Here is a 72,089-nt window from a genome sequence, read left to right on the forward strand (position 1 = left end):
AAGATCAGTAACCGTAATAACATTTGAGGTTGCATCGAAAGTTGGATCCATACCCCCCAGAGGCTGAAATTCTTGGAGAGGTTCAAGAAAACTATTATTGATTTTGTTGGCGATTTGAGTATTAGTCAAGTGTTCTAACTCGTCTACTTGCAAGGTGGACAAGAGATCAGGTTTACTTACAGGGACCATACCACTGATTTTCTTAATCGCATTCCACCAATCTTTAGGTTTGCAATGTTTAAGATTCTTGATCTTATTGTTATAATACGAGGATCTGCATTTTTTCCGTACAGAATTTACTAAATTGCGATAGTAATTAAAGCACCTTGTATCTCCGTTTTTAAGGGCTCGTTGACGGTTCTTGATTGCTTGTTTGAGTTTACTAGACATCCAGGGAGCATCGTTGTTGTGAATTTTTTTCTCTTTGACTGGCATTATTAAATTTAGGGTGTTGGATACCATTGTATTAAAGAACATCAGATTCTCTTCACAGGAATCAATTCGATCGAGACACGACCAGTCCACTTGTGAGAGAACATTTCCCAAGGCTCTTTTGTTACTACGCCTGGTGTCACGTATTTTAATCGTTTTCGATTTATTGCCAGAGGATTCTCTGACTTTTGGAGCAACAGAAATTGTGAGGTGATCAGATAAGCCAAAAGATGGATGTTTCTTAGCATTGTCGAAAAAATGAGATATGTTAGTTAGTATCATATCTAAAGTTCTTGGTCCTCTAGTTGCAAACTTTACCAGTTGTTTTAACTTAAACTGTCTCGATATGCTTGTGATTTTCAACTGATTAAAATCTCCCATAATAATAATTCCACAGTTCTTATACAATGCTTCAACATTAATCAGGCTATCAACAAGATATTTTAGTATGGATTTATCGTCTGAACTTGGGGGATGGTATAGCGCTCCTACGACAATTGAGGATAAACCACGTGGTAATCTCCGAGGTATTAGCTGTACCCAAAGCACTTCGAATTGTGGATTTTCCAACTCATGCAAAACAGAAACTTTGATTTCATTTTTAACATATACACAGACTCCTCCATGCATTCTTTCATGTCTATCTTTTCGAAATATTCTATATCCCGGAATATCCACGATAGAATCTGGTATAGAACTTTTGAGCCATGTCTCAGTAAAGACAGCAACTTCCGATCCAGAGTTGGCAACAAATGGACGGATTTCATCTATTTTTGGTGTTAACGACATGACATTAGATAAGACGAGACCCGGCACAAACATAGCAGGTTCAGGTTTTGAAATCTTTACCCTAATTAGGTTAGTAGGTGTGGAAACTCTACGCCGCTTCTGCCACGGTATGTCATTACGATAACGGGAACGAATTCGGACTGGAATTGGATAAGCCATTTATACGTATGTTGAAAGGTTCCCATGTTGGGTCGCGCTAACTCTCCGATCAGGCGTTTGCTTACTGTGCTCGCTTGGTCGCCACAGTTTACATTTGACATATTTGGGCCAGAAATTTTCTTGATCAACCAGGGGGCAAGAAGCTAAGGGTATATGAATTTTACACGATAGTGTTCCTCTACGTCGGCTGGGGAAAACTGAAATGTAAGTGGGAATTACATTTCTTTCTTCGAAATAAGAAACTATTTGAGTTTTGCTAACATTCTCGGCAATCCCACTGAGAAAGAATTTCTTTGAACTATAACGTTTACGTTTTACTCCGATAAATCCGTCAGGGGACTCGCCGACGTTACGGGATAGTTTATCCGGGGTTCTTTTGGTTTCCGCAATACTTTTATTGATATTACTAGGAGGAGCTTTCGAGGCTACGACACTAGCATATGTCGTCGGAAGTGGTTTCTTTACAGAGGGCGCACCGGCTAGGACGTGGCACTCAGTTGATTCACCCGATTGATTAGGGTTACTCTTGTGATGATCGACTGGGATTAAGGTGCTTTCTTCAGCATTTTGAATCAACAATTGAATGGATTCGTTCCGATTGATCTCGTCAGACGCAGGAGGATTAGGAACTTTGTCTAAGACGATAGAATCATCACTATTAATTGTCGTGTTGGCGTGGTTTCCGTATTCCAAGTACTCATTCGTTATGCTAACTTGAGATCCCAGATTTGCATCACCGGGGCAGATTTTACTCTTATCCAAAAAACCTTCGTACCGGGAAATCAAAGACGTTACGTGGACCATTGAGTTTGACAATGCTTGTATTGCTTCACTGTTTACCAATTGGCTGAGTCTAATGTTCTCGATTTCTGCTTCGACATCGGCCGATTCGGTTGACAGCAGATGGCACTGATTTGCATCGGGGACTCCTCCAGTATTACAACAAATAAATTTGCAAAGCGAGGTCGTAATATCAGCCGCTTTCTCTCCGTCTAAAAACAGCAAGCTCCTGTTCTTTCGCCATGTGATCTTTAAATTTGTAGAAGTGAACACCTTCTTGTCGCCACCCGGCTGAGACCAAGACCCTTGAAGGTCTAGGTTTTCGCTAACAAATTGTTTTAGCAAATCGAAATCTCCCTTCCAAGCAAGGCTCAGATTTTTACCCAAAGGTGTCGCCATACATTAGGCAAGTTCCTAAGCCTTTCGGATTAATTCCAGTATATCCAATAAGTAATTCGAAGTATTATAACTCGATCTTCGACTTTAGTATTGTAAAATCACGGAGCAATTTTCACATGTAATCACACGAGGATTAGTGGGTTATTAGTGATTAAATGCCCCCTCAGGCTCTGGAGGTTTGTGTAATTACACAAACCTCCCTCGCCTTCGGGGCATTTAATCACTAATTTCCCTCATGTAATGATATTACTTATAATAAGTAATCGAATGAATTAAATCGTGCAATTAATGGCAAAATCATCCTCGTGATTAACAAATCAACCTACGCGGTCCTGATTTTGCTATTAATAGCACTCTCATTCGTTCTATTATAGATACCGTTATTTACTTACTAGATTCACTATTCTGCTTGATTGTGGATGACTGCTTGAGGGTGGGTGACGTACTTGCAACAAACATACCAGGTGTGACGTCAATTTCCACATCGCATTCAATACCAAATTCTGTGTGGTTGCTGCTGTACGTGTAATTGTATTCCAGCGTGTGATTACCCACAGGGAACCATGCACTGGTTGTGTTTATGTTGCCTGAGCTTGGTGTGGTGGGACAATTGGGTTTGGGCTCTGGCCAACTGACGAAAGCCAATTTCCTATTTTCTGCAACTTTTTTCACGGTTAGCAAACATGGACACTCACAGGCTGGATGTAGAAATCAAATTTGTTGTGGAACATCAAATATATTACAAATTAATCTTTAATTTCTTTTCAAAAAAATAGGCACTCGAGGAGTGCATAAGGATTTGGAATTTTGTTAGTTTTATAACGCAAGAATGATATGGAAAACTTCTTCAGACTTTTAGAGTAGCAATTCTTCTCCCATTTCCTGTAACAAATCACTCAAGAACAAAATTTCCATTTGCCATAGGTGCTCCATGCATATGTCAATTACAGAAATGAACACTCTACCGACCTAGCTGTGGTGTTTCATGCTCAATCGGGGCTCGAAGATGACACGTGCGGATGATTATTGATCGCGTCGCGTAGCGACAGCGATTTATAGCTTCGGCTTGGGTTTTTTTTGTTTGTTTTTTTCCTCTCGGGTCGACCCCCAGCGTCGCTAGCTGCAGGCCATATCACCCTAATCGGGAACCTGCGCACAGGTAAGTTGCTAGTTATATCCCGAGTGAACTCTAATAAGACTGGAACGATAACTCAACAATAAAGACTAGTCATTGGATGAAGCCGATTTGAATATAATTTGCTGATTAAGGCGGGAGCCGCGCGAGCAAATCAAGCCTTCAAAAGAACTGGGGTGAGTGAGATTTCCGTAAAAATAGTATTTTTTGTCAAAAAATTGCCAGAAAAGTGCAATTTTTATTTGACCACTTCAACTTTAAACAACGAATTTACCCTTTTTGGATAGACCTAAGTAATCCGCATCATCCTACTGTAAAAACCGGCGAGGTACCAGCTTTGTACTTGAAATATTTAAAGAATTTGAACGGGCCGGAAAAAAACGTCGCCTTCAACTCGCAAAAAAAATAGGTTTGCACCTTTTCACGTTCATAAAACTTGTTTTTTAGTAAAATCTAAGTATCAATGCTTGTTTTAAGCTTTTATTCATGATCAGATGAGATGGATTTGTGTATAAAAACCGGCGTTGTTTTGGTGGTGTAATTTCAACCCTTGACCTTCATGGCGGCCATCAGTGCTGGCTTCAAAGATGGCGGCCAAGTTATCGTTCCAGTCTTTTTAGAGTTCACTGGTTATATCACGTGTTGTATTCACTTTGGGCATATTTCGTTTCACCTTCGAACTTCGAAGCAGTAAAGTAGAATCAATAAAGCGATCAAAATGCTAGCAAGTGTTATCTTTATCTTTACACTCATTACACATACAACTAACTGCACACGCCGAGCAGAGTAAGCCTGCACTAAAGGATTTCAAGCAGTTTCGAAATGGGCTGTTTTGTGTTTCTCCTGCTTTCAACATGCGACTATAGTTCGGTATATTGTTCATTTTTATTATTAAGAACATTTACGACACAAAATTTGCATAGCTGGGCTGGCTACGCCGCTGTGAACGACGCGATCATATAACGCCTAGTAGGCGTCTTGTATTCTTCATACATTGGAAAGTTAACAAACATTTTGAAAAGCGATCATAACACTTGTGCGATTATTCATGATAATAACACAAGTGCGATTATCGTGTTTGATCCACCGATCTGGAGTTAGGAAGTAGGATTAAAAACCTTTCAAAAGAACAGTTTTTTATTATATAATAAACAGAATTGCTCGTTCGATATTAGTTCGAAACTCGTTCGATATTATTCTCAACACTCGAAATAAATTCCATATTTCCGCGCATCCATGCATTATTTTTTATTTATTCTTGTTTTTTAACTTATATTTTGAGTTTTCTCAAAGACTCCGGCATCTAATTGCGCAATTCTCGATTTCAATTGATTTTCGGATGGACAATAATACATCTTTGGTTTTAGTTTGCATGGAAAACGCACTTTTTATGTTCTGAAATCTAGTCCTTTCTGATTATCATATACTGCAGTTATTTTGCTGTTCAGTGTTTTATTCATATAAAATAGACTGAAAATCAAAGAATTTCATTTCTAGAAGCCCATGCAGAAACACACATTTATTTTATAGTGTTTTAATTGTGTCTCAAAATAATATACTCGAGAGCACATTATCATAAAATACTTACGAACAACGTTAATGTTGACAAAACATTTAAGCCCAGCAATCTTGCCATCACGCATGGACCAGTACGAATAAGTAATTGTGCTCTTTCCAAGAGGATAATGCTTAGGAGACGTGACACCAGGTGGGTCAACTTCGCCTCTCTCATAACCAGAACATGTGACTTCCGGGACTGTCCAACTGGCTAATCCTGTGGGTGAACCTGGTTGAGCATACACAGTTATTTCTTTATCACCGATACATTCACATCCACCTAATGGAAAAAGAAAATTGGTGATCATTTTAGTATCATTGCGAAAACCACATTCAAAAAATGTGTAATTATTTCCTTAAAAAAACCCAGATCTGTTAAAATGTGTTTCGCACTCGCCAGTGTCAATACCGCTACAGGTCGGTCGCGAGTATTTTACCGTACTTGTAAGCTTAATGCATATTATTAAGGCATGTGTGTAACAAAGTTATGAATACTAATTAAGAAGAGTTGCATCAAGGTTAATATATGAATTACAAATTATTAAGACCTGTATGGAGAATTACTTATGTGTACATGTGACAAAAATCGTAAATTATTCAGACTTACGTCATACATTTAGTGTTGTGCGGAACAGTGAACTCAAATAAGACTGGAACGCTGACTCTGTCGGCTCGTTTTAACTGACTCGCAGGCAATGCATATGCAAAAGTTAAATGCAAAGTGAGATAAATGTGAAATCCGGTGCCACTTAGTTTGTTTTCACATAACCAAAATCCTCACCAAGACTTACCTATAAATGAAGCGCATAAAGCATCGACGGTTTTATTTACCACTTCGTCCAAGCTGCTCGTTATTACTGATTTTGCCACTAGCTGTTGGAACGACCAGCGTTTAAGGTAAAGTTTCCAGTCTTTGAGCTGAGTTACAATGCCACCAGATAAGCCGACAATGGTGACTGTTTCGTTCTTCTGTGTCATTAATTTATCAAAAACCCTAGCTTGAATTCTTAAGCTATTCTCCGTTCCATTGTTTAACATTAACAACAAAATGACATCGTCGACGTTAGCACGGAAATTTTTGCGGCTGCTGTTGGTCAACGTCTATGAAAAAGAATTTATACATTCGATTTTTTTGTTATCTTAGTAATGATCAATAAACAGTGACATTAGTGGCGGCCGCGGATCTAGCGTTAGGCAGGATAAATTAAAAGGTTTAATTTTCAATTCGAAATAGCTTAATAAAAACGCTATTGCAAGGACATGTATTGCTAAAAAACATTTTAAATAAAAATCTGAGTGTGATAAGCACTCGAAAAAAATTAGTGAATAAATTCGTATATTATATGCAGTAATTCAAGCTATATTTTACTATATATGTTACACTGGTAAGTAGCAATTTGTTGCATGTCTACATTTCGACAGAAGTTCAGTTCACGAGTTTAAATTCAGGGTGATAAATTATTATGAATTTCTCATATGTCACACAGATATTTGCCGTAACTTGAAGGAACTATATAGTATGGCAGCTAAAACGTGTTCTAAGTTCTGGTTGCTTGATAAACGATAACGCTTTGTGTTATATAGGCATTTGCCGGAAAGGGGACAAGCCTTTTTGTTTCTACAATTACATTGCTTTGGAGACTTGTCGTTGGTGGGCTTATCTGGCGCGTTGTTAGATCCACCTCTGCTTAACATTGATTTCGTGTGACCCGAGATAATATTCATGTTTGGCATACAGCTGTAACCAAGTTTGAATGTCTAGAGCTTGAAAGAGTCTTAAAATCGAGTTGAATTATACACACTTCGTATTCAAGCCAGGAACAATTGATGGAAAATGAGTCAACTATTGGTCCTCCGGCTAGAAGCAAACCTATATACGCTTTTGCGATGCCAGTGTAATGCTCTTGCCACCGAGTGGCAAGAACTAAAGTCGTTATAGAAAATTTTAAATACGATTCACTTACATTGATAGCAAGCTCATATGCGTTTCTCTTTTTTGTCGCATTGCTTTTCCAATCATACTGAGAGCTATCCAGCCACTTTATCAACTCCTTCCTATTCTTAATTTTTCCAATTTTCAGTACTTCTCTGGTTCGATCCTTTGGAGTTCGAAAAGCTGATAAAACCAAGATGAGTGCCTCGTCTCTTCACGTCCAGTTTTTTATTTTTAATAAACTTCTTTAGGAATTCTTTTATATTTGGGTCAAAGTCAACAAAATTGGAATTGTTCCAGAGAACCAGAATATCTTTTTTGCAATCTGAAACTACATAGCATACATTGGTTCATTATCGCGTTATAGGCTCGTCCGTCGTCATGCAAAGTCAATTTAATGGGCCAATAAGCAAAGGCGTGTTAGCGCTTCGCTGTATAGGTTAGAGTATAATCAATTGAGTTTATTATTTAATTGGGGTGTTTTATTGGCTAATCCGTATAATTGTGAAAACGATCATATTGAGCGGCACATAAGCGATAATTCTTTAATTCATCGTTCATGTGGGACTTTTAAAACCCACTTTTTTATTATACAGTAAAATCAGCTGCGTGGGTAGACTTAAAAAATTACACGAATTGCAGGGGTGCATGGTAAAAAAGTAGCCCCCCATAAAAAGTATGTTACAAATATATTCTCCAAGATTTCCTTGCATATCATTAATACGTAATAGTATAATTTCTCGCGCAATTACGGATAAACACGCACTCGTGACTTTTTCAAGACTGCAAAATTTTCATAACGCTCATCCTTCGGACTCACGCTATTTTGCAGCCTTTAAAAAAAAACTCTTGCTTGTTAATCCATAATTGCACTAGAAATTATACTATTACTTATGCTAATTTCCATTGCTCCTAAACTAATGAAATATGCAAAAATACATAAAATTCATTGGCGCTACCCTCATTTATAGTGAAAAGTTACAAATGTGCCACATTTCGTTGGGGGGCACTTTTTTACCACCCCCTGTACAAATAATAAAATCGTTTTTAAATCTTGATAATTTGAAACTCCCTTTTCTCTCTCAAACCTGCTTCTGAGGACTTTAACTGGAGGCAATAGATGGTATATTTTTTTTCTCAAAATCGTTAGTTATAGTTTTCAAAAGTTTACTAGTGAAATTATGTCTCCATACAGCGAATGTTCTAAATACTAACTCTTCCAAAGCATCCTTATATCGGAGTTTTGGCAAAATAATCAGTTCTGCAGGCCGTTTTTCAAGTCCTTCCAGTTCGTCAGATAAGTATTTTGGAACAGAATCGGGGAAAAGCCTCACAGACATATTCAATAACGGGCAGGATACGTGTGGTATAAAACAGAAGAACGTCTTTTGTTGAACGTTAGCCCGTTTGTGTTGTCTTAAAAAGTATAGAAGAGTTTTCCGGATGTTCCTTGTATGTAAATTCATTTAAGGTCGTTTGTGATCGGAATGCACAGGGTAAAATCACTCGCAAGGTGCAGAGCGCTGGGGCAGTCTTTGTCAACATCTTCTGACATCGTAGAATCATTACATATTTCCAAAGATCATCATTATCGGTGACATTATAAGATCATGAAGAAAAAACAACCAGGTGCCGAAAATATAGTGGATGTAGACATCGTTGTAATTGTAATAAATTAAAGTCTAAATAAACGCAACTAAGCATGATTCATGCAGACAAATTTTTTTTTTCGATGGGATTCAGCGTGATATTGAGAATTATCTAGGCATATCATGTCAACAGATGCCTTGATAATCATTATCACGCGAAAAACGAATACAATAATTTCTTTATTTTTTATCTCGACTTACCAAAATAGTGATGAATTATATTTTTAATTAATATGCATTTTATTACCATTGTTTTTTTAAACCGGCTATTAAATTGCTAGCGTCAACTATTGTAGAAACTGTTAAAGGTAGATATGACGTCACAATTCGAAAAAAGGTAGATTGATGTCACGCATTATAAATTTTGCAGGTGCCTATTGCCTAACTAATCAAAACGGAGATCGTATATATTAAAATAATGGCAATTATTCTAGAGTCACTGTACGCTCTGAAGGTTAAAACTGCACACCAGTGCAGGTTGTAGAAGGCTGTGCAATTAAATTATTTCAACCAAATAATACATCTATACGTTTTTCCAAAGTTACTGTATTGTTTTACGCCTGTATTCAAAAAGCTCACTCACACTCACACTCACTGAGTGTGACATATAAATTTTGTTAATGCTGATCAATGAAAAAGTTTTCTCTGAATAGATGGAAAGATATAAGGTAAATCACTGAAAATCAAGCTCCTATTCGGCTTGAAATACCGCCATTGAAACGTTATGAGAAGATTAAGAACTCCCATTCAATAAGTTTGAGTGTGAGTGAGCTTTTAGAATATAGGCGTTAATTTCGAATTCTCTTGGTGTCAGAAACGTTATTTCGATGGTTCTGGTCAAACGTCCCTAAAATTAGGCAAACTATGTTTCTTGCAATCAGCACAGACCGCAATAGTGTAATAAGAAGATTGGTCACGCGATTACAGTAATTCATCAGAGAGAATCTAAATGTATTTAATATGTTATTTTAGAATTTGGGATAGTTTTCTACCTTTTGTTTGGTTATTTTTCTTGCTCACCTCTTCGATTTCTAAAACAAATTAAAATTATTAAAATACAAACTTTGCATGAATTTGAGACAGGGATGGTATACATGCTGAACAAACAACAAAATCGTTATTTAAAAAAATACGATCGAGAATTTGATCATATCTTTCCATTTAAGGCGCGGTTTTACACTAAGCAATTTCCCTTGCACTTTGCAATGCAATTCTAAAGTTGAAATATAGCTACGAACATTTCTCGCCAGCTTCTAACATTTTGTCGTTTTGTTATATAATCGCATTACATGATGCAAAAGAAAATTGCACAAACTCTTTCTTTTCTTGTCGTTGCATGTTTATTCAAATAGACGTTTCATCCCTATGGGTAATTAGGAATGATAGGAGAGAATTAGACAAGTAATACTCACTTTTAGAATCAAAGGAGTGAATATAGACCATAATTGTACATGATTTCTCCAGTCCTCCATAAAGTTTGAATACATACTCGATTTTTTTTAAACCCACAGGGAATAAGCTGCGTGGTGATCTTAGGCTTGGTACCACTTTGAGTTGATGAAGTTGACACTTATGTGTGCATGAAATATTTGGCTTCGTCCATGATACTGGGTCGGACATGTCACCGTAGGCAAAACCATCTACTCTTTGCTCTTGAAAATTGCATTTGCATTCGCCTTCTAAAAAATGAAAATTAGAAAATTAAACGAAACTTACCTGTAAGTTGAAGTTTGATGGGAATTCTACCGACTTGTCATACCGGAACAAGGGGTCACATGGAGATCACGTGAGATAGCCAACCTTCAGTCTTCAACGCACACCGTTAATGGGTGGGGCTGACAATGTTGCATATTGGGTTGGGTGTGACCCCTTGTTCCGGTATGACAAGTCGGTAGAATTCCCATCAAACTTCAACTTACAGGTAAGTTTCGTTTAATTTTCTAATTCTACCTCCTTGTCATAACCTGTCACAAGGGGTCACATGGAGAATTTAAAGCCCAGTGGTTAGGTGATGAAAGAACTCAATACAAGGTGTACACCATTTGGTGTATATATTAATATATAATATCCTTAACATCAACAACTAATAAACACAACAAGTTAGTAGCTACAAATTTGCTGCTAATATAGACTGTCCAAAAAGTCCAGGTTGTTGGATTGATTTGTTATAGAATTTTGCAAATGTGGTTTCTCTCGACCAACCAGCTGCTGCCAGTATTGTGTCAATTGGCACATCGGCTGCTTTAGCAGCTGAGGTAGATGCAGCACGACCACTGTAAGGTTTAAATCTTTGAACATCTATTCCAGATTAAGCCATAATACTCTTAATCCAACGACTCAAAGTATCCACTGTGACTGCCTTGAACGGTTTTTGAAAACTAATCAACAGTCTGGACTCTTCACCACGTCTTCCCTTTGTCATATCCAGGTACTTAATCAGAAGTGCCCTTATGCATAGGCTCATTTCTTGTGGATAAGCTGGTATCTCAATTGGTCCTAAGTGGTTTCCTGGCTTAGTTTGTTTGACACATTTGTTTATGTAAAAAGTGCAACAGGAATCTGTGATGTTTATACTATTGATATCAAGCAATGCTAGTGTTTGAATTCTTTGTCCAGATAGCAACATAATTAACATTGTTAGCTTTTGTGTAAGCTGTTTAAGTGAAATCTCTTCCAGACTTGGCAATGTCCTCAGATAGTTGAACACCATTCCCACATCCCATGTGTCTATATAGCGCGGTAGTGCTGGTCGTTGTTGGAAGATGCCTTTTAACAACCTACAAACGAGTGGATGTTTTCCAAAGGGTGTCTTGCAAGGTAAAATCAGAATTGATGACAATGCTGATCTGGCTGTGTTTATCGCACTGTATTGCTTTCCTTCATCAAACAGCTGTGTGAGGAAATCTAAAGCTTCACCTAAAGGGGGGCAAATTGGATCAATCTGCCTTGCACAGCAATATTGTCTCCATCTTTTAAGGTAGACTTTATATTGTTTTTGTGTGCCATTCCGCCAGGCACTGATGAGCAAATTTGCTGAGCGTTCAGAAACTCCTTGCTTTTGGTAGCATTGCCTGATAAATGGCAAGCTATTAACTTCATTTTTCCCTGTAGTGGGTGTTTTCTGTTGGGGTCGAAAGGAAGGTACACAACTTTGTCCTTGTTTGGTAGGATCCGGGGTTTTGCAACCAGCATTCTCATTGCCTGAGGAAACCATGCCTGAGTAGTCCAATAAGGGATCACCAGGATCCCCTCTGCTGACTCTTCCTCCATCTTGTGCAGTATTCTGCTGATCAAGCTAAAGGGAGGAAAGGCATAAAACCTCAAGTTAGACCAATTCTGGGCTAAAGCATCAATTGCCTAAGCCTGTGGGTCAGGTCTCCAGGCTATGTATTTCTCAACTTTGTGGTTGAGCCTTGAGGCAAACAGGTCTACCTCAGGTGTAAAAAATGCTTTGGTTATACTAGCAAATATCTGGGGGTCAAGAGTCCATTCAGTTGTGTCATTGAACTCTCCGGAGGCTTTATCAGCCAGTTTGTTCAACACCCCAGGTACATGTGAAGCAGTAAGCCAAATGTTTCTGTCCATGCACCATAACCAAATCTGCCTAGCCAGAGTATTACAAGGTTTGGAGTGGCTGCCACCCATATTATTAATATAAGCAACTGCAGTAACATTGTCAATTTTCAGTCCAACATGAATATTTTCTAGTTTATCTGAAAATGATTTTAGGGCATAAAAAGCAGCTAGCATCTCCAGCTGATTGATATGGTATGCTGATTCCACCATACTCCATCGCCCACCTGTTGTTTGGTTAACATAGTGTGCCCCCCAACCTTTAAGGGAGGCATCTGAGTAAATGAATATGTTAGGGTTGCCCTGAGAGATGGGTTTTTTACACCCTTCAATAGATTTCACCCACCAAAGCAAATCATCTCTGGCTTGATGTCAAATCACCATTTTTGCCTTAAAGTTCCCGCTATTAGAACGCAGGGCTTCACACTTATCTATCTCTAGTGTACGGTAGTAAAGTTGGGCATAGGGTACAGCTAAAAAGCTGGCCACCATTAAGCCTACAACATGGGCCACCTCTTGAATAGTAGGCCTTTGCATTCTGTAAAGCTTTTCACATGCTAGTTTTAATTTGCATGCTCGTTCTGGTGTCAATGACACAGACATACTCACAGAGTCAAGCACATGCCCTAACAAAACAAGTTGTTGGCTAGGTGTAGTAACAGATTTATCCTCATGAGGAATAAATCCAAGTTTCTCAAACATTATTGTGGAGTCTTGAACATTTTGTTTGCATTCTAAATAATCATCTCTTTGGAGATAGGAGTCATCGATATAACCAAATATGATATGCCCTTTTTCCCTTAATGTAGCATATACTGGCTTCAGAATTTTAGTAAAAATGCGGGGGGCACATGCCAGCCCATTTGGCAAGCAAGTAAATTGGTAAATATGCCCTTTCCAGTTAAACTTAATATATTTCTGCAGTGGCGTAGCCAGCCCGACAATTTAGTCATGCTATGCTAATATTTTGGTATTCATTGACTGTGAAAACAATAAATTTGTAAAGAAATGAATAATGATAATAACGTAAAATTTGCATAGCATGACTAAATCGTCAGGCTGGCGACGCCACTGTATTTCTGATGCTGAGCAGAAATAGGAACTGAATAGTAAGCATCCCGAAGATCGATAGATGCCAACAAGCAATTTTTCTTCATTAGCTGTAGTGCTGTATGCACTGATTCCATTTTGAAATGGTGGTAAGTTACAAACTCATTTAGTTTTTTGAGGTTTAAAATTAACCTGAAAGTGCCATCCTTTTTGGGCCTAACAAAAATAGTTGAAAGGAACTCTTCTGGTTCATGAAGCGAAGGGACAATGACGCCCTTTCTTAATAAGCGTTGGATTTCAAAGTCAATAGCTTCATCATCAGAGGGACTAGTATCAAACTGTCTTGGGGCAACAAGTTGTTCTGGATTAGCGGAAAACTCAATGTTTACCCCTTGTATGGCATTAAGTAGCCATCTATCACTGGTGATTTTACACCAGGCATTAATATACTTAGCCAGGCGACCTGCAATATTGTCACACACTACTACAGTGTTAGGACATGTACTCACCTGATTTGTACAATGCCCTGTCTCTTTCAGTGCGCCTGTGATTGGTTCTTCCCCCCTCTTCTTTTCCTCTGGAAGCTCTGGGGGCGATACTTCCCACGCTCGTTTTTTGAGTGTTGGTATGAATAGTCCCGAGAATGTGATGATCCTTTATATGATTTAGGACCATAATTTCGCTGGCCTTTGCCAGCTAATTTCTGACCAACCCTGTTTGTAGTTGATATATCTTGTAGTGTTTTAGGTAAGTCATCACCAAATAATTCTGTGGTGCATGGGACATGTTCTGCACACAATTGCCGGTACTGTTCATTTAGGTCAGGCCTGATTAATTCCCGGCGCCGTTGATTTAGCTCATGATTGGCTTGGACTACGAATGCAATGGCATCCATGGACTGAATAACAGCTGCATCAGCTGTGTCGCTGCGCGCTTTAGATGCTATGGGAGTCGAATCCTTTAGATTAAGAAGACTCTCAGTCACTCGACTTTGAGCAATTAGAGCTTTAAGCAATAGCATTTGAACTTTCTGCATCTTTATATCGCGAGATCGTGTCTCGCTTTGCAACCGTGACCAGATTGCAGCGTTTACTCTTGTAGGGATAATTTTGCCACAATTTTTCGGCCGAAGATATTTTTGCTGCTTCTCTTTTAATTTTTCTTCGGTCATTTTTGATTGTAGAATTTTTTCTACAAGTTCAGCAAGCTGTGTGGGGATGTCTTCACCACACTGATCGATCAGGTCAAAATCGTTGGCAATGCCTGTCAAAATGGCGTCGCCACCAGCCGCCGTCTTTTCGGCGACTACCGATTGATCGGTTGACTTATTCAAAAGCGCATTGACCGCGTCATCAAGTTCATCAGCCGGATTTTCACGACTCTTCTTGTTATTTGGCTCTAGGGCCTGTTTTTCGGAGCTTTCAGACGAGCTATTGTCGTCTGAGGACGAAGGACTTGCTTGTCGTTTTCGAGGCCGCGTTGGCGCCAAATTGCTTTGTAACGAAGCAAGGCTGGATTGTAACGTTTTTGCAAGGCTTTGTAACGAGTTCGTCATGGAATTTTCCATGCCTCGTATAGCCTTTAAAGTGGCATTAGAAACCTCTCTCGAGTCTTCATCGTCTAGTAGCCTAGACTCCTCGTTTTCGCTTAATATGTCTTGGACTTCTTGTTGTGGTTCATCCATATTCATGGGACCACTACTGATATCCTTGAGAGATTTCTCCCCTTTCCTGGATATTTCGTTATATCTGCGCCCTTAGATAAGGTATTTCGACAGATAATGTATTTCGTAACAATCTAAATACGGAGAAAAACGTCGTTTTCCCCAAAAAATTATTTGTAAGTAAAGGGCAAAATTGTTTGCGCCGTTCGACTGCGGAAGGTCTCACGAACTGAAGGTTGGCTATCTCACGTGATCTCCATGTGACCCCTTGTGACAGGTTATGACAAGGAGGTAGAATTACTCAATTCAGTTAATTTTATAAACTTATTCAATTAAGGGCAGCAGTCAAAGCCACTGAGCTATATAATAATTCCTGGAGGACCGGGTCGTTATTTTTCAGTAACTTCGCCGCCATCATTTTGAAGCCACCAATATGGCAGATTTCGCCTTCTGCGCAGTGCGCAGAAGCTCTGCTGACGCCATATGGTTCCTTTTGACCATGGTATTTACCACTGACCAGGCTCAATTCTGAGCCCGCTACAGCAATATTCTCCCCCCTGGTTTTTGTAAATAACTATTCTCCCCTCTGGTTTTTATATTTTTTTGCCGTGATCATGAAATCTTTTTTGTTTTTGAAATGTTTCTAGGTTGTTTTTTTGATATTTTTTGCCCTGACATACAATAAAGTTTTATTTTAAGATGAATACAAGTCATACACGCTGTTTTTGCCAGTGCAGGAAAAAATATATATTAAAATATGGAAAAATGTGGACAAACTAAAGATTTTAAATACTGACACGAACTGACAGGTTTATTATTTTATTTTTGTAATAATATTTTTGTTATTTATACTTTCCAACATGAAAGTTTACAAATGTTTGAATGTTTTGGCACTATCCTCGCATATTTTGAAGACAACTAGGAATTTATGGGCAACAATTTGACTTTCTAAGCCCTAAACTGATGAATTGCAGGAAGTATGTAATCAGTTTTCAGTATCTGATGTTGTCTTCAAGACTTTATATCTATGCACAATCCAAAATTCAGGCAAAATGCTGGGCAGCTGACTAATACTAACTGCAGGAATATAGCTTCAACCAAGAATTATATTTGCATAATATACTTTTCATTCAAGTCATCAACTTGTACCTTAATAGGCTATAAAAGTTTTCAGCATTCTCTAATTGCATCCCTGGACCCTTGGTCATAGAAAATAATAACATTTATCCCTCCATAGGCTCCACTGATTAGCCTAATGAATATAACCCCTTTGGAGGTTGATACCATAAACAGAAAACTATTAAAGTTGCTGCAGATTAAAGACACACTGCTTAGTCAATGCATGCTTATATTTATTTCATTAATTAATAAATATGACAAATGGTATAAAAACACCAGCCAACAACAAAATCAGATAACATGAAAATGAAGAATAACAATGCACAGTCATAAAATGCATGAACTTCATCCTGAAAAATAAAAATAGAGATATGATCAAGATTTATTCACCAGGTGCAAGAAGCTAAAAAATAAATTAAGAGCTGTGATAATTGATCATTTCACTTTGGATTTGACAAGGTAAACAAGACAATATATTAACTAGGCTTTAACAGGGCTCACTATCAGAGGTTGGAATCAATTTACACTGTTTACAGCATCTTATCATTCTGTATCAGCACCCTCAGATCATGTTAATTGATGTTGGGTGGCATCAATAGAAGAGTGACTATAATAAACTCACTGGGGAAATGGTTTACCTATTAACATTGATATTTGCTATCATGAAAACAACATAGACCAAACTCAAAAGATTGACAGTGCCAGGAATTTAATTTTTTCCCTACACAAGTTAAGAAAAAATGATAAAATTTGGGTATATAACATTGCATTGACAGGACTGTAATGTACCAAAAGGCGAAAATAGTATCTTTGCTGTTTGTACCACACGTTTTGATGGATTTATTGTCTCAGAGGCTTTGGTAATCAGTTTATATAATAGTCTAAACTCGAAAGGCCAAAAAAGAAATTATTTATAGTAAAAAAGTTGAAAAACGGCTTACCTGGATGTTATAAAATAAGAGCAAAATGAGAAAATTCACTCTACCGATAAGTGAATTAAGCCATTCACAACGTCAGACGCAGAGCACGAAACTACGTGTCCTTTCCATTTGTTAAACAGGGAAAAAGAGAAACACTTTTATCCATTTTATATGAAAAACAAAAAAATATATACGGAAAGCTGAAAATATTTTCATAAAAATCGGGAGGGTGATGGACACAGTTTTTCACTGTGTATCGCGGTATGTCAGTGGTAACTACCATGAGCAAAAGGAACCATGTGGCGTCAACAGCTGGGAAATTTGTTGCGCATGCGCTAGTTTGGCTTGCGTGTACCCCACGAATATATTTCGCGCACTACACGGCGGGACCTTTAAATATATAAACAAAAACATGGTAGCCAAACTTTCTTTCGGTATTTTGCTTGTTTTTAATGCCATCAAAAATAAAAAGGAATAAAAAGGGATAAATTTTGTGCCGTGTGTTGCAAATGCTGCCAAAAAAATTAAATGCTGCAAGAAGTAGCCTTCCGCAAAGCACATTTTTGGAGAGTTGCTTTGGTCTTCGCTTAACGACGATGTACAGACACAGAGATTATATGCGAAATTACACTTATGGGGGCAATTTATAATTAAAAACGATTATGGAATTTCTCTTTCTACACCTCCAGGGAATTCAAAAGTACAATTTGAATTTTGGAGATTTCGGCTAATTTTCTTTTAATCTGGTCGAGTAGGGGACCACGCGTAAATACAGAATGGGACGGAAAAATACAAGGACATACTTTTAGAATATTTCTTGCTCGACGGAACGTAACGGGGCTGACTTTTCTGTACAACAATTATTAAATTGGTGCCAAGGAATGTAGCAAAAGTTCTTCGCAGTTCTTCAAATAGTTTCATGATTTTTTAGCTGAACACGTCAACCGGTAAAAGCACACAAATACTCAATATATCAAGTACAATTCACGATTTCATTGGGAAGGGCAATTTTCACATCAACAAAATGCTGTTTATTTCAAACAACAAACAATGTGGATGCCAAATTTAGTGCAAAAAGTTTGGAGATTTCCTTGAGATTTCGAGCTATCCGGCTTGCTCAATAAATACCCGTGACTCAGGTTTACAAACTTCACAACTGCTTAGGCATGTGTTCCCGTAAAAATGTGGAATTATCCGGGGAAATATCAACGAGAAGTGAAACTAAAGGTTGTAAGAAACATATTACGTACTTTTTTCTCGTTTTGGAAGTCAACGTTGGGGCGAGAGACTTTGCTCAAACTCACGCGCGCCAGTATTGTGTTCAAGCCATCGGTCTACTTTGCCGCATTTGAATGTACTTATCACTCGCCCATATTCAGTCCAAGCCATTTGAAAATTATATAATACAATTTATATAATTACAATTTACATAATATGTAAATTTAGACCGCTTAAACAAGAGAGTTTCCATGCCATTCACAAATAAACACAGCAGTTTGAAAAATACAACCGCTCGTCGAAGCTATGGAATCTTTGTCGGCAACATTTAATCAAAATCCAACCTTAAAAAGTCCATTTTTAACAGCAGAAGCAATGTCCGTGAGCTAATAAGGAGCTTCCATATTTTAAACTTTTCGATCATTGCCGAAAAAAGTGCAGATCTCCATAAAACTTTCGCTTTGTAAATTTCGTTCAAAATTCGAATTCGAATAAACATGCGGCTATGTGCCAGCGATTTTTTGCACAGCGACAACAAATTTCCCAGCTGTTTGTGGCGTCAGCAAAGCTCAAAATCCGCCATCTTAGTGGCTTCACTTTTTTGACAGGAGCTGGTCCTCCAGGAATTATTATATAGCTCAGTGGTCAAAGCTTAAACAATGGCGTACGGGACATAGAGATTATAAATAACACTAGAGGAGGCATTGGTATCGGAAACATCAGTCAAAAAAGGGAGCGCGATAATGGGGGGCAAATTCAAGTCCCGGATGCTAAGCCAAGCGCTGATTGGCTAGATCAATGCCTCCTTAGCAACCACGTTAGCAACAATTTTAAAAAAGTTATATTCGTTATTTAGGTCGCTTTGCCGGTTTTTTAAGGAAAAACAGTGCTTTTTGAAACTGGTTTTACTAACTTAGACATCCTGAGACGATATTTTAGGAAAAAAAACATTTAGAAATAAAAAAAACTCGTTAAAAACGACATATTTTGGCCTCGGACATCATGAATGAGTGAACATCCGGGACTTGGATTTGCCCCCCATTAACGCGCTCCCCAATTTCTCCTCGATGACTCCTCTAGTTTTATTTATAATCTCTATGGTACGGGAGACGACAATAGACCACTGAGCTATATAATAATTCCTGGAGGACCGGCTCGCTGCGAAATCGTGTCCGCAAAAACATGGCGGATTTTGAGCTTTGCTGACGCCACATGGTTCCTTTTGCTCATGGTGGCTACCACTGACATACCGCGATACAAGGGGAAAAACTGTGTCCATCTCCCTCCTGGTTTTTATGAAAATATTTTCAGCTTTCCGTATATATTTTTTGTATTTCATATAAATCCTCTTTTTTCCTGTTCAACAAATGGAAAGGAGACGTAGCTTTGTGCTCTATATGTCTGACGTAGTGAATGGCTTAATTCACTTATCGGGGGAATGATTTTTCTCATTCGGCTGTTATTTTATGGCATCCAGGTAAGCCGGTTTTTATAACAATTTCAGTTTTTTTGCCTTTGGACTCGAATATAAACTGATTACCAAAGGTTCTGAGCCATATAAATCCATCAAAACTTATGGTACAAACAGCAAATATACTATTTTAGACCTTTGGTGCATGTGCACTGCAATGTTATATACTCAAACTTTATCATTTTCTTGACTTGTTTGGGGAAGGAATTAAATTCCTGGCAATGTCGACACCGCGGAAATTGGTATAGGCTTAGCCGCAATTCTCGATACTTAGACTTCAAACTTGGTGAGGAAAAAGATTTATAAATATTCAAGAAAATATGTCTTGCACAAAAGATTTGAAGCTTGCTCACGGTAAAAACGAATCGTCTGAATTAATAACCTTGTGTATACTTTAAGCCTCAAAATGGCCATTTCACAGCGGTCAGATGTGTATGATGAGCTGTCAAAAGATTGCAGAATGCGTATTCAGAAGAAAAATTGAACTTTTTTAAGATATTCAAAAGGTTTCTCTTTGATAGGGCGATACAGAAATGCACAATTATGAACCAGCGATTAGATTTTCGGGTTGAAACGTCTAAAACACCAATTTCTGCGGTGTCGGCAATGTCAATCTTTGAGTTTGGTCTATTTTGTTTTCATGATAGCAAACAATAATGTAAATAGGTAAACCTTCCCCCCAGTGAGTCTATTAGATTTAAGCAATAATAAACATGATCTAACTGACAAAAGTGCTGAGTGGGTGCTGATACAAAGTAATAAGATTTTTGCTGCAAACAGTGTAAATTCCAACCTCTGATGGTGACTGTAAAAACCTAGTTAATATATCATCTTGTTTGCCTTGTCAAATTCAAATCAATTATCATGGCTTATATTAATTGATTTTTTAACTTCTTGCACCTTGTGAATAAATCTTGATCAGATCTCCATTTATATTTTTCAGGATGAAGATGCTATGAAATAAAGCAAGCTAGAGATGGCTTATTAATTAATGAAATAAAGCAAGCTAGAGATGGCTTATTAATTAATTGTCATGCAATTTGTTGGAGCATTGAACTGAGATGTATTAAGCATATTATACACATTCTTATGAATCTGCATTGTTATCCTTGATTACCATGTTATCTGATTTTGTTGTTGGCTGGTATTTTTATAACCATTGTTATATTTATAAAAGAAATAAATATAAACATGCATTGTGTGAGCAGTGTATCTTCAATCTGCAGCCACTTTTATAATTTTCTGTTTATGGTATCAAACTTCAAGAGGGCTAAATCAGGTGTAATTGAGTCTATGTAGGGATGAATATTGTTCATTAATAAGACCAGGGTCCAGGGGTGCAATTAGATAATATTGAAAACTTTTATAGCCCATTGAGGTACAATTAAGCTGATGACCTTACTGAAAAGTATATTGTGCAAATATGACTCATGGTTGAAACTATATTCTTGCACTTAGTCAGCTGCCAAGCATCTTGCCCCTGAGCTTTGGCCTCTGTTTCTTTGGATTATACAGGTCTAGATATATTGTCCTGAAGACATTCAAGACCATTCAAGAAAACATTATTAATTGCATACTTTCAGTAATTCTGCTGTTCATGCAGGGTTCAAAAAAGTCTAATTGATGTCCATAAATATCCAATTGTCCCCAAAATGTCCGACAATAGTGCCAAAAAGTTCAATCATTTGTTATAGGAATGTAGAAATAATGAAAATATAAAAAAAAACACCTGTCACGGCTGTCAGTTCGTGTCAGAATTTTAAAAATCTTCAATTTTGTCCACAACTTTTTGACGTTTTAATATATATTTGTTCTTGCGTTGGCAATAACAGCGTCTACGACTTGTATTCATCTTAAAAAAACGCTTTATATTTCAAAAAAATGCAGTTAATGATGTTTTCATGACTTTATATTTCAAAAAAACAAAACAAGTTTTCACGGGAAATTTTTTTTATAAAGGCCAGGGGGGAGAACCTGTTGTTTACCAAATCCAGGGGGGAGAACACCCTTGTAGCGGGCTCATAATTGAGCCCGGTCAGTGGTAAATACCATGGCCAAAAGGAACCATGTGGCGTCAGCAGAGCTTCTGCGGTTGCGCAGAAGGGCGAAGTCCGCCATGTTTTTGCGGACAAAAAGATGGCGGCGAAGTTACCGAAAAATGACGAGCCGGTCCTCCAGGAATTATTATATAGCTCAGTGCAATAAACCTTTTTGTGGGTAGCCGCTGCGCATACGCGGCTAACCACTATGTTATAGCCGAAAAGTGTCCGCGTCCGTCTAAATGTCCACATCTTCAGAAATCGTCAGATAAGTGAACAGATCACGATTATGAACTATTACAGTTTTACTGTTTGTTGACATCTTCGGTGTTTGTCATATGACCGAAACGAACTAACATGGATGCACACCACTAACAGTTGCAATGGACGACTTGCGCTTTAGACTAACTTTTGATTGAAGTAACTAGAGGAAAATAAATCACCCCAGCTAGAAAGATCTTACTTAAATTAGTAAAACTGCCAAGTTGGGCTGCGAAATTTTGTAAAATACGGAAAATATAGCCATGCGAAGTTGCAAATTTTTGTATACTTTTGTATTACGTGCGGAAATGTGTAACTAATTTAGTTACAAACTTCCGGTCGTAATACAAAAGTATACAAAAATCGACAACTTCGCATGGGTATATTTTCCGTATTTCACAACAATTCGCCGTCAAACTTGGCAGTTTTACTTATTTTAGTAAGCTCTTTCAAAAAATGTCCTTTTTATCACCGAGGTAAGAAATTAGTCTAAAGCGCAAGTCGTCCATTGCACGACTTCTGGAATTGAGGAACATATTTATTGATTTCGAAGTACTTTTGGCATGGGGGAACATATTTATTGATTCGTAAGTACTTTTTGCATGCTATTTATTATCCATATATAAATTGTATATGATTTCCAAAGGTAACACAGCATAAGTATTAAAACTAGTTAAATTTAAAAACGTTTGGGCTAAACCATAATAGATTTTAGGTCTGTGGAAATTTAAAATGGCTTTTGTATTGTAAAACAGAGCGGATATTGACACACTCTGTATATTTAATACTTTGTATATATTTAATGACTTGTACATACATGGAAATGTTAATTTGCACACATTTGTATTTTTTGAATATGAAATATTTATATTCCATTTGCTTCAAAAAGATCAAAATATCAAGTGCTAAATTATGCTTCCTATAAACACTAAAATTGAGCAAAGGAATTATGCTTAAATTCACAAACAGCATGTCGAAGCAGTGGAACAGGGATACAAACAGTAACATATTGATTTAAAACAAGTTCTCAAGGTTTAGTTTCTTTATACTATTTAGATGAAACTGGCAAAAGTTATTCTTCAGTTTTGAATGAAACTGGCAAAAGTTATGCTTCAGTTTCATGAAAAATGTAACACATGCATCGAAAATGTGTCAGCACCCCTTAACTACTGGTGAAAGATGGAAGGAAATGCCTGAGATATCTAAAATGCAAGGGACTTGATAGATCAGGTTGTATAGAGAAATAGTAATCAAAGACCGAAGTTCAAAGTCATATAAGATTTTATCAGTGCCCAAGCTACTAAAACAAAGGCCGGGCACGGATGATATGCATAGGCACGGGTACCTATTTCATTCGTGCCGTGCTAATAAATTGAGTGTAGCGTGAACGGGGCTATAATAATATTGGTTTACTTTCAGTTATTTTTAAGGCACTCTACATGTTAAGGGAATCAGCGGAAATGAAAAATTAAATCTGTGAAGATGATTTTATATTACACTAAAATCTACCGGGTGCACATGTGTGTATCGATCGGTATTCTGCAAATTTTTGATATCATGTTAAAGCAATCATGCTATCATGCTTTTGAGGGTAAAACACGCTCTTAACATCAGCGTGATGATCAATATTTGCCGCACATGGAGCGAATAAACTGTTCGTATAGAGACACCTGCACATGGCAGATGTCTCCTTAAGCCATTAGGGGCGCCTCACATTTGGCCAAGGACATCATACAGGTTCCAGATAGGCTAGAGTGGTTTGCATTTGGAGTAACAAAGACATTTATGCCGCCTGAATAAAATAGCTAAAAATATATGCACTTTTTAGAAAAGCTGCAAAATTGATCCTGACTGTAATAAGAACATACCCAAAATGGGACACAACTTGATGTATTTTTCATATCTCTCTTCAAGATAGTCAGCCGTCTCATTACAGCAGGGTGACATTTTTCTAGCATCATTAATTAAACATTCTCTTTCCCATTGCTTCCTGTCTCCAACAAATTCAGTCCATCCTCTTTTACAAAATTTAGTTTCTTCCTCTTCTTCACCAAAGACAAGGTTTGCAGCAAAGTAAACCATTATAACCGTTTGCAAAACTGCTTTACAGTTGCCAAATATGATTGGTTTGTGCTGGTTTCGTTTCGCCCCCATTCTATGAGAATAAGTTAAGGTTATAAGTTTGTATGAAGAAGCAAAGCCCGTCCTACAGATGATGGGAACTCTATAGAAAAGACTAGCATACCTCGATGAAAATAAATACTTTAGTTTACATTGCAAAATTTTGGGCAAAATATAATCATATACTAGGCCTTGCATTTCAGAAATTTCATGCAATGAACATCGTCTTTTGTGCATCGTTTTTGCTGATAAAAATGTGGCGACTCGCGAAGCAAGGCCAAACTAGCTAACATTGCCAATTGGGTAGGTGCATGTCCAGTTTATTTTCTTTGCACAGACGAACTCCATAGACCATAGCCACTATAAATCCATGACTAATCAACTAGGCTGAATTTTTCGAGCGAACGCGGAAATTTTTCGCTTTTCCCCGGTCACATGCAGTTGAAATGATTGTCGTCAAAAGACAAAATACGTAGCCTTGCCTCCCCTTCTTAATAAAGCTTCTATAGCAACGCGAGTTGAAGTTTATTTTTCATGTTGAAGACTCGCTGCATGCTGCGAGTAAAATATACAGCGTACGATTGTGGATTTAACACACAGGTTAATCTTGTTACATAAATTTAACTGCCTATGTACGTGATGGACACACGGAAATGACAACACTTTGCACTTTGCACAATGAACAATGCACAATGAACAATGCGCAATAACGCACTATAGTTTAGAGTATAAAATATCATGGGTTGCACCATTTAAAAGAGAAGATTAATGAAGAAGGTTGATGACTTGGTCTGGGGCACGACAACAAAATAAATATACAAGAAAAGGAAAAAAAAAGAACACAAAACAAAAAAAACATGAAAACCAGGAGGTTTTTTATACTTAACTATTCTACGTCACCAGCGTAATGCCAGTTTCCGCTTCCTGTTGCATGTTATTACATTATTTTTCTCATCGCATATCATTATAAGCATTGCGAATATATACACTGTAATAAATGGCATAAAAAATATATCTTCTATACACAACATTGAGTTGATGTCTACACCTATTCTGCTTCAGTCTCGCACCCTTATGCCAAAACTCATCTTACACCAACCATGTTCCCATTTTGTTACTTTATACCCCCATACCTTATCCCCTTCATAAATATATACTGAACACTGGTTAATTAATGAAGTCATTTTTTTTTATCTTTTAGATATAGATATACACACATTGTATAATAATATACGGAAGACATATCAGGCTTAGATATTTTGTAAACTAGCATGAGGACGCTTCCTTGATGCAGGTACCGGGAATGCACACACAAAACGTTTAAGTTCATTTATCTCCTTCCAACTCATAAGCTCCTGCGGCTCTTTGTCAACAGCTAATTTGGTGGATGCCCCACCAGGGCGTAAAACTTGAGCGAGTTTCAGGTAGTACAGCGCCGTGTGTCGTCGGCTCCAACCCACATGGTCCATGATTTCTGAAAGTTCGGCGCCGGACAATGCTAAAGTAACGGCACATCCAGCACGAATTCCATGCAAGGTCTCGCCATCATCAGCGTTCATTATTTGAAGATAAAGTTTCAAGCGAGCTTCAGCTGCGGACGAACTAAAGGGTGTATTTGCAACCCCACCGTTGGGGGTGGTTGGGCGGAACAGATAACCAGTGGTGAGATCAATATTAAGACCTCGAGCAATGTCGATATAATGTTCAATACCCGCTACGGGGCAAATCACCAGATTAGGATTACGTCTTATACCAAATACGTTACTGTCTCCATCGCGTTACGTCTTGCCCCAGACATGGTTAAAGAGGAAACCGTCGTCATTTGGGAATCTAAGGATTCCTGGGACTTGAACTTGTCCCATATTCCCAGGCCGATCCCCACTAAAAAATACCGCCTTAAAATATGCTTGGTCACGTGCCAAGATAAACTTCTGTAGGCCAGTGACAGTAGGAGAAGCAAGTGCTTGATCAAGATGTTGAGCTAGCTGAGTTAATTTGTCTAAAAAGATTGGAGTGGCTTGCTTGGGAGTAACCCGAGCCTGAAGTTGCTCTGAGGTCACCAAGCGAAGGTAATCTTTTAACGTTTTATCTGCGGCTGGGTTACCTAAACCAAGACGCTGATCCCACTCACCATCTCGGCCAATTGAATGAAAAATGGAGCGTAATTTGCCAATATATGAATCAATTGTTTTAAATGAGAGTCGAAGAGGACACTGGCATTCCTGCACACCCCGCTGACCGAGGAACCGACAAGTCTGGTGGTGCACTTGAGTTTTCCCATGCCTATCTTTAAACACCAAAAATCGGCAGAGATCACGGGGGTTACCGTAGCGAGCGTTGGCCGTGCAGGTAGAGATAGGAGAAAGCCTTCAAGCTCCTGTTGCAGGGAGTTCTTTTGTCGTATATAACTGGTTGCTTGAGCGTAGTTTTGCAGCTGTTGAAGGCGGGAATCAATTTGGGTTATGTCGAACTGTAAGGGTTTGATATTGCTTGGGACAACTCGTTTGCGTGAGTAGCCACACTGCTGGCAAAACCGAAAATCACAGTCATTGGCATGACCGCAAGAAGGACAACGAACGGAAGGAAGGAACAATTTTGCCACAAAAAGAAGATCCTAAAACGTAAGGAGGCGCCTATGTCGGTTAACAAAACTTAAGAGAAAAACACCACAAGTCCGCAGAGAAGCCTGGAAGGGCCTTCCACCCATGCTTGGATGGGGCTAAAAGGACGTCTTGACTACCCTTTACACTTAGTTTAACCGATCGAACTGCGTAATGTTCCAAAAGCGGCCACCAGTACTTCCAAGGGTATACGTCCATTGCAACGAATGTACATGATATGGAACGACGCTTGAGAAAGCGAAAGACTGGACCAACCAGGCATGAAGGAGGGAAGACATATGAAAAACGTAAAATGGGATCTGAAGAGGATAACGCTTGCGGGAACAGATCCACACCCGACGAATGTGGTGAAGCAGTCGGTGTAAAATGTGGAAGGGGATTTCCTTGCAAGTCAAGCATTGCATTAGAATCTACAACCATTAAATTAAAGGTATGTCCATGTAACCCCCCAAACAGCTGTTGCACAAGACGCCATGTATCAGGATGTAAACGACTATCCATCAAGGATAATCTACGTGACGGCAGATCGGCGGGATTATCCATCGAAGGAACGTAAAAGAGATGAAGGGAAAGATTCAATCTTGCCGAAAGAAAAAACAGACGTTTCAACACACGAGATAAGGGTAGACTTTTCCCACCTTGATTGTTCCAAGCGCTAACTACTGCCTGATTATCAACCAAAGCATCCACTCGGGTATTAGTGATTTGGTCTTCAAATGACAACAAAACCTTTTCAAGGGCGAGCGCCTATTTTACACAAATACTTAACTGTAGCTCATTCTCAGTCCAGTATCCAGAGGTTGCCATGTTTTGTGGGGAAAGGATAGTGCCACCCCAACCGGAAGCAGAAGCATCAGTTGCAATCTGCATGCGCAGATGTCTTTCGTCCCGCCATGGCAAAGGCGTATCCCAGGTCTTCAGAAATAACCAGTGTGTAAGTTCGTCACGTAAAGCACCTGAGAGTGAAACTGGACGGCTGGTACGGGTTCCACGGCGAACCGCCGCATTCATTTCCTTTGTAAACAAAAGGGCTGCAGGAACTGCTAACGAAAACGAAACACACTTCCCAACAATACGTTGTAGTGTCTTTACCGAAACTGTTGACCCAGTAAGCACATTTTCAATTAAAGCTAAAAACTTTTCCTTTTTGTGAGACAACAGAAGGAAGCACAGTTGAGTAGAATCCCACAGATAACCCAGATATGGAACCGTTTGACGAGGCACAATAATCGACTTCTTTAAGCCTAGAAAGTAACCTAGGTTGATCAAGTAATAAGCCACAATAAAAATGGCAGACTTTGCAGCCTCAAAATTACGCATATCCTCATTTGGCAAGGATGAAAACGCCGACTGAAACAAAGATACTTGTAACTGTCCGTTGTGACGATCATCGGTGTACAATAGACACGGAATACCACTGGAGCGAAAAAAATGGAAGACGACCAACCCCGTATTATGGTATATGTAGGGAGATGTTTTCCATCCGAATGGTAAAGTATTATAACTGAATAACCAGCCACCCCATTGAATGCCAAAGAAAGTACGGCTCTCGTCGGTTAAAAGGAGGTGATCATATCCTGATTTATCATCCAAGATAGTCTGATAAGAATTATGATGCACGAACGAGGTAAATCGCCAAGGTGATCTAGTTTAAAAGGTTTATCGGTAATCCAGATATTCAAAAATCTTGCGTTTTCAAAAAACGGGGTTTACCCGGCTCTACTGTCAATGGCAGTACAAGGTGTGGAAACGGCACGTGACCGACGGGACCGAGGAGTGTAATGGCACCTGATTCAAGACGATCCAATATGGTTTCTTGAATAAATGTGACAAACGGCCGACATGATAAATTATTTCTGAAAAAAATGTGAGGTGGCCTATCCGAATCATAAGAAGCTCCTGCAAATGAACCCTTAAAATGTTTAAAATAAGAAAAAAGTGCAACTTTATTCGTAACCCAGTCTAAAACTTGAGCTTGACCAGATATGGGTGAATCACCAATAAGCTTAGACCATTCGGTAGCATGATAGTGCAACTCCCCGGCAGAAAAGTGTGACGGGTCGCGAAACTGAAGGGTGGTCAGGTCAACCAGAACTTCGCCCTTTAAGACTCGAGCAAGGTGATCAGGGTCAAGATCGATCGCCCCACCACCGACGGCAGTTGCGTTCCCCATATAATCCACCCAAAGAATAGAGGTACGATCACGTACTGAATGATGAAGAAGACGTTGATCAAACTGTTTATCATTTTCCCAATGCCATCCACTAAATATCTATAAAATGGAAAGGGAGCAATACCGCCGTCAGTACCGAGGCGACCTTCCTGACCCAGTAGTATACCGGGAGGGTTGGTTGAGGTACCCTTTTTCAGGTCAGTCAACTCGTATATAGACGTTCACAGTCCAGAAACAACAAACAATAACACAGATACTTTATATCGTCAATCTATATCATCATCGTTTACATAAATGTCCACCTCTTTAATCATAAATAATCAATTAAATACATCGCCCTTAATTAGACTGTTTTGGCTGCGGGCGAACGTTTTTATTTGAGCGGATGTTCTGCGTCATAGACTCCTCCATCTCTCTTTTTCGTTTACGGCACTGTGCTTGGAAATGACCCAATCTCCCACGATGAAAGCACTTCATATTCAGTGACGTACCAGAGCGCCATCTCCTCGACTGAGACGAAGACTCCGCCGTACGAGCCCTGGCCGCACGCTTCTCTACTTTGGCAACCACTTCTAAGATCTTCTCGTAGTCTTTGTCACGCAGTAGAGGTAAGACTAGCTCACGAAACTGATCGTCAGACTGGTCAATCTTATTTCGCAATGTTTCGTAGGCCAGGCGATAATAATGCTGCTTGGCATGATTGGCATCCTGTGCGGCATTCTTTTTTAATTATTATTATTATTATACTTTACTAATTCTCCCAATGGGCTTTTCAGAATTAATTCTATGTAAGGCTAGTGTATTTACATATCTAAACTAAAATTTACTTCTATAACTATGATATAGATAATTTATGTATAAATATTATTATAAGCTAATCACGATTTTTTAAAATTTCCTTGTAAGCTAATTTAAAATCAATTAAAGAGTTAATACTCTTTACGGCGGCCGGTAAGTCGTTCTAGATTTTTGTAGCTCTATATAAAAAACTACGTTGACCAGCGGCACTATGATAAAAAGGAGTTTGTAACATCTCTTTGCTTCTAGTGTTAAAAATTGCAGGTCTATCTTTAAATTTATCTGTTAAATATGTTGGCGCTAGGCCTTTTTTACATTTAAAAGTCATCACTGCGTCTTTGAGTTCCAATATACAGCTTACTGGTGGCCATTTCAATTCCGACAGAACAGGTGTTATGTGTTCAAACTTTCTGGTGTTTGTAACTAGTCGTGCTGCAACATTTTGTACACTTTGCAACTTGTCGATGTTTTTCTTTGAGGTATATGACCATACCACTGAGCAATAGAACAAATTGCTAAACACCAGGGCTTGAATTATAGAGATAAGGGTTTCTCACAACTCATTGCAATTAACACGCTTCTGTTATCATACCTCGAACCATCTGGCCGAGGGGTCACTTAACAGAGCACAATTCATTTTCAACACGCTTCTGTTGTCATACCTCGAACCATCCCGCCGAGGAGTCATTTAACAGAGCACAACTCATTGCAATTAACACGCTTCTGTTATCATACCTCGAACCATCCCGCCGAGGGGTCACTTAACAGAGCACAACTCATCTTAAACATGTTTCTGTCATCGGTTAGCAGAACACATTAACACAACTTAGATGACACACTGGGTATATCTCGAATCATCCCGTCGAGAAACTACTTTACAAGGCACAGTCATATTACACATATGGTGAATATATCGCTAGTAATTGCGATAAGAGACCCTATCGCGTCAGATGAAATAGAATGCATAGTAAAAAATATACACTAATACGTAGAAGAGACGTAAGATTTGTACCTCAAGTTGTTCATTATCAGCAGGTGGTTGTGGTACAGCCGCCGGAGGTTGTGGTAGAGCAGGCGTAGCCGGTGCTTGGACGTCAACAGGTTGTTGCTCAACTTTGACAGCTCCTTGTGCACCATCTTCGTGTACACCATCGGCAGGGTACTGGACTTCTTCGACGTCTGCCATACATAAATTCGTGCGATTGGGTCCTTCTTCACAAGATTAAAACCAGCTTGTTCGTTCACTGGAACTTACTGTTAGAGAGGTCAGAAGAAATAAATTAATTTATCGAAGAAAAAGAAAGTGAAAAAATAGTCCAGTATTTTTTGAGGTGAGAAACTACGTTGCACATGCAACACTTTAATTCTTTTTTGCAAAGTTTTTTCTGCTTTATTCATGGAGCCAGAGGTGAGTACTTGTTACTTGTTAAATAACGTGTTATTTGATCGTGCACTAATGCAATTACATAGCTACAATTATTTCGCATGCAGATATATACACGTATCAGTCTGCAACATATAAACATTGGTCTATGTCATTTTAAAGCTGGTAAGACAGCGAAATGTTAAAATATGTCAATATATATCAACTATATAAATTATATTATATCACACGAGGTTGAGGTTCAATCACAAGGTCAGCAAATTTTAAATTATCTTATATCTGACACAAAAAAAGAAGCCTGTGTTTATTTGCTGTTTTTTCGCCAGTTCTCGTATTGTAGCGTAATTTTTTACTTTATAAAACGTTTACTTACAAGAAAATGGAAAATTTGAACAAGTTTAAAAAAATTCTAAATAAAAAAGATATCATTCCAAATGGATCGAAAAAGCCGTTTACACTTGCTGCGATTTGCACTCTTTCAATAGATGTGAACGAGTGAATTAGTTACTGATGTTCAAGATAAATAAGAGCTTTTATACATCAGAGCATTCGTTCACATTTACCAAAAGAAGAAAATCGCACATAAAATCGCAACTAAAATTGCAAGTGTAAAAAACGGGCCTAAAAAAGGAATCAGGCAATCAATAATTTTGCCATTTCCGTGTCTTATAAAGAAATATGTGAACATGTATACTATTTACTTGAATGAAATAAAATAAATTATTATATACCACTTGTCAAAGTTTGGTGTTCGTAGCGTTTCATTGCTCGAGAGCGAATCACGCGAGAGTGACAAAATTTTGATGTCACCCGCGCAACCCCCCTGCAGAGTGAGATAACGTGTTATCTCATGGGAAATAACAACTTTAATCACGTGCGGCGCACCTGGACGTGCGATATTTAGACTATTTATCCATTTGAAATTATATCTTTTATGAATAGATATTTCGTTGTTTACCTTGTAGTTTGGTTTTTCTTTGACAAGTGGTATATAATAAAAAAACGTATTTATCGAGAACTCAGAAAACGTTATGTTTTATAGACTCTCGGCTATCGATATTTCACTCGCCTTCGCCTCGTGAAATCTCGACAGGTCTCGGGTCCACAAAACATAACGTTTCCTTCGTTCGCAGTAAATAAGTGATTTCGGAGCCATTGCTTGTCAGCCTGAGAATACATGTAGCCTTTATGTCATTGATTGAAACATTTTTAGCAAATCGACGAGACGGCTGATGACTATAAATTACCTGTATTCGCGAGCTGGCAAACGAAGTTGCAGGAATTTTCAAATATCCCGAAATAATGTAGTCTCCAACCTTGATATATCCAACGTTATCTTAACGCTATAGTTGAACGTTGTTTAAACGTCGTATTCCAACATTCAGATGTACGAATGTTGAGTTGAACGGTGTACGGACGTATGGTATCCTAACGTTAATACAACGTTAATACGAGTTCACAGAAAAACGTTAAAAAATTAATGTTGTTCAGACGTTCGACGAACTTTAATACAAGGTTGATACAAGGTGATTGTGCTAGTTTAATTAAGACTAAATTGACTGATCGATATCCCTGAGATCAGTCAATAAGGGTTTTATTATACTGTTTCAAAGGAAAGAACGGGTGCAGAGAAACTTTTCATTTAAAAAAGAATTCGGCTGAGGTTGAAAGCTCATATGTCGCGTGACGTGACGTAATGTCACGAATTCCGTTTTTCTTAACCCTTATCAAACTGGTTCAAACATGACAAAAAAATTTGCGATAAACTTTCGGATTTCCCGCCTAACGAATCGTATCCTGGAACAAATGAACTTCGAAATATGCTATATAATAATATTAGTTAATTTTCAGTTATTTTTAAGGCACTCTATGTGTTAAGGGAATCAGCGGAAATTAAAAATTAAATCTGTAAAGATGATTTTATATTACATTAAAATCTACCGGGTGCACATGTGTGTATCGATCGGTATTCCGCAAATTTCGGAGATCATGTTAAAGCAATCATGCTATCATACTTTTGAGGATAAAACGCGCTGGAGCTCAACTCCAGCTTAGAATAATCTCCCTGTTGATGTTCAATATTTGCTGCACATAGAGCGAATGAATTGTTCGTAAAGACACCTGGGGTCGGTTGTATCAAGCTCGTTTAGCCTAAACTGTGGTTAAGTTCAAAATAGAAAGCAAGTCTCTCATTTTATTCAACAAGCAAACAAATGTTTTTAACCTTAATACAAGGATGCTGTTTACAACTATATATTCAGTGCACGTTATTCAGATTGACTCACTCAACAGACATGTAGGAGTCTTGTTTATTTTCAACTTATCCATGCACCGTTTAAGCTAAACGGGCTTGATACAACCAGCCCCTCCACATGGGAGATGTCTCGTTAAGCCAATGAGGACGCCTGACATTTTCCAGGCAGGCTTGAGTGGTTTGCATTTAGAATTACAAAGTCATTTATGCGCCCTGAATAAAATAGCAAAATAAACATTCTCATTCTCATTGCTTCCCGTCTCCAACAAAAGCAGACCGTCCTCTTTTACAAAATTCAGTCTCTTCCTCTTCTTCACCGAAGACGAGGTTTGCAGCAAAGTAAACAATTATGACCGTTTGAAAACTGCTTTACAGTTGCCAAGTATGATTGGTTTGTGTTGGTTTCGTTTAGCCAATAGCTGTTCTATTTAGAATGAGTCATAAGTTAGGTTAAAGCGACAGTTTGTTATCCATATTAATTAACAGACTAAAAATCTGTGTAAGAGACAATTTTAACGAGAGACATGTGTGCGTGCTAAGTTCACCATCGCGCGCAAGGCTTAACAGTAGGCGACTGCAAGTTTTCCAAACGCATATACGTATACCAAACAAATTCGTCCAGTTTTGGCCTCCCAATGGTGTTTAGGGCGGTTTTCTACAAGGGCAAATTTTTCGATCGAACCAAGTTGTTCGTTTCACTGGTGACAAATGAAAATAATTTTGCTCGATCGAAAAATTCAACCAAGTGGAAAACCGCCATAAGACGAATACATACAGATGCATCTGCTATCCCAAATAGGCTTCTATACTTATAGCTACGCCGGCCTGCTGGCGAGTTAGATGTTAAGCGCTCAATGGTGAGTTTGATACGCATTCAGGTTCATCTTATTACACAAATAACAGTTAAATATGTTGATCAACGGAAAACTGTCGGGCTCGTAGATAATACAATCACATCTAAGCAATCATGCATAGGCGTTGCACAACTAAACAATGAAACATTGTGAAACAATGAACAATGCTTAATTGTAAGACACTTGACGCTCGGAAGCGGTGAATAGCGATTAGTCATTAGTTGAAGTTAGGGGCTGTTTACATGAGCCGGTTACCTCAGATTCAAGAAAGTGTGAGAGGACTTTGGGGTATTGAAATAAGTCTTTATGACACCAAACAAGGACATGCTATTTTTGTGGTGATTATACGAGTAATACGACTTTCAAGATCATGTTATCTGCTCATTTTGATACCTCAAAATCATCTCACGTTTCGTTGAATCTCGGGTAACCGCGGGCTCATGTAAACAGCCCCTAAGTGTGAGGGGCAACAGGGCAATTTCTATAAAACGAAGCACTTATTGTTGCGGTTTGAATCTAGTATATGTTGCTGCATGGGCTATGCCCCCTACGGCCCCGACGATTCCGCTGAAAGATACAAAGAATAGGGGTCGTGTAACAATATGCAAGCAAATTGGCGACAAATTGTCCACAAAGATCTCGAGGAGGGGTTTTAAAAACTTTTTCGTCTCGAGTTTGCTGTTTTTTGCTACTGATAAACAAGTAATAAAGCAATTTTACTCGTTCAGTTACGAGTTAATGATGATCAAAATTCGCCCCGGTGTCTCGCCCGATATTTGTCCTCCCAATGGCCATCGCGTGATTACAAGTACTGATACAAAATGTTAGATTCGGACGGTATTAAAATTATTGCATATCTTCTTACAGCCACATGTACCTGTATAATTATAGCAAGCTTCAGATCTTTGAAATTTCACTATTTGGGAAGCAACAATGAGTGTTTCCAATCCTGGGGTAAAAAAAAGAAAATCGCAGGTGATTCCTCGCTATTTGTCCAACTTTTTGTTTGGGTTATTTAATGGGCACATGCAAATAAAGAGAGAACATCTGATATTAACGAGCTTCCAATAGGTTCCCTAAGCACACAAACGGCTACAATGTCACTAATATCTGAAGAACGCAATAGAATATAATTTTATGTTCAAAAGCCCCGCCGTTAACATAAAACGTTGCATCAATGCAGTTCATCATAATTAAAAACCTTAATCCTGTTAAATTACACAAAAAGAGTGAAAATCGATGTGAGCAAATGAAAAATCACCATACATACCATCTTTAGCCAGATATGATTTCTTTAGCCTCTTGCCTCATAAAGTAGAGTATTTGCAACATCAGTTTCTACGAATTTAACTGGGAAGTCAAAGGACAGTCAATAAGATAGTGGCGGAAATATTTATGTTATATAGAAAATCTACTGATAGTTAAGCAGTAGCAACTTCGTACCCAGGGTGGAGAACCAAGGGTTTGAGGTTGAAGCAGTGCCGTGGCAGTAACATGATAAAATCTAGAACAATTAATATCTGGGGAGGGTGTGCAAACGACAACTGTGGTCCAGCAGCCTATCAAAAAGACGCCGAATGATATTTAGCAATCATAAACCAGAGATGAAAAATTACTTCTGAAAATTACTCCTTCCTGATGGAGCCTTCATACCACGAGAGCCAATTAGCTTTTTATTTGCATTATTTTTGATTCTACAGGGTTGGTGCATGATCTCTGCATAGTTTGACAAATTGTTATCAAAATCTCGAAATGATGTAAATTTTTATTGTCTTTATTCGTAATTTGCCACAAGAATGAAATCGTGATTTTAGAATAAATTACACTAAATTCTGAGTTCTCTATGAATTCACCTGTAGTAGGATTCACCTGATCCGCCATGGACAATCTTACGGGCAGTAAATAATTAGTAATATTTAACATTTTTGAAGTAAATATCTGTGTGAATACACCGAGTTTTAGACCGCATATTCCTCAAAACATGCATTTTATTGTTTTTGTAAATTATAGTGTTTACGTCATAACCTTTGTTTGATAAACAAAGTCAGAGCCGTATGTAAACAGGTTAAAACTGGTTTCCTAATAATTATTAGTATAGCATGCAGTTTTCATGCATGTCATCCTGCGTCGTAGATTTGGTGCATTTTATAAACTCGCTTGCAGGCGTAACGCATTCGGGATGTGAGTAATTTCAGGCGTTACCACAAATTTCTTCTTCATTCAATAGGAAAAAAGTTTTTAAACAATTATTAGCATATCACCTACGGGATTCGTTTCCGAGATGACGTATTTCAAGCTTCAAGAAGACGTTGGAGTCTCTCGTGTGTGTCTTCTCTCATTCAGCTTATGCACACAAAACCAGCTAGACACGTTTATGAAGTCTTCTAAAAAAACATAGTTAAGAATAAGTTTGAAATTGCTTAAAACCCATGCAGTGTTACATAACATATGTGGCGTAGCCAGCCCGACAATTTAAGAGACGGTTCCAAATTTTATAGCTATAATCAATAGGTTTATATATTATTACAGACATTTTAAGATGGATATACGTGCATTAGCTTCAGTGAGTTGGACGAGTTAATTACTTGGAAGGGGATGGGGCGAAATAATTATAAAGGATACAATGCACATTAAAAACAGTACCAATTTAAATTTGCCTACCTTGGATTCATTCATTGCACCACCTCTTATTGGTTTAAAGAAATGAAAATTTGGTTATAGGAAAACCAATTATTTGGTCGTTATTACAAAATAGAAGAATAAGATGAATCTAAAACAATCAATTTCAAATTTAGTTGTTTTAACAATCTGTTTTTACAGAGTAGTTCAGTTTGCAGCGAGTGTTTCGCGTTCACTTTGTTGCCTATAGTTCGAAGCAGAGGCGTAAGATGCGCTTCCGTCCTAAAATTAGAAAAATTTATAGAGAATCGAGAATTTACTACAGCAATTCTTTCATATATCAGTATTTTAAACTGAGTTTCATCCTAACAATATACATACATTTCATTCAAATCTTCGTGCAGTACCATAAGAATTCCGATAACCAAAGGTTGCTGTTGATCTAGCTAATTGTATTGCGCAAAAAAGCGTTGAAAAAAAAGCTTGAAATTGTTATTATATAATAAAGTATTACACGTATAATTTTTTTAGTTGTTCAGTGATTCGATAATACTAATAATATTCTAGAGTCAAAAAATATAAAGGATACAACTGTATAATATTATGTTCACTATGGAGAGCGTTGATGGTACTTTCTTGTTGCCGAAAGTACCATATACATGCATGCTTATAAGTTTGCATCACATTAATGCAATCCCGGAGAGTTGGAAACGTTGGCCATCGAGTCTTGCTACAGTGAATGTGGCATCAGTTATGCCTAAAGTCACTGAAATTCCGTAAGGCCTTTAGCCCAGTTTCCGGGTATAGTTGTCTATAATTATGTAATTATATAATTATATACATGTATATATATATATATATATATATATATATATATATATATATATATATATATAATTATGCGAGATTTATAAATTCTATAGGTATTTAACCTGGACTTATTAGGTTATCTAATAAGCGACAGTAAGTAATCGAACATTCTTCTAACGCTGAATGTTCAAGTCCGACTAATAATGAATAATTTCTGAAAGCTGAAATACAACATTCTAAGGTTCCGAGTTTAGTAGCTTTATACTTACCATTAAAGAAATGGTGGCTTTATAATTATTATTTAAAGGTAATTACTGCGTAGCAAACTTTATACCTTTACAAGTTGATCCATCGCGAATGTAGCCGATGCTACAAACACAAATGAACGATCCATTGGTATTAAAACACTCTGAACCCTTTTCGCATGAGTCAGTTTCAATTTTACATTCATTTATATCTAAAGATAATAATTATTAACTTGTTGGATCGTATATTATAACTATTATTGCGATAAAAGTGAGTTATTGTGAAAAAAAAGATTAATACACTGAATAAATGGCATTAACAATATATCTTCTATATACCCAACATTGAGTTGATGCCATTTTATGTTACCATCAGCATATGCATGGGAAGCTTACAAATTAGGCGAGTGGGAACTCAGCTCCTGCTTAATTGTCGGGAGGTAAGCCAGAGCACCGTCATAATGTAGCGATTGCGCACAGTAACTATTACAAGTAGGCCTCGTTTACACCAAACCGGATTGGTTTCGGAGATCAAAATAAATAAATCCACATTTATATATATTATATTATAATTATGCGAGATTTATAAATTCTATAGGTATTTAACCTGGACTTATTAGGTTATCTAATAAGCGACAGTGAGTAATCGAACATTCTTCTAACGCTGAATGTTCAAGTCCCACTAAAAATGAATAAATTCTGAAAACTGAAATAGAACATTCTAAGGTTCCGAGTTTAGTAGCTTTATACTTACCATTAAGAAATGGTGGCTTTATAATTATTATTTAAAGGTAATTACTGCGCAGCAAATTAAACTTTATACCTTTACAAGTTGATCCATCGCGAATGTAGCCGTTGCTACAAACACAAATGAACGATCCATTGACATTAATACACTCTGCACCCTTCTCGCATGAGTCGGTTCCAAGTTTACATTCATTTATATCTAAAGATAATAATTATTAACTTGTTGGATCGCGCATTTTAACTATTATTGCGATAAAAGTGAGTTAGTTTGACAAAAATATGAATATATACACTGTAATAAATGGCATAAAAAATATATCTTCTATACACAACATTGAGTTGATGCCACATTATGTTACCATCCACATATGCATATGCATGGGCAGCTGAAAAATTAGGCGAGTGGGAACTCAGCCTCTAGCTTGTCTGGAGGTAAGCCAGAGCACCATCATAATGTAGCAATTGCACACAGAACTATTGCACGTAGGCCTCGATTACACCAAACCGGATTGGTTTCGGAGGTGAAAATAAATAAATCAAATCTGTGAAACTAGGCTAATACGTATCTGCAACTAACCACTGCCCTTAATTGAAAGGCAAACGAAGATATCGTGCACGCGACAAGCGAATCTAGTATTGTGTAAACAGGGCCTTAGTTTCAACATGTTCTGGTTTTATTTACCGTTACAAACCACACCATCTCCAGTGTATCCATTTGGACAACCACAGGAATATGAGCCGGGATTATTTAAACATATTCTTGAATTACCACAAACATCGTGTTTGAAAGTGCATTCGTCGATATCTGCCATTTGATAAAATAAGACTTTCATTCGGATATTCAATGAAACGAATATATAAGTTAAGATACGAGACGTATACGTATATAGGTCACTATAATTTTTATTATTTATTCGTTTTCAGAATAAGTTTTTCCTGGCAGTTTTTGCTAATGTTTTTAATTAATATTTTTTTAATGTACGGATGACGTCATAAATCCTAATCAAATTTCTACTTTCTGCAAACGTTATTAATTACCGCGAAAAAGTCGGGACTACAGAAGTATGTCGGCGTACACGAGGAAATACTGGGAACTTCGATGGAAGTTAGTGATTGAACGAAATAAAAATAACTCCTTTTAAAACGCAGGCACAAAACACAAGAATTGACAAATAAAAGTTTTACCTGCACACGTTACTCCATTATAAGTGTAACCGATGTTACAAACGCAATTGAATGATCCATCGGTACTTATACAAGATGCTCCTTTTTGGCATGTGTAATTTGTTCCAGATTCACATTCATTTATATCTAAACACCAAATTACGACGCATAATAAGTTATTAACCTTCAAATTAGATAATTAATTATAAGTCGTGAGAAAAAAAAATTGATAAATTAAATTTGTTTCATCCCAGCCTTTCCAGCCGATGTTACAAATGCAATTATACAATACATTGTTAGTTACATGCATAATGCGGCTTTGTCGCAAGTGTTATTTCTAGGTCTAGAAGGAAAAGCTAATATTAGTTGACTTTAGATTTCGTAATATAATTTTCACCTGTACCATTTGAATTGTTATGTAGACCAAATCCCCCAGGATAGATATATGTTGCCTGTGCTTTCCAAACAAAAACAAGGAGACCAAATTTTATTTCAGTAGAAGCATGATACACTGTAAATATGCGTGGATGCGTTAAACTTATTACTGTCCAAACATATCTTGTTCCACCGATCGGATTCCATTTCAAGCCATCCAGCTTCATTCCATTCATATATAATCCATCGACATCTTTATCCTGGATAGCAATGGTGATTGCGTCACGATGTCTTGGACCATCAGGTAGTGTCACACGATAGTATGAAAGAAACTGGCTTACTGATGGTACAACTAGCATTGCAGAGTTAGCAAGTTTGCCATCGACACTTCGTTGTTCGATGTATTGAACTACTTGACATGGTTTACTGCAGTTCACATACGATGCGTAATCATGCCCTAATATCAATTCTGCATAGGTCGCGGATGATAAGACTTTGGTCCACTTAGCGGTTTTAACAGCGGTGTTATTTTCGTAAGCGAAAATTCGAAAAGTATCACCACCTTTATTCATTCTTCCTGCACTCGTCAAAATGTATCGATGACCCCACAACGAGACAGGTAATAGGGATGATTCCAGAAATTTAAAGCGTTGCCAATATCCCACGCTCGATATAACCATCACTGGTTTCGTTGCAATGACTACTGACCCAGATAAATCTGACGATGCTGAAATGTACAGCGCCTCATGTCTTTCAAGCTTTAGCAATATGTTCAGTAATGGTCGATTTTTGTCAAACGTGAGACCACGATACTCTATAACTGCATTCTTTTTTAGAAAAACAAGGATTGTGTTGTTGTCATGTGCTGATATCACGGCGATATTCGCTTTGGTGTAGTACGGCAAATGTGATGCCACAACATAAATTAAACCAAGTGCTCTCGTTGGAAAAACCAAGTATCCATCAGCTGCATAGTTATTTCTATTCCTGCACATCAGTGAGATGTATCTTGTTGATGAAATTTCTATGCCCTTCTGAAGATGACCTAGCTTTTCGTTCATTCGCAACTTCATAGGCAATTTGTGTTCAAAATGTTTCCCTCCTTCGACATAGACAGTCTCGTTCCATAAATTCCCGGACTGATTGCTAAAGAACGTTACAATTGTGTCAAATGGGGCGAGGATGGTAACTCCAATATAGTCATCTTGCTCGTTATCATACAGGGCCGTAAATCCAACGATGAAATGTTTCCCATAATTGTTTGAAATGCCTATAAAAAAAAACGATGCGGGGTTTTAGAGCAATAATTAATATTTCGTATGCGCATGCATGCATTGCTTCATTCTGTATTGTTTTTGTTGGCAATCACTTCAGCGCTTTTTCTCACGAAGAAATTATTTTTAAATTGTTGTTCAACTCATATTTTAGACTCTAAATACTTAACCATAACACCAGTATAAAACGGTTCTGCCAAATCACTACTGATGCATCTTTTCAGTTGAAAGTAGCCTTGGAAAAAGTGTAACGGGCAAATTAGGAGTTTTAAACATGGCTTTTTGTATGGAATTTGAAAAGAAAATTGTTTTTGCTGTAGCTGTTTCTTTTGCCTGGTGATGCCGAAACGATATAGACTTTTGTTTTTAATTGAATTGATATCCATTTTGCAGAAGTGTAAAGAAACCATGGAATGTGCATGTATGGTTTGTTACCTTAGCAATCCCCGAGCCGGTGAAGAGAACCGTGCCAGGGTACTAATTTCTCCCGAAGATTAGGGATTACACCCGGGTATATGAGGAAACATATATAGCGGAATACAAAGCATGCAGCCTAAATCCTATGTCATGGATGTTGGACGTTCAATGGTCATGGTGTTTGTACGCATGCTCGAAATTTGAGCGAATAAAGAACGACTCGTAGTTTATAATCCTTTTGAAGTGGTAGGTGTCTATATTTTGTTTATTTCGTGTTTGCTGTAAAAATGCATCAGTATTATTTTCTTAAGTATATGAACTTAGCATTTCGTTTTACGAAGAGCTAACCGACTGTTTAAGGCTTTACATCATCGCTTAAAAAGTGCACTTCGGAGTTTTGATAAAAATATCACTTTAAAGCTTATAGTCGCTGCAAATAATGCATAAATTCAATAATCGAAAAACAACATTCGACGTTTGCTGCTTGCATAGCTATCTAAATTATTTGTTTGCTTTGATGTTTTAATTTAAACGGTTTAGCTATAGCGAAGTTTAACTCTCACTTAAACTGTGAAAGTCTATAACTTCATGCAACGTAATGCAGTAGGCAAATGGCGATTTCACTTCATCTTGACGACTATCTTTGTTTCCGAAAAATTTCTCCGATACACATCAGCTATCGGCTATTCATTTAACTGATTTAGTCATTTCATAATATTAAATAAAAGATAGTTAGGTCTGGATAGCTCAGAAAATATTTTGCTTCGTTTCACACGCATGTCGAAGGGTTGCTGTGTGCAGATATTTCTAGTATATAGTTAGTGTAATATAAAATGAAATAAACATGCATACCTTTATAATTATGGCATTATTGCAACAATACTAAACCTCTGAATTTCGTTACGCAGCATCCATATATGCATGGGCGTACCGAGAATTATAGGGGTGGTGGGTGCTTGTTAAAACTATTTTGCAGGGTACTTACGCATGAACCTAGACTGATATGATGGCACTCGTGACAGCCATGTATGTAAGTCTAAAAAAAATATAAACTATAATTATGATGGACAGTGCTGCCCGTTTTTTTAGGAAGAATCATCGGGGGATGGGATTGGGGATGGTAACTTACAGTCTTTACGAAATTCGTATTAAAAATGCGGTCCAAAAACATGTATGGAAGCGGGAAAGTAGATACAGAAAGCCGGTTGTGCCGAGACATGACGGTCCGATGAATCGAAGAGACATCATTTTTGTGTCGTTGGTTTGTCATGAGTACTGACTATCCCGTGAAGTTAAAATTTTAGATCTACCTTTTGAGTCACCCTGAGAAGTAGTATATTTACCTACTCCAAATGAAAAAGGCAAATTGTTTGAAATTCAACAAGGAGTATTTTAACTATATATAGCTTGCAGTAACACTGTCATCACATCTTCCCTTAGGCTAGGCTAACTGATTATTTTCATTGTCAAGGGTACACGTTTATTTTGATAGATTCTTCGTTGTCGACGCATGCAGGCAGCATAACGAACTAAAATCCACAACTAGTAACATAATCATATAAATTATATACCAATAACATCTGCATGTCCTAAATAAGTATATTCGCCCGAGCGTTCAAAATATTGTTCAAATATTGAAAATTCATAATCGTAATAACTCCTATGGCCTAACGCTCGCCTATTGCCCTTAAACATAACCGTGATCGGGCGTTAAATTCAACCTGCTTATGCGTATTTCCCAACTTCAACCCCAGCTCACAAAAATTATTTCTTGAAGAATGATATAGCCAGATTAACGCATGTTTTGAAAAACATTTTTTCTATACTCTGATCCGAGCTTTTATTTACAGCTGCATGTGATTTCAATCCTAGAAAAACTTTGCTTAAATTGATTTCTTGCGTTTTGCATTGCTAAAACTATGGTCAGTGTATACTTACGCATGAATCTAGACTGAGGAGTTGGCACTCGTGACGGAAAAGTGTCCATGGCTAAAAGAAAAAAGAGGTAAGATTGGTGAAGTCGTTCATCGGTCTTCCGTTGCTTTGAACAAAAGAAAACTTATTGTACTAACACTTGCTCGCGAGAATGCATAAACTTAAACATTCACATGCATTTTACTGTTTGGGGATTTCTTTTCAGCTAGAAAGTCGAGCACACATTAATTTTCTAGTCGAACATTTCGTGTAATATAGAGAAATCATTGGCGTAAACAGACAGTGACGATTTTGTCCGATTATGTAAACTTCGAGTTATTATACTTATTCATGTGTTTAAAACACATTGTCGTCAGGTGGATATTCAACCCGACAATATTGTCGGGAAAAGCAAAACATTAAATATCTCAGCAAGTATTTGGACTAAAGACCCTGGAATACCACCAAACGATAGAGCTTGAAAAGACGATTTAAATAGTATTTTAAAACCTGCATATAGTAATAAACTGCATTTGTATTATAAGTCAAAACATGAATCAAATAATATGTTGCTTTGTTATCTCAAATTACTCCCCATAGCAACCATATTACTTTAGAAATTCAGTATTTTCTCGCTTTTTTTTGTGCTCTGTGTTCTTTAAAATGTCTGAATTTCACATACTATCATTCTGTTATTGTTCTGAGTAATTGTTAGGGTAGGATGTGCAAAAGAAGCGGAGAAAATAGCATTTTATAAGTTCTAAGCGATAATTGTTGCTAAGCGCATTCTTACCGCATGCTCGGAATGTTGTCATGCGGTTGGAAAATGTGACAAAACTCCCTAATGCCTTCCCCCTAGGGTAAATTTGACCCCGGAAATCGATTTCTGACGTAAAATTGGACCTAGGGGGCAGATTTTCGGCTTTTTTTGCCCAAATTTTTTTTCGATATTTTATTATTGTGAAATATTATCGCCGGTGACGCGAAATTCATATCATCAATGTATCTGCCTCGTACCCAGGCGCTTATTTAAAATTAGGCTTTTTAATATATTAAGCTTAAATGAAGTACTTAGCAAAGCGTAAAGCGCGAAGGTGTTCATGGGAAGATTGCGCCCTGGGGAGCGCCTGGCAGATCTTGTTCGATTTCTTGCAATAAAAGTCGATTTCTTGCAAATCATCTAAATTCACGTCGTTTCGCAACTTTTTCCGCTTTTATTCGCTTTTATTCACAAAATAATATCTCCTTCATTACAATAAACATTCATTCGCCATGTGAGAAGTGGTAAATATTTTTATCTGATGCCCTGAAGCAGCGATATGTCATCATTTGAAGAGGTCGACAATGTTTTGGATAGATTAAATCTTCAAGGTATGAAAAATTCGACAAGCTGCTGGATTGTTGTGATATATACAGCACCTTTTATTAACCTTCTATGTCTACATTTTCACCTCTCTGATTATTTTTAATGATCCACAGACGAACCAAGAGCTGCTCGTCGATCAGCACGACGTATTGCATGCAATTTTCAACGACCCTCATCGCCGGATGCTTCACAAGGTCCAAGCTTAAAACACGACTTGACGCCAAAGTCGAAAAGTGCGGGCCTGCCAAAAAGTAAACGTACTCACGTTTCAAGTATGTATTCGTTCACCTATGTTCCTATGTTTTTAAGTAATAATGAATAAATGAATGTATGGTATGATACAGTATTTTCTGTTATTTATTCTTGTTGTCTAAATTATATAACATGTGGTCCATATGGAATGTTACACTATAGATTGTTTGAATAACTTTATGCTCATTTTTGTGTTTCGTTTACTTCGTTTACTACGTCATCCGCCATGACGGAATACAAGATATGCCAGGCGCTCCCCAGGGCGCAATCTTCCCATGAACACCTTCGCGCTTTACGCTTTGCTAAGTACTTCATTTAAGCTTAATATATTAAAAAGCCTAATTTTAAATAAGCGCCTGGGTACGAGGCAGTCAATGTATGTTTATATAAAAAAACGGCAAAAATCTTCTAAAGGCTCGATTTTGACGCTAAAGATATCAAAATAATCCTGAATATGTGAACTAAACCACTGCAACCGGTGTTCGTTTGCATTTTGGGCAATATTTTAAGGATTAGGCCGCTTTGATGTGCAATATTGAATAATATAAAAAGCACATGCACTTTAAAGTGAATATCTTAGCGAATTGACAACATATTGATATAAAAAAAACATGTATCTACTGAGGACAATTTCTTCTTTAAAGTGCGCCTATTTTTGTTAAAATCGGTCAAGTATTCGAACAGGAATCGCAAGTTATAATCAGCAAACCACTTCGAAATGTCATCCGATCTGACGGCAGTGAGTTTTAAAAAATCACTGTTTTCACAGTTGAACGAACAACAGCAAAGGACCGGGACAAATCGTCAGGCAGGCTATATACGCGCTATTTGGAAAAATGGTCTGTTAAGGCATGATTATTAGCAGAGGGAATAATGTCCAATATGATTATATTCATTGCTAGATGTTTTATAATCAACGGTTGCGTGCATGCATCTTTATAGCAAGTGGGCACACGAAGAAATGACGTGACATAACCAAGATTTTAATCTTTGGATTTTGCTTTGTCTTGTAGTTCTTCCACTACCGGGAAATTTATATATTCAATTCCAAAAAACATAATTAATCTGGAAAGTTCTGGCAAGTGAGAATTGAAGCCATGCACATGGTGGTTAGAATTGAACAAATCAATCATATTCATTCGGCGAATATTAAAGAGAAGAAAAATCTAATATTAATTGACTTTAGATTTTGTAATATAATTTCACCTGTACCATTTGAATTGTTATGTAGACCAAATCCCCCAGGATAGATATAAGTAGCCTGTGCTTTCCAAACAAAAGCAAGGAGACCAAATTTTACTTCAGTAGAAGCATGATACACTGTAAATATGCGTGGATGCGTTAAACTTATTACTGTCCAAACATATCTTGTTCCACCGATCGGATTCCATTTCAAGCCATCCAGCTTCATTCCATTCATATATAATCCATCGACATCTTTATCCTGGATAGCAATGGTGATTGCGTCACGATGTCTTGGACCATCAGGTAGTGTCACACGATAGTATGAAAGAAACTGGCTTACTGATGGTACAACTAGCATTGCAGAGTTAGCAAGTTTGCCATCGACACTTCGTTGTTCGATTGTATTGAACTCTTGACATGGTTTACTGCAGTTCACATACGATGCGTAATCATGCCCTAATATCAATTCTGCATAGGTCGCGGATGATAAGACTTTGGTCCACTTAGCGGTTTTAACAGCGGTGTTATTTTCGTAAGCGAAAATTCGAAAAGTATCACCACCTTTATTCATTCTTCCTGCACTCGTCAAAATGTATCGATGACCCCACAACGAGACAGGTAATAGGGATGATTCCAGAAATTTGAAGCGTTGCCAATATCCCACGCTCGATATAACCATCACTGGTTTCGTTGCAATGACTACTGACCCAGATAAATCTGACGATGCTGAAATGTACAACGCCTCATGTCTTTCAAGCTTTAGCGGTATGTACAGTAATGGTCGATCTTTGTCAAACGTGAGATCGCGATACTCTATAACTGCATCCTTTTTTGGAAAAACAAGGATTGTGTTGTTGTCATGTGCTGATATCACGGCGATATTCGCTTTGGTGTGGTACGGCAAATGTGATGCCACAACATAAATTAAACCAAGTGCTCTCGTTGGAAAAACCAAGTATCCATCAGCTGCATAGTTATTTCTATTCCTGCACATCAGTGAGATGTATCTTGTTGATGAAATTTCTATGCCCTTCTGAAGATGACCTAGCTTTTCGTTCATTCGCAACTTCATAGGCAATTTGTGTTCAAAATGTTTCCCTCCTTCGACATAGACAGTCTCGTTCCATAAATTCCCGGACTGATTGCTAAAGAACGTTACATTAGTGTCGAATGGGGCGAGGATGGTTACTCCAATATAGTCTTCTTGCTTGTTATCATACAGGGCCGTAAATCCAACGATGAAATGTTTCCCATAGTTGTTTGAAATGCCTATAAAATATCGACGATGCAGGATTTTAGAGCAATAATTAATATTTCGTATGCCCATGCGTTGCTTCATTCTGTATTGTCTTGGCAATAACTTTAGCGCTTTTTCTAACAACGAAATTATTTTTTTTAAATTGTTGTTCAACTCATATTTTAGACTCTAAATACTTAACCATAACACCAGTATAAAACGGTTCTGCCAAATCACTACTGATGCATCTTTTCAGTTGAAAGTAGCCTTGGAAAAAGTGTAACGGGCAAATTAGGAGTTTTAAACATGGCTTTCTGTATGGAATTTGAAAAGAAAATTGTTTTTGCTGTAGCTGTTTCTTTTGCCTGGTGATGCCGAAACGATATAGACTTTTGTTTTGAATTGAATTGATATCTATTTTGCAGAAGTGTAAAGAAACCATGGAATGTGCATGTATGGTTTGTTACCTTATCAATCCCCGAGCCGGTGAAGAGAACCGTGCCAGGGTACTAATTTCTCCCGAAGATTAGGGATTACACCCGGGTATATGAGGAAACATATATAGCGGAATACAAAGCATGCAGCCTAAATCCTATGTCATGGATGTTGGACGTTCAATGGTCATGGTGTTTGTACGCATGCTCGAAATTTGAGCGAATAAAGAACGACTCGTAGTTTATAATCCTTTTGAAGTGGTAGGTGTCTATATTTTGTTTATTTCGTGTTTGCTGTAAAAATGCATCAGTATTATTTTCTTAAGTATATGAACTTAGCATTTCGTTTTACGAAGAGCTAACCGACTGTTTAAGGCTTTACATCATCGCTTAAAAAGTGCACTTCGGAGTTTTGATAAAAATATCACTTTAAAGCTTATAGTCGCTGCAAATAATGCATAAATTCAATAATCGAAAAACAACATTCGACGTTTGCTGCTTGCATAGCTATCTAAATTATTTGTTTGCTTTGATGTTTTAATTTAAACGGTTTAGCTATAGCGAAGTATTAACTCTCACTTAAACTGTGAAAGTCTATAACTTCATGCAACGTAATGCAGTAGGCAAATGGCGATTTCACTTCATCTTGACGACTATCTTTGTTTCCGAAAAATTTCTCCGATACACATCAGCTATCGGCTATTCATTTAACTGATTTAGTCATTTCATAATATTAAATAAAGATAGTTAGGTCTGGATAGCTCAGAAAATATTTTGCTTCGTTTCACACGCATGTCGAAGGGTTGCTGTGTGCAGATATTTCTAGTATATAGTTAGTGTAATATAAAATGAAATAAACATGCATACCTTTATAATTATGGCATTATTGCAACAATACTAAACCTCTGAATTTCGTTACGCAGCATCCATATATGCATGGGCGTACCGAGAATTATAGGGGTGGTGGGTGCTTGTTAAAACTATTTTGCAGGGTACTTACGCATGAACCTAGACTGATATGATGGCACTCGTGACAGCCATGTATGTAAGTCTAAAAAAAAATAAACTATAATTATGATGGACAGTGCTGCCCGTTTTTTTAGGAAGAATCATCGGGGGATGGGATTGGGGATGGTAACTTACAGTCTTTACGAAATTCGTATTAAAAATGCGGTCCAAAAACATGTATGGAAGCGGGAAAGTAGATACAGAAAGCCGGTTGTGCCGAGACATGACGGTCCGATGAATCGAAGAGACATCATTTTTGTGTCGTTGGTTTGTCATGAGTACTGACTATCCCGTGAAGTTAAAATTTTAGATCTACCTTTTGAGTCACCCTGAGAAGTAGTATATTTACCTACTCCAAATGAAAAAGGCAAATTGTTTGAAATTCAACAAGGAGTATTTTAACTATATATAGCTTGCAGTAACACTGTCATCACATCTTCCCTTAGGCTAGGCTAACTGATTATTTTCATTGTCAAGGGTACACGTTTATTTTGATAGATTCTTCGTTGTCGACGCATGCAGGCAGCATAACGAACTAAAATCCACAACTAGTAACATAATCATATAAATTATATACCAATAACATCTGCATGTCCTAAATAGTATATTCGCCCGAGCGTTCAAAATATTGTTCAAATATTGAAAATTCATAATCGTAATAACTCCTATGGCCTAACGCTCGCCTATTGCCCTTAAACATAACCGTGATCGGGCGTTAAATTCAACCTGCTTATGCGTATTTCCCAACTTCAACCCCAGCTCACAAAAATTATTTCTTGAAGAATGATATAGCCAGATTAACGCATGTTTTGAAAAACATTTTTTCTATACTCTGATCCGAGCTTTTATTTACAGCTGCATGTGATTCAATCCCTAGAAAAACTTTGCTTAAATTGATTTCTTGCGTTTTGCATTGCTAAAACTATGGTCAGTGTATACTTACGCATGAATCTAGACTGAGGAGTTGGCACTCGTGACGGAAAAGTGTCCATGGCTAAAAGAAAAAAGAGGTAAGATTGGTGAAGTCGTTCATCGGTCTTCCGTTGCTTTGAACAAAAGAAAACTTATTGTACTTATTCATGTGTTTAAAACACATTGTCGTCAGGTGGATATTCAACCCGACAATATTGTCGGGAAAAGCAAAACATTAAATATCTCAGCAAGTATTTGGACTAAAGACCCTGGAATACCACCAAACGATAGAGCTTGAAAAGACGATTTAAATAGTATTTTAAAACCTGCATATAGTAATAAACTGCATTTGTATTATAAGTCAAAACATGAATCAAATAATATGTTGCTTTGTTATCTCAAATTACTCCCCATAGCAACCATATTACTTTAGAAATTCAGTATTTTCTCGCTTTTTTTTGTGCTCTGTGTTCTTTAAAATGTCTGAATTTCACATACTATCATTCTGTTATTGTTCTGAGTAATTGTTAGGGTAGGATGTGCAAAAGAAGCGGAGAAAATAGCATTTTATAAGTTCTAAGCGATAATTGTTGCTAAGCGCATTCTTACCGCATGCTCGGAATGTTGTCATGCGGTTGGAAAATGTGACAAAACTCCCTAATGCCTTCCCCCTAGGGTAAATTTGACCCCGGAAATCGATTTCTGACGTAAAATTGGACCTAGGGGGCAGATTTTCGGCTTTTTTTGCCCAAATTTTTTTTCGATATTTTTATTATTGTGAAATATTATCGCCGGTGACGCGAAATTCATATCATCAATGTATCTGCCTCGTACCCAGGCGCTTATTTAAAATTAGGCTTTTTAATATATTAAGCTTAAATGAAGTACTTAGCAAAGCGTAAAGCGCGAAGGTGTTCATGGGAAGATTGCGCCCTGGGGAGCGCCTGGCAGATCTTGTTCGATTTCTTGCAATAAAAGTCGATTTCTTGCAAATCATCTAAATTCACGTCGTTTCGCAACTTTTTCCGCTTTTATTCGCTTTTATTCACAAAATAATATCTCCTTCATTACAATAAACATTCATTCGCCATGTGAGAAGTGGTAAATATTTTTATCTGATGCCCTGAAGCAGCGATATGTCATCATTTGAAGAGGTCGACAATGTTTTGGATAGATTAAATCTTCAAGGTATGAAAAATTCGACAAGCTGCTGGATTGTTGTGATATATACAGCACCTTTTATTAACCTTCTATGTCTACATTTTCACCTCTCTGATTATTTTTAATGATCCACAGACGAACCAAGAGCTGCTCGTCGATCAGCACGACGTATTGCATGCAATTTTCAACGACCCTCATCGCCGGATGCTTCACAAGGTCAAAGCTTAAAACACGACTTGACGCCAAAGTCGAAAAGTGCGGGCCTGCCAAAAAGTAAACGTACTCACGTTTCAAGTATGTATTCGTTCACCTATGTTCCTATGTTTTTAAGTAATAATGAATAAATGAATGTATGGTATGATACAGTATTTTCTGTTATTTATTCTTGTTGTCTAAATTATATAACATGTGGTCCATATGGAATGTTACACTATTAGACCGGGAGCCCAGAGGGTCGAGCCTAGCTGGAAAGCAAACCAATTTTAATGCACATAGTGATGTTCTACATGCGTACGACTATACGAAAATGAACGTCTGCCGGGGATAGGCTGGTGGGCGTGGTTAGGATGGGCACGTGAAAGATGCGAGAAAATCAGCTAGATCAGCTGTGAGATAACCGAAAAAAATATTTGCCAAAATGTTCAGCATAACTTTTGTAGTTACAAATGTCCACTGCCAGACATATTGGGTGGTGGGTTGCCCCCCCCCCCCCAGACAGCCTCGAAAGCCCACTCCCGAAATTTGTCTAGATCAGCTGTGAGATAACCAAATAAAATATTTTGCATGATGTTCGGTATAACTCCATTAGTTCCAAATTGCCACTGCCAGACATTTCGAGTGGTGGATTGACCACGCCAGACAGCCTCGAATTCCCTCACCTCTAGAAAATTGTTCATGATCATCTATTTCTAGATAATCAGCAAATTATATACACTGCGTCCAAGAATTATATGCAAAATAGTTTTTCCGCTACATTTAATTTGTTTTTTTAAAGAGGATTATGAAATTTCGTATATATTATGAAAACACTGTATCATGCCCACAACTGAAGCTTTTGGCTGATCTGAGCAGTGGTAAACAAACAGCGGCCATTTATGCTTTAAATAGAGATCTTGGGCGTCCATTTTTATATGCAAGATAGGCCGCGGAGTTGAAAAGACCAAAATTATTCAAGCACTACAGCAGAAGCAACCCACCCTTCAAATCGCTAAAATGCTTCAACGTGACCATCGTAAAATCAAAAAATATGCTACAAATCCACAATCCTGCAATGGAAGAGCAGACAAGGGGAAGATTCAGGAAAAGTCAGGTGTGTCTCGTCGGGGAGTCAGTTCACTTAAACGCGAAGTCCACCGTAATCATCTACAGACCTCCAAGCAGGTCTTCGAAGCAGTTGGTATGTGTAACGTTTCTTAAAGCAGCCGATGTTCCATTCTAAAGCGTAATGCAAAATGTAAGACACCCTTGGTGCGACCTCTTTTAAGGAAAGTTCATGGAGAAAAGAGACTCGAGTGGACGAAAAAATATGTGAAACAGAACTTTGAGTTGGTGAAAAAATATGTGAAACAGAACTTTGAGTTGGTGTTATTTACTGACGAGTCCCGAGCAACCCTTGATGGATCCGATGGCTGGAGAAGAGGATGGTGTGATATGAAAGGATTACCTCCAGTGTTTCAGGCATCAACAAGGCGAGTTATGTTCTGGGCTGCGATCATCAATGATGAACTTGTCGGCCCATTTACAGTCGAGGATGCATGGGTTAAAATGACCGCCCCGAAATACATAGCTTTCCTAAAGGAGCATTTTTTGCCATGGTATAAGAAGAAAATTTGTCATTTCGGAGGAATATGGTTTTTATGCAGGACAATGCTCCTTCCCATGCTGCACACTTGACAACAGGCTTTCTTAGTAAAGTTCTTGTTAAAAAAGGTGAAATTATGCAATGGCCAGCACGCTCTCCGGATCTCAACCCAATTCAGAACTTGTGGAAAAAAGAGAGGTATATGCCGGTGGAAGACAGTACTCGTCAACAGAAGATCTTTGGAATGCAATTAAAACTACTGCTAGAGGTATTTCACCTGATGCAACAGGAAACTGATCGCATTGATGGATCGAAGGCTACTTTTAGTCAAATCAAATCATGGATGATACATTAAACATTAATGAATAATATTAATCTTCTATTTTTGGTATATCATTATATAATTTATTATTTATCAAATGTGTGTGAGAATATATTGATTAAAATTACCTAGATAGACGATATTGTCTCATTTTATAAATTTTTCCATTGTATCAATTCGCTAAATAGCAGTATAAGTGTAATATGCATATAAAAATGGACGCCCAAGATCTCTATTTAAAGCATAAATGGCCGCTGTTTGTTTACCACTGCTCAGATCAGCCAAAAGCTTCAGTTGTGGGCATGATACAGTGTTTTCATAATATATACGAAATTTCATAATCCTCTTTTAAAAACCAAATGAAATGTAGCGGAAAAACTATTTTGCATATAATTCTTGGACGCAGCGTAGATTACAATTGGTAATGTCGGACAGAAATGGACTGCAAATATTTTGTACTGTTGCTTTTCAGGCCGATTGTATACAGTCTAGGCTTAAATAAGTTCATTTCTATTAACTGTGATGAGTTATATTCAAATTTTTGAGTTAAAAACAATTCACCACCAGAAATGTCTGACAATAGTCTTTGGTAACTATTATATATATATATATATATATTATATATATATATATATATATATATATATATATATATATATATATATTTCGAAGTATATAATTTGCTGATTATCTAGAAATAGATGATCATGAACAATTTTCTAGAGGTGAGGGAATTCGAGGCTGTCTGGCGTGGTCAATCCACCACTCGAAATGTCTGGCAGTGGCAATTTGGAACTAATGGAGTTATACCGAACCTCATGCAAAATATTTTATTTGGTTATCTCACAGCTGATCTAGACAAATTTCGGGAGTGGGCTTTCGAGGCTGTCTGGCGGGGCCAACCCACCACCCAATGTGTCTGGCAGTGGACATTTGTAACTACAAAAGTTATGCTGAACATTTTGGCAAATATTTTATTCGGTTATCTCACAGCTGATCTAGCTGATTTTCTCGCATCTTTCACGTGCCCATCCTAACCACGCCCACCAGCGTATGCCCGGCAGACGTTCATTTTCGTATATTCGTACGCATGTAGAACATCACTATGTGCATTAAAATTGGTTTGCTTTCCAGCTAGGCTCGACCCTCTGGGCTCCCGGTCTATATAGATTGTTTGAATAACTTTATGCTCATTTTTGTGTTTCGTTTACTTCGTTTACTACGTCATCCGCCATGACGGAATACAAGATATGCCAGGCGCTCCCCAGGGCGCAATCTTCCCATGAACACCTTCGCGCTTTACGCTTTGCTAAGTACTTCATTTAAGCTTAATATATTAAAAAGCCTAATTTTAAATAAGCGCCTGGGTACGAGGCAGTCAATGTATGTTTATATAAAAAAACGGCAAAAATCTTCTAAAGGCTCGATTTTGACGCTAAAGATATCAAAATAATCCTGAATATGTGAACTAAACCACTGCAACCGGTGTTCGTTTGCATTTTGGGCAATATTTTAAGGATTAGGCCGCTTTGATGTGCAATATTGAATAATATAAAAAGCACATGCACTTTAAAGTGAATATCTTAGCGAATTGACAACATATTGATATAAAAAAAACATGTATCTACTGAGGACAATTTCTTCTTTAAAGTGCGCCTATTTTTGTTAAAATCGGTCAAGTATTCGAACAGGAATCGCAAGTTATAATCAGCAAACCACTTCGAAATGTCATCCGATCTGACGGCAGTGAGTTTTAAAAAATCACTGTTTTCACAGTTGAACGAACAACAGCAAAGGACCGGGACAAATCGTCAGGCAGGCTATATACGCGCTATTTGGAAAAATGGTCTGTTAAGGCATGATTATTAGCAGAGGGAATAATGTCCAATATGATTATATTCATTGCTAGATGTTTTATAATCAACGGTTGCGTGCATGCATCTTTATAGCAAGTGGGCACACGAAGAAATGACGTGACATAACCAAGATTTTAATCTTTGGATTTTGCTTTGTCTTGTAGTTCTTCCACTACCGGGAAATTTATATATTCAATTCCAAAAAACATAATTAATCTGGAAAGTTCTGGCAAGTGAGAATTGAAGCCATGCACATGGTGGTTAGAATTGAACAAATCAATCATATTCATTCGGCGAATATTAAAGAGAAGAAAAATCTAATATTAATTGACTTTAGATTTTGTAATATAATTTCACCTGTACCATTTGAATTGTTATGTAGACCAAATCCCCCAGGATAGATATAAGTAGCCTGTGCTTTCCAAACAAAAGCAAGGAGACCAAATTTTACTTCAGTAGAAGCATGATACACTGTAAATATGCGTGGATGCGTTAAACTTATTACTGTCCAAACATATCTTGTTCCACCGATCGGATTCCATTTCAAGCCATCCAGCTTCATTCCATTCATATATAATCCATCGACATCTTTATCCTGGATAGCAATGGTGATTGCGTCACGATGTCTTGGACCATCAGGTAGTGTCACACGATAGTATGAAAGAAACTGGCTTACTGATGGTACAACTAGCATTGCAGAGTTAGCAAGTTTGCCATCGACACTTCGTTGTTCGATGTATTGAACTACTTGACATGGTTTACTGCAGTTCACATACGATGCGTAATCATGCCCTAATATCAATTCTGCGTAGGTCGCGGATGATAAGACTTTGGTCCACTTAGCGGTTTTAACAGCGGTGTTATTTTCGTAAGCGAAAATTCGAAAAGTATCACCACCTTTATTCATTCTTCCTGCACTCGTCAAAATGTATCGATGACCCCACAACGAGACAGGTAATAGGGATGATTCCAGAAATTTGAAGCGTTGCCAATATCCCACGCTCGATATAACCATCACTGGTTTCGTTGCAATGACTACTGACCCAGATAAATCTGACGATGCTGAAATGTACAACGCCTCATGTCTTTCAAGCTTTAGCGGTATGTACAGTAATGGTCGATCTTTGTCAAACGTGAGATCGCGATACTCTATAACTGCATCCTTTTTTGGAAAAACAAGGATTGTGTTGTTGTCATGTGCTGATATCACGGCGATATTCGCTTTGGTGTGGTACGGCAAATGTGATGCCACAACATAAATTAAACCAAGTGCTCTCGTTGGAAAAACCAAGTATCCATCAGCTGCATAGTTATTTCTATTCCTGCACATCAGTGAGATGTATCTTGTTGATGAAATTTCTATGCCCTTCTGAAGATGACCTAGCTTTTCGTTCATTCGCAACTTCATAGGCAATTTGTGTTCAAAATGTTTCCCTCCTTCGACATAGACAGTCTCGTTCCATAAATTCCCGGACTGATTGCTGAAGAACGTTACATTTGTGTCGAATGGGGCGAGGATGGTTACTCCAATATAGTCATCTTGCTTGTTATCATACAGGGCCGTAAATCCAACGATGAAATGTTTCCCATAGTTGTCTGACATGCCTATAAAAGGAATGACATTTTTGTACGGATAGTATTCTTCGAAATCTTGGAGACATTTTTTGTCACAAAGGACATAAATACACGAGAATTCTACGTGTTCATTCACTGATTCAGTGTTGATGTTGAATTCACACTATTTCGCGGAATTTTTGCTTCTTCGAGGTAGCGTCGGAATTTCGTTAAGTATAAATAGAATTTTCGGTTATTCGCGATGTACATTATTTATTTTATTTGAAAAATGATTCTTTTCACTCTCAGCGAACATGAACATCTGTCAAACATATCCCGTTAATGGACGGCGTTTTTCTACGTAGCTTTTATTTTGTCGAGAACGTCAAATCTCGAAAAAACAATTTCGTCTCTTCCTATTGTCGTCAATTTCGTTTTAAGTTCAGTGATTGTGCAAAATTAATACAATTGATGTAGTATTTGGTTGCAGGAATTTCATTATGGCTATGAATTTTTCACTTAAATAGTAGTCTGTATAGCATTAACATAAGTGTTTTAAAATTAAGGTTGGTCGTAAAATGAGTGCAATGAAGAATTTCCACATGAGCTATTAAAATATATTTTGTACTATACTTACTCATGAATCTTGAATGATAAGATGGCACTCGTGAAAGGAATGTTTTTACTTCTAGAAATTAAAGGAAAAAAAGACCAGTTTATGGGTGAAATTGTAGGTCAACATTTTTTGCCTAAACGAACGAGAACGGTTTTTTTAAACGAAGAAATGATCGACTGTTTTCATTGCATTGGTGAAAAAATTAGTCATAAATTAAACAATAAATCATTTTATCACCATGTGCGACGATAAGCTCTTATAAATGAAATGACCCTGTTTCAATTTCCGCGGATCCTTCACTGCTGAGAAGAGGTTAAGGAGAATGTGAATTTACACTGGCAAATAAAGTTAAAGTTTTTATCTCGGTATTGTAGTCCGTTTACATTAAACCTAATTTATTGTCGCGAAAATGATAGTAGTTTCATTTGTGATTCGTAAATTTTTACCGAATTTTAGGTCTGTGTTTGCATGCGACAGCGTATTCGGTTGCCATACGAATTTTGTAAAATGGTCGAGCTATGATAGAAAAAAAATAATGTTTTATACTTTCGACGCAGTTTTCTGTAATTTGATTTTTTTGAAAAACCTTTTAGCTATATCGCTTTTTCTGAAAATCAACCCCAAGCTTATCCTAATTAAATATAGCACACATTAAACATAACATAATAGACATTGAACAAAATTCAAAATAAAGCGTGCAACTTACCGTTTGAAAAACCAGAAAAAGTTAGCCCTCCAGGATAAGCATTTGAAATGCCATTATTCCAACCAAATACAAGTAAGCCAAACTTCACTGTGGGAGAAGAATGATATACTGTAACACTGTCATTAGCGGAGAAAGCTAATACTTTCCAAACATATTTTGTTCCATCGATTTTCTTCCATCCCACACCGTCTAATCTTATTGCATTGACGTACAACCCATTGTCGCTGTATTGATTGTCTATCATTATCGTAACTGAATCGTGATCATATTGAAAGCCGAAAGGAAGAGTAACATGGTAGTAGGACTGGAACTGGTTTACTGATGGCAGAACTATCATCGAAGGGTCAGCATATTTCCCATCAACTGTCTCCCCTCTGATGTATTGAACAACTTGACATGGTTTACTGCAGTTGACATATGATGCTAGATTGTGTCCTAAATCCAATTCCGTGAATGCCCCGGATGTCAAAACCCTTGTCCATTGAGCACTTTTCACGATGGTATTATTTCGATAAGTAAATACGCGAAAAAGGTCTCCTTTCGTTTTATCAGTCGAGCGTACAGTACTCAAGATGTACTGTTTTCCCCACAAGTTTGTGGGCACTAGGAATGATTGCAGCATATCATGATGTCCTTCAGAGCCAGGGGGTTTTGCTAGGTAGGAACCTGATATCACAGCCACCGGTTTGCTCGCGATAACAATAGTTCCAGATAAATCAGACGAACCCGAAATGTGCAGAGCTTCAAGTTTTGTCAAGGTTACTGTTGCATAGGGTAGAGGTCTCGTTTCATCATACAAAAGACCTCGAAAATTTAAAACAGCTCCTTTAACGAGTAGAAGGGTAATTTCATTTTCTTCATAAGCTGATATTATAGCTAAACTCCCCTGCGAATAGGATGCAACCACGTAATTCAACCCCAATGTGTTAACTGGTAAAGCAAGATATGCGTCAGCCGAATCACTGTTATGATTGACACAAACAACTGAAATATTTCTAGTTGAAAAAATTTCAATTCCGTTCATTTGTTCTTTATTCTCTTTCATTCGCAGAACAATCGGTAGTTTGTATTCGAATATCTTTCCCGCTTTGATATTAGTTTCATAGCTCAATGATGCACTTGGATGTTTGCTTAGTATTGTTAAGTTTGTTTCGTACGGTGCGAATATTGACAAACCAATGAAACCAGATGTTTGATGTTGTTGAGCAGTAAATCCGACGATGAAATGATTTCCATAATTACTTTGATCTCCTGCATTAAAATAATTCACATTTTCGTTATTCGGCTACCTGAATTAGGGCTACTCCTATTTATCTAATTTCATAAGTGACTTAGAGCACTTTCCTTTGAGCGGCTAAAATGGTCTGATCAGTCATATTTATTTTGAATTGAAAGGGAGAATTTTTTTAAGAATTTAGCAGTGAAACTGCATTTCCCTTTTTAGGCAGATGTAAATAACGATATACTTGAATGCAGAGTTCTTGAAACACACTAAGGTACCGGTAATCTGTCTCTACTGAAATATAACAGGAACATTCTGTCATTTTTTAACGTATAAAGGTTAGCTCGCTCAGCCACGCACAGCCCGACGATTTTGTTCCGTTATGTAAATTTCGTATTATTATAATTTCAGCTGACGGACAACAACCCAAGCGTTTCCCAAAATATGATTTGCTTTTAACTCGTTCTTAGCACAGTCAGAATACCATATCTCGAAACAGCCGTCATCGCGAATTTTGTTGGTAAAGAAAATTTTCAGTGTGCTCGCGCATAAAGATTAATTTGTTGATTTCAGGGTGGCTGCCATTCTCCTCCGCAGAGTTCTACTTTTAAAAATATTTTATAATATGGTAGTGGTGAGCGAGAAGGCGAGCGTAACTGTGCGCGACTTTTTCGCGATTGTTTCTAATTTACTGAAGATGCATATTTAATAATTATTGAGGTATTTTTAACATTGCATAATATTTAATCGTCACGTGCTTTGGTAATATTATTAATGGTGCATAAAAAAATTTACACAAAACAGTTAAGAAATTAAAGCAAAAGTTGGAGAAATCAAGTTTATTCATTGAGTATGTGCTGATCAATAAGTGCATTGCAATTGTTTAATATAGCTATACCTGCAAATAGAGAAAAAATTGTTCGAGGGCTTATAATAGACTTTTTCAGTATAATAGACTTTTTACCTCACAACATTTTAACATCAGAAAGTTTTAAATTTAGTTTTCACCAAGTTTTCACCAACCACGTACAAAGATGCAAAACATCCTTCTTCAACACATGCATTTTTTTTTTTATTTTGACCAATAAATGTGGAAATAAGCCATAACATGAGATTAAGGCTGAGAGGCCAAGACCGCGAGCCTCGTTCCCGCATTATAGCTTATTTCCATACTTATTACTCAAAATGAAAAAAAAAATCTCCATGCACGGGTTATAAAAGGATGTTTTGCATCTTTGCACATAGCTTGTGAGAGTAAAACGTGAAATCCATCTCATTTAAGGCGGTTCTAAATTTAAAACGATAATGTTATGACGCAATTACCGAAAAGGTCCATTGAAACTAATTAATCTCTGTTATCAGCACTACGTATTACGTGTCTCTGCGGTTATATCATTCCGTAAAAGTGGAAAAATATATATTTGCTATTATGACGTTTCGTGTTTCTGATGAATGTGCTCAATATGCAATGTTTGTTTCACAACAAAAACACAGGTACAAAAAAATCTCCCTCATCATCATTTCCAAATATAATATCAAAGCAAATGCCTCCTACTTGACAATTGTAGCGTTGATAAAATTTTCTCAAATATGAACTGAAACCGGAAATGAAAGTCTTAAGGAAAATGGACCACTCGATAATGGGTTTGACTACAAAAGTTAGTCTCGAATTCCCGAAGAAAAAAGCCAACCCACAGAGTTTATTGTTATATACTTTCCGGCTGTGCATGGATGGCTGGCTACAAAACCATTCGAAAGCCAACCCCCTTCAATTAAGAAACATTTCAGTACATGCAATTGCCACGAGTAGACGCGTTCATCAGCTCTAAATATAGAATAGTGAGGAAAAAAAAGCGAAATATATAATAAAGATAGTAACATAAGCAACCTGAGCCGACACAATGATCGTTTACTCCACGCGGCTTTTTATCCAATAATGCTTTTTTTATCTATTATGTAATATTATTGCATAACAGCCTGGGATGTCGTAATTCCACGTGAACACATTCCTCCAAATACTTGGGGGTAATGTTTGTCTCGTTTATATTCCTTAAAACGTCTTAAATAATTGTCGGATGTCTTATTCAATTTGAATTCACAAGTTTTTGTATCATCCTACTTCTAATAACGGTTGGTGCATGGACGTGCTTTTCTACGATTTGAGTATTCGAGAGATTTCGAGAGAATATATGACTGATTACAACATCACTGTGAATGCTTTGTAGCAACATGGATTATTCATGGCAAAATCCCCAAATGAACTAAATATTGTGCTGCATTCGTGAACGTTTTATGAAAATAGCCGTATATCTGAGCCTTTCACTGGTCTCTACCAAAAGATATTATACATGTGTTGTATGTACATACAGGTGAGTTGTATGTGTTGTATTTACATATATACAAAGTGATTTCTTACATAATTATGACAATTTCTTTATGATGACATTGGAAAGCTAGGAAATTATGTTTCTAAAGTTTAAAATTCAGTTCATTTTAACCACCAGATTATAAGCTTTAGGTTTAGCAAAAATGTAAATTAAAAAATATCGGGTTTTATTAACTCCTGTAAATTTGAAGTCACAACTAATTTCTATGCAAAAAATTTATATCAATTTATATGCTGCACATGGTTGACGGTGTTACGATTTAGCTGAAGGAAGCAAACAAGACGGGAATTAGCAAGAAGTTAGCTCGGCTATTAGTTGAGTTTAAAAATTGCTTCAGAATTGAATGTAAATATTAAGATCCAGTATTATTGAGAAACTAGTATGGGGACCATACCTGAGTGATTTGGATTTGACGAGATTTTTTAAGTTTGTTCACTAATATCTAATATTTATAAGCGCGAACATAACGCTCGCGCGTAGGGTAAAAATTACGTTTTTACCAAATGAAACCGAAAATGAAACTCTTAAATAAAATTGAGCACTCGTTATTTATATAAATAAGCTTGTATAATGTTGAATGTGTGAATTTAATAAAGCGATTTGTCTTTGACGCGATGTTTTATAATTACTAATTATTTTTGAGTACACGTAGGGTACACATAATAACCTCATAACCTCTTCTCTATCAGTTACTTTCGCTACGCTCTTTTTACAAATATTTGCAAATGTAAATTCTAACCTAAAAAAAGAACTTAAAAAAAAATTTAATGCCTATACTTGCCAAGATGCACAAGTCGGTGTCTGCTATTCTCGATACATTTACAAACTGTACATGGTGTTACATTTTTATGCGCATATTAAAGAACAATCTATGGGTTTGCTTACCTTCTGGTCTCCATTTGAGGTTTAAATCTGCTCCATGAAGTCCTCGAAAAACCCCAAAGATGGTGACAAAGAATACATACCATCTCATTCTGAAACCAGCAAATCTCGAAGCCATTTTCTCCGCGGCTCGAATTTTATCGGTCTTCACAGCAGAGGGATCAACAACTAATCTGCAGATGAAATGGATTTTATTTTTAGCAACTGTATGAAATGCAAAACTTCTGCAAAATGGTCTAGATAGTATTCTGCAGAACAAGACAAGATAATTCTCTCTACTCTCCAACCTTGACTGAACAGAATAGCAATAGTTACGCGTATGCGCCTTTTTGTTCCCTCCCAAAAGAGATGCAGGGCGTGTAAAACACATCCGGAAATTCTATTGAAATAAATTGTTTATGAAGATAGCAATAATTAATTACCAAATTGCGGAACACAATTTACTGAACATTCGAAACTCACTCATTGTGCCTATGTGAAACAATAACGAGGAAAACATAACAGGAGACTGTGTGGAGACGCCCACGTTAAGGACGTTCAAAGCACATAAATAGAAATATAAAAAAGCTTCAATACATGCAGTATTGGTGCTACCCCATATTACCGGACTCAAGAAAATTACACGTCGTATAGCTTTTAGTCTGCGGAAATGAATACTATATTTTTCACAGGATCCACTTTAAACAAAAGCTCGGTTACATAGAGTGAAAAGGAAACCAAATTTTACGCTTTTATATTCTCGTAGCTAGGCTTCTTGCCTATGTAAAAAATTATGGAAAATCTTGTCAAATGTTTTAAGGAAAATAAACGTTCCTATATTGTGACAACATGCAATACGAAAAATTTCTACACTGTAGGTTAATCTTTGTAAATCTTTGTGCGGCATTGTTAACTTTCCCTTGCAGGATTGCATCATCATGCACGCCTACTAACCAATCAAATTGCGTGTTTCATTGTGTTATCAGTTATATAAAATGCTATAATGCCCTATTGGTTTGGCGGCATTGCTCATGATTATACAAACGTCGTACTGTCTGACATAAACATAAAGAGGCGCCTACTGCCTAGATCTAGCATAATTATGCATTATAGCTGTTTAAGGAACTCCGAAATATACGTATTAAATCAGCTTGTTAGTCGACATCAATTCGTAAAATAAATCGTGGTTGATACTTGATACAAATAAACAATACAATAATCGACCGTTATTATGACTGAACAACGCCAGGCGATTTCAAATATATGCTAATACCGAGCCACGCTTAAATATACAGTTAACATAGCAAATTAAAGGACTATAGTTTATAACAAGACGCCTATTCTGGCGTTAACTCCGGCGTCCGCGCACGTGCCAGTCTTCAATATAAAGCTGCTGAATATAAACAATACAGTTCATAATCATTTAGATGCCTTGCGAACCTAAATGTTGTTCGATCGCGAAATTCAGAAGCACATCGTACTTTAAAAAGTATAGAAGTTCAATTGTTCAAATGTGTAAATAAACCGCATGATACGTTCCCTTTGTCTTACACTTTGCCTTTGGAATTGGCGCTTATATAGTTATATTCAATCTTCAATCCTGTGCAAACTACGACGTGTCAACGCGCCCATACACGACCACATCTTTTTTAACGGCGAAATAGCAGTAATATTATTAAAATAGGACCAGAATCCATGTATTAAATATATTCTTACCCTAATTCAATCTAAACTTAATCGAACAGCATCAAAAGAACGGTTTACTTGTTCCTCTTGGAGAAATTGCCGTATCGTGCGAGCGAAATCGCATCGCGCATCGGAAAATTAGCCAAAGCTGTGCACCACAACTCCTGGGAGACAAAACTGGGATGTAGATAAATACAGTCACATACACATTTCAAATACTGGTATATTTCGCGCGAAACACACTTGCGACGACGAAAAAAAAACCAAAACAAAACAAACTGAGCCGAATTTTCAACTCCGGAGTAATTATGAACTTCTAGGAGTATTGTTTAAATGAACATCAACATGAATCTTAACCTTAACTGGCTCATCTCAGCTGGTTTCTGATTTTGACGAAAAAAAGAGGGAACGGAATTACTAGTATTGATACTAGAAGTTACTATCGCAAGGGGAGTGATGTCATGCACAAAAAGCACTTTGTACAAACAAGGATCGGTGATTAACAAATACACGGTTAATGAACATGCTGAATTCCATCCTATTATTTGCCTTTTAGTTGCTTTCACACGACAAAATTCCCTTTGACAAATTTCGTTTCCTGTTGTATGTAAAGAAGTAGACAGTTATGAATGTATTTTAAAATTCGCTTTAATGAGCAACCATATTGTTTTGTACTGGAATACGCTCAATCACACACGTCAAGATCAGAAATTTGTCAAAGAATATTTGATCGTGCAAAAGCAGCCTAAATGAAATCCACTAGACCAGCAAGCGCTATAAAAACAATTCAATATGATTGCTTTGATGAAGGATTTCATTCATTACACATGCTACTCTAATTAGGTTTTGAGTACCTATCTATCTATTTACCTGCAGCCAACGCTTTTGCAAATGGGTGTCTATATATATATATATATATATATATATATATATATATATATATATATATATATATATATATATATATATATATATATATATATATATATATATATACACCCATTTGCAAAAACGTTGGCCGCAGATAGATAGATAGATAGATACTCGAAATCTAATTAGAATTGCATATGTTGTGTAATATGATTGAAATCCCATGCAAATGTAATCATATGCAATTCTAATTAGACTTCGAGTATCTATCTATCTATCTATCTGCGGCCAACGTTTTTGCAAATGGGTGTATATATATATATATATATATATATATATATATATATATATAATTATATATATTATATATATATTTATATATATATATATATATATATATATATATATATATATATATATATATATATATATGTCTATATATCTGTGTCTATATATATGTGTCTATATATAATATATATATATTATATATATAATATAATATATATATATATATATATATATATATTCTAGAGGTTTTAAGGGTTTTAATTTCGAGTGGAATTATACACACTTCAAATTCAAGCCAGGAACAGTTGAAGCAGTTGAAGGAAAAATGTGTCAACTATAGGTCCTCAGGCAGGAATCGAATCTAAGCTTTTACGATGCCGGTGCAATGCTCTTGCCACTGAACTGACAAGAGCAAGCGTGGTTAATCTTGCCAAAAATCATAATTGATTTACCTCTTTATAAATATATACATGCAATCATGACGCAAGGTCCCTTTTGTCATTTCGCCCCACCACTAAAAAGGTCCTACCAGGGTCAGTGCAGCATTTTATTGGGGATGTTGTAAGAGGTGGAATATCATCACTTTCTACATTATGACTTTCTATATAAAAATAATACTAAAGTTAGTAACAACTGTAACTTTAGTGTGCCTGTAATAACATAAGGGGTAAGGTAATATTAGGACTGTTTTCCAATCATAGTTAAGCGTTGCATACCTTATTGTAATGACTTTCAACAAAGGAATACTCTATATTTAACTAGGATATGGTTGAAGTGAAAACCAGGCCTTAAACTTAATAAAACACTCCTGCTAGTTAATTAATTAAATAGCAAATAAAAATTTGGTCATATATATGCATGTATATATGTTATACAGTACAAGCACCTCTTGAAATTTTAGAATTATATGATTTGCTACAATGGCTAACAGATGGACCTGGCATGCATAATAAAAAGCAAATCATGCAAGGTAATATCTGGTCAGACCTTTTTGACATACTTTCTTAGTTTCAGGATACATCCAGTCAATACTAAACAAATTCAAATTCTGCTCCTTCAGAGTAACACCTTTATAGTAACAGAAGGATCTAATGGGAGGGAATAAAAAAAATATATGAAACTTGCATTGCATGTGATTGCACTACATGTGATACATGTAGAAGTTAGAATTTCATGAACTTACAGAGATTTCCGCACATATAATTATAACAATTTAAGTCATAACAATAAAGAGTTCAGTTTTAAAAGAGTTGCTTTTGATGGTGCATTCCCTTGCATTCTGGTAACTTCTTGTCTGACTAAGACAATATTTAAGTAAATTAGTCACATATGGTAAGCACTGAGCGTAGATGCCAAGAAATTGCCTAGAAGTAATCGGCTCATTGAATATAGGCTTGTATAAATCACTGAGCCTGAGGCGACTAATTGTTTAAATAATTTAATAAATAGTGCACGGCCACAATTAACATCAAATTATATGCGCTGTATATTTAAATTTAGTTAAGCTTGACATATATACCTTTCCGTTTGGTTCCTCCTGACGTGCGAATTACGCTTATTTCGTGTGCCAACGTGAAAGAAGGTTCTGTCCTTTCCACGGAAATAACCGGTGCCTTGTATGGTTCTTTTTCGGATCTTAGCCTTTTATACTTATTTCAAATATCCGCGGCAAGTTTGTCTAACTGTGTCTTTATATTATGCGCGTTATTTTCCCTAATTTCTAGCACTGATTGTCTCCTTTTCACATCCTTTACAACACTGCGATAATCTTTGTTAGCAATCGGCGAAGAACATTTATTGCAAAATACATTTTCAAAGCTTCGCTCCTTTCGAACTCCTTTCACTCCTTCGCGTTGAAGGACAATCGTGAGCAAACCTGCTTAGGGGACTAGGCTCCTCCGCAGCTATGTATTTATATTAGGCATTTATATTTGGCTTGGGTTAGCTGTGTCGGGGCAGGCATCCTCGCACATCTTTTTTCTCGCTCTCATCACACAACTAACCCAAGTCAAATATAAATTCCTAATATAAATACTTATTAAGAGATACCTGCGGAGCAGGCTAATATTGATGTAAGACTCGTAACATCCAAGACTAAGGTAGCGCCTCTAAAGAAACAAACAATTCCGCGACTGGAACTACTGGGAGCTACTATCCTCACTCGATTAATCAATACCGTACAAAAGTGTCTTTCAACAAATCTAAACCTTGATATGTTCAATTGGACAGACTCAAGAGCCGTTCTTTGTTGGATCACACGTGACAAACCTTGGAATCAATACGACGTAGGGGTGTCAACGAGCGATCTCGTGTCAAATCCAGTGTGGTGGCGGGGGTCCAGTCTACCTGAAAAATAAATGGCCGAAGAATCCAGCAGGCAGCTCGATGAATGAAAGTGTGATGAAGGAAACCGTTGAGAACTCGTCCGTTATCGTCCGCTCCCTCATTAGCAGAATCAAAGAGCCCAATAAGATAAACTAGACGTAATAATTATATATTTTGACCACTTCAGCAGACTTCCGCGGCTATTGCTACTAACAGCGTACAGTTTGAGATTCGTTGATAAGTTGAAATGGAAACTATCATCAAACAACCCGAGAGATATTGAAAATACAGAATCAACAGCGAGAGAACTGACAGCATAGTGAGCTAGACGTAGCTGAGTCGTTATGGCTTAAATCAATTCAATCGACATCATTCTCAAAGGAAATCCAGTTCCTAAAAGGAAAGAGCAATGGACTTCCGGCAGAACGTGTGCGTCATTTCGGCCTTTATTTTGATGAAGATCGAGTAATTAGATACAAGGGAAGGATAAACAACTCTACAGCCCGCTTAGAAGGCAAGAATCCAATCATACTACCTTCGAAAAATACAATGGTCGATTTGCTCGTGCGAGAAGTTCACAATCGAGTCAAGCACAACGGTATAAGAGACACGATAACTACGATTCGGATATTGCATGGGAGAGAGACATGTATTCAATTCCGAGCGATTTTGCAATCTTTTATTACAGTAGTTTTTATCGCTTTGTATTTTCATATATAATGAAACATTTGAAAAGAAGGGCGGTTAAAATGAAATAAAGTAATATAATTCTAATTTCCACAGCAGTAGAAATGATCTATCTTTCTTCTAGATTAATTGTTCGTCGCTATGTTTTTCATCATCATGGACGGTTATCAACGTCAACCAGTAGAAACATCGGACTCAATAACGGTAGAGAGCCTTGCAGCCATTGTTTGTTTTTTTGCAATACATTCTCAAACATGTCTGAGAGAACTTCACGACTCCATCCGAAAGGAAACAATTCGAGTCACAGACTGCGTTGAGATACTGCCGCCTGTAAAAAATGAGAATGGAAAATTATTTCGCAGCTCAATCACATTTATCATGTAATCCATTCAAAGGGTGAAAGTGTTTTGGATTTTCATTCTACCAAGTTGTAGTTACGAAAATTGTGCGCACAAAAACCTGACTCGTGGGAACAAAAACGTGCATTTCATGCAGACTAAGGCTTCTTAAATCTCAAATTTTTAGATAATTCAAATTAAACCAAATGCTCAAGTAGGGAAATTTGTTGGTTTTCAAATCTACAGCTATACTGCTGTTGCGGTTCGGTCGCGGTTCGGTTGCGGTCGACCAATAGAAACCGCAAACCATCACAAGGGAAAATACGATCGCAGTTGCCGTTCGCTTCCGAACGGAATGTTATCAACAGGCCGAATGTTATGAACAGGTGAGAACGACAACACAATAATCATATCGAAAACATCTTAAGAAAAGTGTGTTTTGAAATTGCCTAACGAAAATAAAAAGAATTACCGGAATCTTCTTCTCTTAGTTATGCCTCCGTCTCCGCAACATCCGCCGTTGTCTGCTATAAAACACAAGAGCAAAAAAAGACTTAAAATCCACGTTTCCTTCGTCATAGTTTGGCTCACCGAGCTCCAGTTCAATAGATTCTCGACGTTTTCACAATCGAATATTATTGGGTTCAAGAGTGTATAGACCAATTGCGAAACTTAGTAACCACGCCTTAGCGCAACATGGAAACGAGGCTTATTGTGTAATATGCTTCGCATATGTTTAAACTGCCTGTACTCATGCAGACAAACAGTTTTTTCATGTTGTTAAAGAAAAAATCTGGACTGTGCAGAATTTATCATTATCTGGATAAAAATTCGTATAAAAATTATTGCTTTTATATTATATACCCAGTGAGAGAACACGGCTAAACTTTGAGGAATACAGTAATTTTTGCAGATACATTGCTATCGGGTTTAAAAGTTTGTTAGGTTAGTTTTTTTGCTCGCAACCAATGAGGGACGACGAACTTTAACAGCAGCTAATCGATCCGTATGTCATTTTTATGCAACCAAAGTGAACAAAACCGTTGAATCAGTATTTGTGGATAAAAAATGGCCGCAGAGAAAACCGAAAGGTGGATTTGATTTTTAATTTCTACTATATTGCAAAATTCGCTTAAAAAATGTTGAAATAAATCATAAGTATGGTATTCGTACCTCGTGCCTTATTCGAACTTCTAGAATTTGCAAGAAGTCTGTTTTTTCAATTTCTTGCAAATTAAAATTCTGTTTGCAAGCAGGCAAACTACGTACTATCAGTACATAATTTCTCAAATTTTGCTTGTATGAATATTAGATGTTCAAAGGATGAGTTGTGACATATTTGATATTAATTTTTTGCGTTTTAGCAGGTCATATTGCTAGTCAATTAACATCTAATTCTAGCAACGCGAGCTAAACCTGTCTAGTATATATTTGCACTTTTATTAATGTGTCACTGAATTTGGAGAGAAATTTAACAGTCTGAAAGGTTGTAACTGTAGGCATTCTACCGAGGTCACTAATAAAACAAAATAGCAACATGTACAAGTTATGTTATAGTCCTATATTAATAACCAATTTTTATAGTTATTTATCTTATATAATAATACCCCAATTTCAGTTTACTTATGGAACACAACTGCAATATTTGCAATGCATACTTTTGGAAGACCAATTCTTATATAAAATGTGAACAGTATATGATCATATTAAGTTGTAAATTTTCACATTGATTCAGAAATGTTTATCGTGCTTAATACTTCTAGGGCATGCCAAAAAAATTTAGCTAGGCGTAAAATAATGGTGTATTTGACTCTATGAACCTTTAGCATTTGCCTTATAGAACCTGCCTTAATTTGCAGTTTTACTTATTTGAACCTCTAGAATTTGCAAGAAGCCTGCTTTTTCAATTTCCTGCAAATTAAAATTCTGTTTGCAGACAGAGAACTACTATCATTTAGTATAATATTCATATTTATCCAGATATCAACATACACCAAGTCAGCAATGAAATCTTCTCGTGGCGCTCGCGCGAGTCCACTCGGTCTATTAATAGACCGAATTAACTGTGACAGAGTAGACTCGCGTACACGCGCGAGCGCCACGACTGACGAAAACTTGACTTCCTATAACCAAGCTCATCAAAATGCATTCGTACAGCAAACACGAAATAAATTAAACAAAGTAGACACCGCTAGTAATATCTTAAAGTGCCTATATCACTTGTGGGATCTTTACGGATTTGAATAGAGCTTAAAAAATTAGTTTATAAGTTACACAACCCTTTTTGATATAATTAAGTAGTTTCGGAAATATTTACATCTAAACATGACGATTTGCCTAAATTTCCGTCGTGCTCGGGGGCCTGGGACTCAGGAACCGAGTTCTTGTCAAAGATAATATCATCAATTGTAATTTTACTTCGAACTTCCAATAACGTAAAATATTTTGAGAAAAACTCGCCCAGTTGCTATAGCCATACACAACGCACCGTTCCCGCATTTTTTTCTTGAAAAGCGCAAACTATATCACCAGTGAAACTCTTCATGTTTACATTATAAAAGACGGCGTGTTTGCAAATCATTCCTGAGTCCCAGTCCCCCGAATCGACGTATTTTCGAAACTATTTAATTATATCAAAAAAGGTTGTAGAACTTATAAACTAATTTCTCAAGCTCTTTTCAAATGCGTAAAGATTCCACAAGTGATATAGGCACTTTAATCTCTTCCCAGTGTTTGTATCATTTTATTTGACTCCACATTTCATATTCTGTTTACGAAGCATTTTTTTCAAAAATATTTTGCAAAATGACAATTAAATTGCTGACGTTTTTCATTGAAATGCAAACATTTTGTCTAAGCCAATCAGTAAGTTGCTAATTACCAGCCTTTACTCGTTGAGATTTTGCGCGTGCGCACAAGTACGATGACTATTAAACGTTTAACGTCCACTGTCCATGACATAGAATTTGGACAACTTTGGACTCCGCTATGTTCTCCCGGGTTCCGGGTGTAATTCCTAATCTCCGGGCGGAATTAGTACCCTCCCACAGTGCTGCGCACCGGCTGGGTTATTACTTCAACAGGAAATATCATTTTCT

General features: G+C 37.2%; 2 protein-coding genes and 2 long non-coding RNA genes across 9 annotated transcripts in view; 1 reads left to right on the forward strand and 3 right to left on the reverse strand.

Moving 5' to 3' along the window:
• Positions 1-4,998: 4,998 nt before the first annotated feature.
• Positions 4,999-37,794, reverse strand: LOC114533445. Of its 4 annotated transcripts, XM_028554962.1 has the most exons (12): positions 37,353-37,794; positions 37,014-37,253; positions 36,618-36,736; positions 35,623-35,702; positions 35,230-35,301; positions 30,873-31,114; positions 24,016-24,302; positions 10,246-10,512; positions 9,826-9,864; positions 7,216-7,515; positions 6,043-6,352; positions 4,999-5,531 (listed from the first exon to the last, which is right to left on the reverse strand). In XM_028554962.1, the coding sequence occupies exons 6-10, from the start codon at positions 31,010-31,012 to the stop codon at positions 7,313-7,315; spliced, it is 936 nt and encodes a 311-aa protein (XP_028410763.1). In that variant the 5' UTR covers positions 31,013-31,114; positions 35,230-35,301; positions 35,623-35,702; positions 36,618-36,736; positions 37,014-37,253; positions 37,353-37,794; the 3' UTR covers positions 4,999-5,531; positions 6,043-6,352; positions 7,216-7,312. The 4 variants fall into 4 exon arrangements, with proteins under 4 accessions (XP_028410763.1, XP_028410765.1, XP_028410762.1 ...); XM_028554964.1 differs by having other exon boundaries at positions 36,618-36,733; positions 37,014-37,794; XM_028554961.1 differs by having other exon boundaries at positions 37,014-37,794.
• Positions 37,795-37,898: 104 nt separating this feature from the next.
• Positions 37,899-47,113, reverse strand: LOC114533393. Of its 3 annotated transcripts, none has more exons than XM_028554906.1 (8): positions 46,748-47,113; positions 43,942-43,992; positions 42,989-43,039; positions 40,335-41,582; positions 39,959-40,084; positions 39,456-39,578; positions 38,850-38,972; positions 37,899-38,238 (listed from the first exon to the last, which is right to left on the reverse strand). In XM_028554906.1, the coding sequence occupies exons 1-8, from the start codon at positions 47,076-47,078 to the stop codon at positions 38,093-38,095; spliced, it is 2,199 nt and encodes a 732-aa protein (XP_028410707.1). In that variant the 5' UTR covers positions 47,079-47,113; the 3' UTR covers positions 37,899-38,092. The 3 variants fall into 3 exon arrangements, with proteins under 3 accessions (XP_028410707.1, XP_028410708.1, XP_028410706.1); XM_028554907.1 differs by having other exon boundaries at positions 40,341-41,582; positions 46,742-47,113; XM_028554905.1 differs by having other exon boundaries at positions 46,742-47,113.
• Positions 47,114-51,159: 4,046 nt separating this feature from the next.
• Positions 51,160-55,802, forward strand: LOC114533394. Its single transcript, XR_003688054.1, has 3 exons — positions 51,160-51,499; positions 51,608-51,766; positions 55,616-55,802. It is a non-coding gene; the product is annotated as an uncharacterized LOC114533394 (long non-coding RNA).
• A 12,869-nt stretch (positions 55,803-68,671) lies between these two features.
• LOC114533389 overlaps positions 68,672-72,089 on the reverse strand; it is a 4,122-nt gene continuing 704 nt past the window's right edge. The window contains exons 2-3 of the long non-coding RNA XR_003688051.1: positions 69,464-69,518; positions 68,672-68,981 (exon numbers count right to left, since the gene is read on the reverse strand). This is a non-coding gene — a long non-coding RNA (uncharacterized LOC114533389). The remainder of the gene's footprint in view (positions 68,982-69,463; positions 69,519-72,089) is intronic.

The sequence above is a fragment of the Dendronephthya gigantea genome, unplaced genomic scaffold, assembly GCF_004324835.1.
Source record: "Dendronephthya gigantea isolate DGI-Jeju-01 unplaced genomic scaffold, DenGig_1.0 000090F, whole genome shotgun sequence".
Lineage (NCBI taxonomy): Eukaryota > Metazoa > Cnidaria > Anthozoa > Malacalcyonacea > Nephtheidae > Dendronephthya > Dendronephthya gigantea.

Bases quoted from the DNA above. Each gene is read 5' to 3' on its own strand.
- LOC114533393 (XM_028554905.1), bottom strand. From the start codon at position 47,078: ATGCTAGTTGTACCATCAGTAAGCCAGTTTCTTTCATACTATCGTGTG. The intron at 43,040-43,941 runs GTAAGTATACAC...TATTTTTTTTAG, and splicing joins TCCTCAGTCTAGATTCATGC to ACTTACATACATGGCTGTCA. The intron at 38,239-38,849 runs GTATAAAGTTTA...TATTATCTTTAG, and splicing joins CGATGGATCAACTTGTAAAG to ATATAAATGAATGTAAAATT.
- LOC114533445 (XM_028554962.1), bottom strand. From the start codon at position 31,012: ATGGTGTACACGAAGATGGTGCACAAGGAGCTGTCAAAGTTGAGCAAC. The intron at 10,513-24,015 runs GTATGTTCTTAT...TTCATTTTTTAG, and splicing joins CAAGTTGTGTCCCATTTTGG to AAGGCGAATGCAAATGCAAT. The intron at 7,516-9,825 runs GTAGAAAACTAT...TATGCTATGTAG, and splicing joins GAAAAATAACCAAACAAAAG to TTTCAGATTGCAAAAAAGAT.